A 72,089-nucleotide genomic window follows, 5' to 3' on the forward strand; every position below is an offset into this window, starting at 1 on the left:
GTTAAATCTAGTCCTCGGACTTGGAATTGTTACTGTTAATTCTTACTTTATATATTTACTTTATATATTTTAATATAAACGTTATATATACCCCCCGAAAAAAAATAAGATACTAGGCCCAAAACGCTATGCGTACTAGTGGCTTTAGGTATTATATGTACTAGCTCTATAAATCCAACATTATGTTTGTAAAACAACTATGTATGTACTTTCCTGAATAAAATTGACTTTACTTTACTACTTTACAAATAGAGAAGTCTCCCAAATCAGGAGATATTTAGAAAAATAGTACAACATACCAGACAACAACCACAACACATAACCTCTCCCATAAAACTCTATTACAAATCCACTATGAGCTCAATGGGAGAATTTAGCCATTTCGTGTAACAATTGTTATAATATCTCATATTTTTAATTATCATAGCAGTCGAAAAACTCATATTTTAAATATACAAGAGATGAAACAGAAAGTCATAAGTTAGATCGGTGTGCGTCCAGCTCACCCAGCACAGGAAATACCTTCCTGTTGCGGGGAATGGCAACACTCGTTTTATGAATAAAATACAAACTAAAAAATGCGTCCTTTGGCAAAATAACTTCTATATTTTGTACCTGATAGAAATTTCCATTTAACTGAAAATTTTAGTCTAATAAGAGGGTGGGCATCGTATCATCGATATTATATAAATAAATAAATACAAATAAATAAATAAATATATTTGTCTAGGCAACCCCCAATTATAACGTCACAAGCTAGGTAGCCAGCCCATATTTCTGTAACACCCGTTACATCCTGCAGTATTCAATTATCACTATATTAATACTTTTAAATACTTAACATTTCACTTTTTAGGTAGATTAAAGTTGAAGCAGAATGTCATAAGCAAGGATGGTGTGCTGAATAAAGATTATTTATTAAGTGGATGGAGCCTTTAGCTGATCCCTTCCTATGATTGGCTGTTGTGTGAATGTCAACAAAGAATATAAGCAAAAAAAAGCGGAGCTTGGAACCTCCTACCCGAGCACAACAACCCACCTTATGGGTTGCTGTTTGGCTATTTATAGTGCGTTGGAAAAAAACTAGATGGCGTTAGTTGTATTTTGCAGGGTAATTTGTTATAGGTGTAATTTGATCTCAACAGATGGCGTAAGCTGTATCTTATGGCCACTGTTGACCAGCCAGTTGATAGTGTTCTTATCTGCCGACAGATGGCATCAGCTGTGTTATTATTAATTCCGAATTCCCTTTTAAACACTGATCTACAAATCCCTTGGCTTATGATAAGGTTTTATACCATTTATGATAAGTATTAGATAACTAAGTTCTGCAATTACTTTTATTTATCAACTGTTCAGGATATCATCATATAATGTCTGGTTAGGACGTACTGCTCTCGATTGATGAAGATTAAGCCACCCAAGAGGTGGCACGGGCATGAATAGCCCGTAAATACTGCTCTCGTAATATTATTCAGGGAGTGGGGGGGGCGAACTATCAAGTGAAAGCGCCAAGCCATTACGACTCTATAGCACTCGGAAAGGGTCAGGATACGGATTTGGGATGTAACGGGAGAAAGGAATGGTGCCCAACCTCTTGGGCGGTCGGGGATTGAACGCGGACCTGTAGTAAACAACAGGTTGGAAACTAAGGAAATAAAGCTGCCGAAAAAACATTAAAGTCCACTTCAAGTTCAAGTATGTTTATTGAGACAATAAAAAAATACATATCAAAGGGATAGAGTAGCTTAGGCTATTTCTACTCCCCCCCCCCCCCTCCGGAAATATATATTTGTCTGCATCTCAGTTAAATGCATTAATTAAAAAATGGCAACAGTTGCCAAAATCACATAATACGAAATGTAAACCCAGGTAAGGGCGGTTTATATCAAGGTACAAGCCTTGATATAAAGTATGATGTTATTACAGAGTGTATTGGTGTATTGCTGTGCCCAAGAGAAAATTCACACCACCATGGGAGGATTGTAATGTAGATGCACGCCGATTGTATACCCTTATTTTGTACCGGCAGATATCACGTGCCATGCCTTGCCCCTATTCAGGTGACCTGGACAGGGGGGTGGCCCCCACGTTGCCTGGGGCACGGTACACTCCAGCAGATGGCGGCGTCGAAGCGTCGTCGGGAACGTCGTATATTTAATAATATCCCGTTCTTTGCCTTCCTAAGACAATGTAAATTAAGATTTTTACACACTTTATATGGAAGGTTTCTTATTTTGTACTCATCTATCATTAGGTTAGGGGCCCTTACCTCCAACCGCTATTCCTTCCACTGCGCTCTGCCCGCTTGGCGCTCAACGCCGGCTTCTTCTGTTCCCTTTATTCGCAGCCACGACAAGCCGGAACCCCCCCCCCCCTCCTCACCCTACTGCGGCGAGGAAGAGAACGCGAGCCGGATATTCCTCTGATCACCATTACAACGCACGCAGCGGTGCCGGGATGCAGCCGCCCAGGGCCTACGTTAATACTATTATCTTCCCTTTATTTGCTGGGCTATATGGTAGTATTAATATTATTCCGTATCGTTACTGTCATTCCAGTATTATTTTATTAAAATATAAATTGTTATTATGGTTTGGCGTTGCTTTCTTAATTTCTTCCATTCTGCGGCACTTGCCGTCATCTGTTATTTACGATATTACATTGTATTCTTCATTGTACGATTATTTACGACATTGTATTCTTATTATTATCCTTATTACAGTTACTGAATGGCAGCTCCCTGCCGTCGATTTCACTTGGCTCCTGTTCTAAAGATGTTGCCGAAGTTCACGGCGTACTAGCTGCGGCTCGCAGACGCTCATTGACAACACAAGACTACACTCAGCGGCCACTTAAGGCAGACTCCTTGGCTTCTATCCAGCCCAATCACCCGTCTGGAGGCAGAGATGGGATAAAGACCAAGGGTAATGTTCCCCGCTCACATTCAACATCCGATTAGGACACAAGCATGTTATAGATTTGGCTTTAAGAATTGGTTCTTATTCCATTTTATTGTTTATGTATATGTTGCTTAGTTGTTATCCCCTTTCTTGGTATATGTATTGTTTATATTCAAGATTTATAGTGTTTCGTCTTACCCTGTTATAGTTGCTTTGTGCTTCCTTGCTGTTCTCCTACCGGTTTTCTCCCACCTTTGCTCTTAGCAAAGGTACTTCCCCCTTCCGTTTGCTGGAAGATTCTTAGATTTGTTAGCCCCCTTCATTGCTACAGTATAATTATTCGGATGCTCTTTATTCATCCAGGATTGTTAATTAAGGTTTCTCTTAATTCCTGCTGCCGGGCTCCCTCCCCCGTTTTTTCGTCTCCGTATTGATTCAGCTAGGGTTTCCCTCTCGTCTGTGCTCTTGCCTGTCACGATAACACTGCACGCCGCTTCTGCCCACCCTTACTGCCTTATATCTTTCAGCCCGGGGGAGGTGAGCTACGCGACAAAAAATCGACGCACGCTCCGACTGGACCAGGTATCGCTTACATGGTCAGGAATCAACACTCTTCGGATCCTACAAGCACAGATCCTACAAGCGCTCCTGTCACCAGGCGAGATTTCTCCAGGATCCTACGCGCTGCCCTCTCGGCGCTAGGCTTGACTTCAGATGACTACGCTCCGCACCCAGCTGTCTCGGGACGGGCTCGCCACATCGGAAATAATGGCAAACGGCAGGCGGAAGAGTAGTGCTCACATCCTACGTCAGACGGGACGTTGTTGCTCTGCTACATTGAGTGCCTCACGCGGCCAGCTGGCACTCGCCCTTCGGGGGGGGGGGGGGTCAGGCCGCTGGCCTGCGGTGGGGGTGCAGCGCTGGTCCCCAAGTGTCCCGCTGTCCGCAGCTAATACTTTGCCCAGTCTAGGTGCTAGTAAGCCCTACTTGTAGTCACCCCCTTCTCCTTATTCATTAGGTCTTTCCGGCCTCTTGGTCGGGTACATTATGTGTTATGTGGTCTCTCACTTATTAGTTACTCTTTGTGTCCTGCCTGTTATATCCTAGTGTTATATAATTACTACACATTTGCATTCGGCCTTAATTCTAGTACCAGTTAACCTTTAGGTTTCTGCAGAATTAGTTTCCATGTCACTATAGGCTAAGGTCTCATACTACGGGTGTACCTTTTAAGTTAAATCTAGTCCTCGGACTTGGAATTGTTACTGTTAATTCTTACTTTATATATTTACTTTATATATTTTAATATAAACGTTATATATACCCCCCGAAAAAAAATAAGATACTAGGCCCAAAACGCTATGCGTACTAGTGGCTTTAGGTATTATATGTACTAGCTCTATAAATCCAACATTATGTTTGTAAAACAACTATGTATGTACTTTCCTGAATAAAATTGACTTTACTTTACTACTTTACAAATAGAGAAGTCTCCCAAATCAGGAGATATTTAGAAAAATAGTACAACATACCAGACAACAACCACAACACATAACCTCTCCCATAAAACTCTATTACAAATCCACTATGAGCTCAATGGGAGAATTTAGCCATTTCGTGTAACAATTGTTATAATATCTCATATTTTTAATTATCATAGCAGTCGAAAAACTCATATTTTAAATATTCAAGAGATGAAACAGAAAGTCATAAGTTAGATCGGTGTGCGTCCAGCTTACCCAGCACAGGAAATACCTTCCTGTTGCGGGGAATGGCAACACTCGTTTTATGAATAAAATACAAACTAAAAAATGCGTCCTTTGGCAAAATAACTTCTATATTTTGTACCTGATAGAAATTTCCATTTAACTGAAAATTTTAGTCTAATAAGAGGGTGGGCATCGTATCATCGATATTATATAAATAAATAAATACAAATAAATAAATAAATATATTTGTGTCTAGGCAACCCCCAATTATAACGTCACAAGCTAGGTAGCCAGCCCATGTTTCTGTAACACCCGTTACATCCTGCAGTATTCAATTATCTCTATATTAATACTTTTAAATACTTAACATTTCACTTTTTAGGTAGATTAAAGTTGAAGCAGAATGTCATAAGCAAGGATGGTGTGCTGAATAAAGATTATTTATTAAGTGGATGGAGCCTTTAGCTGATCCCTTCCTATGATTGGCTGTTGTGTGAATGTCAACAAAGAATATAAGCAAAAAAAAGCGGAGCTTGGAACCTCCTACCCGAGCACAACAACCCACCTTATGGGTTGCTGTTTGGCTATTTATAGTGCGTTGGAAAAAAACTAGATGGCGTTAGTTGTATTTTGCAGGGTAATTTGTTATAGGTGTAATTTGATCTCAACAGATGGCGTAAGCTGTATCTTATGGCCACTGTTGACCAGCCAGTTGATAGTGTTCTTATCTGCCGACAGATGGCATCAGCTGTGTTATTATTAATTCCGAATTCCCTTTTAAACACTGATCTACAAATCCCTTGGCTTATGATAAGGTTTTATACCATTTATGATAAGTATTAGATAACTAAGTTCTGCAATTACTTTTATTTATCAACTGTTCAGGATATCATCATATAATGTCTGGTTAGGACGTACTGCTCTCGATTGATGAAGATTAAGCCACCCAAGAGGTGGCACGGGCATGAATAGCCCGTAAATACTGCTCTCGTAATATTATTCAGGGAGTGGGGGGGGCGAACTATCAAGTGAAAGCGCCAAGCCATTACGACTCTATAGCACTCGGAAAGGGTCAGGATACGGATTTGGGATGTAACGGGAGAAAGGAATGGTGCCCAACCTCTTGGGCGGTCGGGGATTGAACGCGGACCTGTAGTAAACAACAGGTTGGAAACTAAGGAAATAAAGCTGCCGAAAAAACATTAAAGTCCACTTCAAGTTCAAGTATGTTTATTGAGACAATAAAAAAATACATATCAAAGGGATAGAGTAGCTTAGGCTATTTCTACTCCCCCCCCCCCCCCCTCCGGAAATATATATTTGTCTGCATCTCAGTTAAATGCATTAATTAAAAAATGGCAACAGTTGCCAAAATCACATAATACGAAATGTAAACCCAGGTAAGGGCGGTTTATATCAAGGTACAAGCCTTGATATAAAGTATGATGTTATTACAGAGTGTATTGGTGTATTGCTGTGCCCAAGAGAAAATTCACACCACCATGGGAGGATTGTAATGTAGATGCACGCCGATTGTATACCCTTATTTTGTACCGGCAGATATCACGTGCCATGCCTTGCCCCTATTCAGGTGACCTGGACAGGGGGGTGGCCCCCACGTTGCCTGGGGCACGGTACACTCCAGCAGATGGCGGCGTCGAAGCGTCGTCGGGAACGTCGTATATTTAATAATATCCCGTTCTTTGCCTTCCTAAGACAATGTAAATTAAGATTTTTACACACTTTATATGGAAGGTTTCTTATTTTGTACTCATCTATCATTAGGTTAGGGGCCCTTACCTCCAACCGCTATTCCTTCCACTGCGCTCTGCCCGCTTGGCGCTCAACGCCGGCTTCTTCTGTTCCCTTTATTCGCAGCCACGACAAGCCGGAACCCCCCCCCCCCTCCTCACCCTACTGCGGCGAGGAAGAGAACGCGAGCCGGATATTCCTCTGATCACCATTACAACGCACGCAGCGGTGCCGGGATGCAGCCGCCCAGGGCCTACGTTAATACTATTATCTTCCCTTTATTTGCTGGGCTATATGGTAGTATTAATATTATTCCGTATCGTTACTGTCATTCCAGTATTATTTTATTAAAATATAAATTGTTATTATGGTTTGGCGTTGCTTTCTTAATTTCTTCCATTCTGCGGCACTTGCCGTCATCTGTTATTTACGATATTACATTGTATTCTTCATTGTACGATTATTTACGACATTGTATTCTTATTATTATCCTTATTACAGTTACTGAATGGCAGCTCCCTGCCGTCGATTTCACTTTGCTCCTGTTCTAAAGATGTTGCCGAAGTTCACGGCGTACTAGCTGCGGCTCGCAGACGCTCATTGACAACACAAGACTACACTCAGCGGCCACTTAAGGCAGACTCCTTGGCTTCTATCCAGCCCAATCACCCGTCTGGAGGCAGAGATGGGATAAAGACCAAGGGTAATGTTCCCCGCTCACATTCAACATCCGATTAGGACACAAGCATGTTATAGATTTGGCTTTAAGAATTGGTTCTTATTCCATTTTATTGTTTATGTATATGTTGCTTAGTTGTTATCCCCTTTCTTGGTATATGTATTGTTTATATTCAAGATTTATAGTGTTTCGTCTTACCCTGTTATAGTTGCTTTGTGCTTCCTTGCTGTTCTCCTACCGGTTTTCTCCCACCTTTGCTCTTAGCAAAGGTACTTCCCCCTTCCGTTTGCTGGAAGATTCTTAGATTTGTTAGCCCCCTTCATTGCTACAGTATAATTATTCGGATGCTCTTTATTCATCCAGGATTGTTAATTAAGGTTTCTCTTAATTCCTGCTGCCGGGCTCCCTCCCCCGTTTTTTCGTCTCCGTATTGATTCAGCTAGGGTTTCCCTCTCGTCTGTGCTCTTGCCTGTCACGATAACACTGCACGCCGCTTCTGCCCACCCTTACTGCCTTATATCTTTCAGCCCGGGGGAGGTGAGCTACGCGACAAAAAATCGACGCACGCTCCGACTGGACCAGGTATCGCTTACATGGTCAGGAATCAACACTCTTCGGATCCTACAAGCACAGATCCTACAAGCGCTCCTGTCACCAGGCGAGATTTCTCCAGGATCCTACGCGCTGCCCTCTCGGCGCTAGGCTTGACTTCAGATGACTACGCTCCGCACCCAGCTGTCTCGGGACGGGCTCGCCACATCGGAAATAATGGCAAACGGCAGGCGGAAGAGTAGTGCTCACATCCTACGTCAGACGGGACGTTGTTGCTCTGCTACATTGAGTGCCTCACGCGGCCAGCTGGCACTCGCCCTTCGGGGGGGGGGGGGTCAGGCCGCTGGCCTGCGGTGGGGGTGCAGCGCTGGTCCCCAAGTGTCCCGCTGTCCGCAGCTAATACTTTGCCCAGTCTAGGTGCTAGTAAGCCCTACTTGTAGTCACCCCCTTCTCCTTATTCATTAGGTCTTTCCGGCCTCTTGGTCGGGTACATTATGTGTTATGTGGTCTCTCACTTATTAGTTACTCTTTGTGTCCTGCCTGTTATATCCTAGTGTTATATAATTACTACACATTTGCATTCGGCCTTAATTCTAGTACCAGTTAACCTTTAGGTTTCTGCAGAATTAGTTTCCATGTCACTATAGGCTAAGGTCTCATACTACGGGTGTACCTTTTAAGTTAAATCTAGTCCTCGGACTTGGAATTGTTACTGTTAATTCTTACTTTATATATTTACTTTATATATTTTAATATAAACGTTATATATACCCCCCGAAAAAAAATAAGATACTAGGCCCAAAACGCTATGCGTACTAGTGGCTTTAGGTATTATATGTACTAGCTCTATAAATCCAACATTATGTTTGTAAAACAACTATGTATGTACTTTCCTGAATAAAATTGACTTTACTTTACTACTTTACAAATAGAGAAGTCTCCCAAATCAGGAGATATTTAGAAAAATAGTACAACATACCAGACAACAACCACAACACATAACCTCTCCCATAAAACTCTATTACAAATCCACTATGAGCTCAATGGGAGAATTTAGCCATTTCGTGTAACAATTGTTATAATATCTCATATTTTTAATTATCATAGCAGTCGAAAAACTCATATTTTAAATATTCAAGAGATGAAACAGAAAGTCATAAGTTAGATCGGTGTGCGTCCAGCTTACCCAGCACAGGAAATACCTTCCTGTTGCGGGGAATGGCAACACTCGTTTTATGAATAAAATACAAACTAAAAAATGCGTCCTTTGGCAAAATAACTTCTATATTTTGTACCTGATAGAAATTTCCATTTAACTGAAAATTTTAGTCTAATAAGAGGGTGGGCATCGTATCATCGATATTATATAAATAAATACAAATAAATAAATAAATATATTTGTGTCTAGGCAACCCCCAATTATAACGTCACAAGCTAGGTAGCCAGCCCATGTTTCTGTAACACCCGTTACATCCTGCAGTATTCAATTATCACTATATTAATACTTTTAAATACTTAACATTTCACTTTTTAGGTAGATTAAAGTTGAAGCAGAATGTCATAAGCAAGGATGGTGTGCTGAATAAAGATTATTTATTAAGTGGATGGAGCCTTTAGCTGATCCCTTCCTATGATTGGCTGTTGTGTGAATGTCAACAAAGAATATAAGCAAAAAAAAGCGGAGCTTGGAACCTCCTACCCGAGCACAACAACCCACCTTATGGGTTGCTGTTTGGCTATTTATAGTGCGTTGGAAAAAAACTAGATGGCGTTAGTTGTATTTTGCAGGGTAATTTGTTATAGGTGTAATTTGATCTCAACAGATGGCGTAAGCTGTATCTTATGGCCACTGTTGACCAGCCAGTTGATAGTGTTCTTATCTGCCGACAGATGGCATCAGCTGTGTTATTATTAATTCCGAATTCCCTTTTAAACACTGATCTACAAATCCCTTGGCTTATGATAAGGTTTTATACCATTTATGATAAGTATTAGATAACTAAGTTCTGCAATTACTTTTATTTATCAACTGTTCAGGATATCATCATATAATGTCTGGTTAGGACGTACTGCTCTCGATTGATGAAGATTAAGCCACCCAAGAGGTGGCACGGGCATGAATAGCCCGTAAATACTGCTCTCGTAATATTATTCAGGGAGTGGGGGGGGCGAACTATCAAGTGAAAGCGCCAAGCCATTACGACTCTATAGCACTCGGAAAGGGTCAGGATACGGATTTGGGATGTAACGGGAGAAAGGAATGGTGCCCAACCTCTTGGGCGGTCGGGGATTGAACGCGGACCTGTAGTAAACAACAGGTTGGAAACTAAGGAAATAAAGCTGCCGAAAAAACATTAAAGTCCACTTCAAGTTCAAGTATGTTTATTGAGACAATAAAAAAATACATATCAAAGGGATAGAGTAGCTTAGGCTATTTCTACTCCCCCCCCCCCCCCCCCCTCCGGAAATATATATTTGTCTGCATCTCAGTTAAATGCATTAATTAAAAAATGGCAACAGTTGCCAAAATCACATAATACGAAATGTAAACCCAGGTAAGGGCGGTTTATATCAAGGTACAAGCCTTGATATAAAGTATGATGTTATTACAGAGTGTATTGGTGTATTGCTGTGCCCAAGAGAAAATTCACACCACCATGGGAGGATTGTAATGTAGATGCACGCCGATTGTATACCCTTATTTTGTACCGGCAGATATCACGTGCCATGCCTTGCCCCTATTCAGGTGACCTGGACAGGGGGGTGGCCCCCACGTTGCCTGGGGCACGGTACACTCCAGCAGATGGCGGCGTCGAAGCGTCGTCGGGAACGTCGTATATTTAATAATATCCCGTTCTTTGCCTTCCTAAGACAATGTAAATTAAGATTTTTACACACTTTATATGGAAGGTTTCTTATTTTGTACTCATCTATCATTAGGTTAGGGGCCCTTACCTCCAACCGCTATTCCTTCCACTGCGCTCTGCCCGCTTGGCGCTCAACGCCGGCTTCTTCTGTTCCCTTTATTCGCAGCCACGACAAGCCGGAACCCCCCCCCCCCTCCTCACCCTACTGCGGCGAGGAAGAGAACGCGAGCCGGATATTCCTCTGATCACCATTACAACGCACGCAGCGGTGCCGGGATGCAGCCGCCCAGGGCCTACGTTAATACTATTATCTTCCCTTTATTTGCTGGGCTATATGGTAGTATTAATATTATTCCGTATCGTTACTGTCATTCCAGTATTATTTTATTAAAATATAAATTGTTATTATGGTTTGGCGTTGCTTTCTTAATTTCTTCCATTCTGCGGCACTTGCCGTCATCTGTTATTTACGATATTACATTGTATTCTTCATTGTACGATTATTTACGACATTGTATTCTTATTATTATCCTTATTACAGTTACTGAATGGCAGCTCCCTGCCGTCGATTTCACTTTGCTCCTGTTCTAAAGATGTTGCCGAAGTTCACGGCGTACTAGCTGCGGCTCGCAGACGCTCATTGACAACACAAGACTACACTCAGCGGCCACTTAAGGCAGACTCCTTGGCTTCTATCCAGCCCAATCACCCGTCTGGAGGCAGAGATGGGATAAAGACCAAGGGTAATGTTCCCCGCTCACATTCAACATCCGATTAGGACACAAGCATGTTATAGATTTGGCTTTAAGAATTGGTTCTTATTCCATTTTATTGTTTATGTATATGTTGCTTAGTTGTTATCCCCTTTCTTGGTATATGTATTGTTTATATTCAAGATTTATAGTGTTTCGTCTTACCCTGTTATAGTTGCTTTGTGCTTCCTTGCTGTTCTCCTACCGGTTTTCTCCCACCTTTGCTCTTAGCAAAGGTACTTCCCCCTTCCGTTTGCTGGAAGATTCTTAGATTTGTTAGCCCCCTTCATTGCTACAGTATAATTATTCGGATGCTCTTTATTCATCCAGGATTGTTAATTAAGGTTTCTCTTAATTCCTGCTGCCGGGCTCCCTCCCCCGTTTTTTCGTCTCCGTATTGATTCAGCTAGGGTTTCCCTCTCGTCTGTGCTCTTGCCTGTCACGATAACACTGCACGCCGCTTCTGCCCACCCTTACTGCCTTATATCTTTCAGCCCGGGGGAGGTGAGCTACGCGACAAAAAATCGACGCACGCTCCGACTGGACCAGGTATCGCTTACATGGTCAGGAATCAACACTCTTCGGATCCTACAAGCACAGATCCTACAAGCGCTCCTGTCACCAGGCGAGATTTCTCCAGGATCCTACGCGCTGCCCTCTCGGCGCTAGGCTTGACTTCAGATGACTACGCTCCGCACCCAGCTGTCTCGGGACGGGCTCGCCACATCGGAAATAATGGCAAACGGCAGGCGGAAGAGTAGTGCTCACATCCTACGTCAGACGGGACGTTGTTGCTCTGCTACATTGAGTGCCTCACGCGGCCAGCTGGCACTCGCCCTTCGGGGGGGGGGGGGGGGGGTCCGGCCGCTGGCCTGCGGTGGGGGTGCAGCGCCGGTCCCCAAGTGTCCCGCTGTCCGCAGCTAATACTTTGCCCAGTCTAGGTGCTAGTAAGCCCTACTTGTAGTCACACCCCCTTCTCCTTATCCATTAGGTCTTTTACGGCCTCTTGGCCGGGTACATTACGTGTTATGTGGTCTCTCACTTATTAGTTATTCTTTGTGTCCTGCCTGTTATATCCTAGTGTTATATAATTACTACACATTTGCACTCGGCCTTAATTCTAGTACCAGTTAACCTTTAGGTTTCTGCAGAATTAGTTTCCATGTCACTATAGGCTAAGGTCTCATACTTACTACGGGTGTACCTTTTAAGTTAAATCTAGTCCTCGGACTTGGAATTGTTACTGTTAATTCTTACTTTATATATTTACTTTATATATTTTAATATAAACGTTATATATTTACTTAATTTATATATTTGAAACTTTATATATTTACATGTTCAATATTAAGTTTAATATAATATCAACTTTGTTATAAGTCTATAATATAAACCGTGTTTAATATAAACTTTATATAATTACTTACTTTATATATTTGAACTTTATATATTTACATGTTCTGCAGAATTTAATCTTCAATAAACTTTAACGCCCCATACTGCCAGTATCTTTCTCCCCCTGGTCAGAAAACATTCTTCTGAGAGAGTTGCTCTGTCGCTCCGTCTATGCGGGGGTCGGAGTTCGGCGATTATTAAAATACATGAATCTTCATTAGAACTTTAATTATGTCTATGATAAAGTGTTTAAAATGAGCCTTATATTCCTATCTTTCTTGAAGCATATAAAAAATTTACGATTATTTACAAATTTACGTGAAATAAGCATTGTTCTGAGAGAGAGTTGCTCCGTCGATCGATCTGTCCGGAGTCGGAGCTCGGCTATTATAAAAGTACACGTATCTTCGCTCTAAATTTAAATATGCCCATGGTAAGGTATTTAGAACGAAGCTTATATATCTGTTTTTCTTGTGACATATAAAACTCTTACGTTTATTAAGGAATCTGCGTGAAATAGGCATGGTTCTTAGATGAATGCTGCGGTTTTCGAGTTTGACGAGCGATGAAAACTGCCACTTTTATACAACTACAAATATCTTCGGTTTTACTTAAAATATTTGTCTGGTAGAGGTTTTACATATAAATCGCGTTTCTGTCTTTCTTCTGACTAATAAATAATTTTGGTTTAATCAGTTATCAAGATGTTTTCAACAATATTCTTTCAGCGTTCGTCTTTTCCAACTTGGGCGACCCTTTTGGAAGCGCGATACTTGGGTTAACCCATCCTATAGTTGGGTCTGTTTCCAACTGGGGTTCGAATATATACACCAAGAAGCAGTAATACGCCTCTCGGTGCATACATGCGTCGCGTTGATTCCTGAAATGCCGTCAGAAAATGATACAACACTAAAGTTTAATAATGATAGTGGGTGTATAGGTCTGGTTTTAGCATGTTTCTTTCTCAAGTAGTTTGATCGTACGATCAGAGGCAAGCGTCAAAATTTAATAATAATAATAATATAATAATAATTTTTATTTAGGTAAGGTACATACATAAAGAGATTTTACAAAGTTTGTTGGCTTTATAGATAGAGCTAGTACATACAATGCCTAAAGCCACTATTACGCAAAGCGTTTCGGGCAGGAAAAACATTAATGACTAAAGCTTAAAACTAATGGGTAAAAAGAATAAAATGTGTTGAGAACAAATAAAAATAGAGGTAAAAGAGGGGGGAACATTGTTGAAAAAGCAGCACAAATTAAATGATATAAAGACAATCCACCATGATAGAGTGAACAAATATGAACTCTATAATAACAATTCGTTTTGCCGGGGACAGGAAGCCTATATATATTTTTGGTTTAGGCTTGTTTCCCTAAGGTCGAATGCTCAACGGCTGACTCTCCATAGAATGCAACCCCACAACAGTTGCCTAATCCCGTGTACTATTTACTGATAGGTGAAGAGAGGCATTAAACGTAAGGAAAGGTGCCCAACTAGTCCTGTACCGCCCGGGAATCGAACCCGGAATCCCCGAATTGTGAATCGAGAGGGAAAAGCTATAATTTATGCAAGAATTGTATGTTAGCTACGGTAATTGAATGGTTTGACAAGCAACTGTTGAAGCAGCGAGGAAGTGCAATGACCGCTACCCACCACCACCGTCACGGAAGGCTTAGCTAGCGGATGGCGTGAGAACGGTGACTTCTCCGGCAACCCCTGGGGGAAATAACATGGTAGGTAAGGTAATTATTACGAGAAAACGATGTCAGTCCGAATATATTGCACTTAAGAGGGGATATGAGGACAAGGAGCTGGGATTTGAGGACAAGGTGCTAGGATTTGAGGACAAGGAGCTGGGATATGAGGACAAGGAGCTGGGATTTGAGGACAAGGTGCTAGGATATGAGGACAAGGAGCTGGGATATGAGGGCAAGGAGCTGGGATTTGAGGACAAGGAGCTGGGATTTGAGGACAAGGAGCTGGGATATGAGGGCAATGAGCTAGGATATGAGGACAAGGAGCTGGGATATGAGGGCAAGGAGCTGGGATATGAGGACAAGGATATGGGATATGAGGACAAGGAGCTGTAATATGAGGACGGAGTGAAGGACCGGTGCCCAACCATTTGGACCATCTGGGATATGAGGGCAAGGAGCTGGGATATGAGGACAAGGATATGGGATATGAGGACAAGGAGCTGTAATATGAGGACGGAGTGAAGGACCGGTGCCCAACCATTTGGACCATCTGGGATCGAACACCGACCCTGCAAAAGGCGAAGCCATCTCTATACCGAAACAAAATGAAGGTTGCAAAGTTATTACGTCATTTTGTCTCTATTATGCTGATGTATTCAGAACAAAATAATTTAGGTTACAAATGTTAGATGGAGGACACTGAGAGTGAACTGAAAGAACAACAAGTTGCTTTGTCTGCAGAGCTTCGTGTTTGAGGAAGACAGTCATTGTACCCTGCGAGCAGTCTCATAGCTCATGTTAAAATACCCAATTACTGCTGAGAGAACAGGTTGGAAATTATAATGTTTATCATAAGAAAGGAGTCAGTGACTCCTGCAGGAGCAGGCTGGAAGCTCTAATGAAGATTGGATATTTAGGAGTCAGGATTAATAATAATATGTTAATTGATAAGTATTATCCTATATATTCCTTTAAGTTCGTCGATATATACAATGACAACTATTACCTGAATACAAATGGCATGTCACTGGAGCTTTTATAATAATTTCACCGGATATTCTCACTGCCCAAAGTAGACATGATATGATCTCATGTATGTATGTATCCCATGTATGGTCATGACCATCCGATGAGATGGCGATAGTCAGTGAACTTACTGTTACCTCTTGACATATATTATAGTCCCTCGTATAAAATAGAGTAGAAGCACAATGCTGCGTACGTAAGCATTTTAATACCAAAAAGAATGTGGCGTACGAGGCTTGACGTTTGCGTAGAGCAGTATTGATCTCATACACTCGTCCGGATGCTCAGTTCCAGCCTCCATTGGTAGAAGTGACTATATATAATATAATTATAATAAGTAATTCTCAATATAACGTCATTTAGATTTTAGGAATGATTATGAAGCGAGAGAAATGTACTGTAGCAATAGGTGTTCACTTGGACCCTGTGTGGTGCCTTTATGTGTAAATAGATAGGCTGAATATTAATATGATTATATTTGTTTTATTAAATAATTAATGGGTTACACGATACAGCAGTTTGCACCGCGTAGTATGCCCTTGTGGTGGACGGTAGTCGGAACGTCACAAAGACACCCATAGAGTTCGAATCCTGTTAGATGGATGATTTTACTTGAATTTACTGAGGTGGAGGTGATATATGACGGGTCACGGCCCTTACATATTGTCCCTGTCCATTGGGGTTTGGATTTTAATTGATTGTTTCTGCCGGAGGCGGCAAGATAGTTATTGTACATCCCATACTCATCCTGTAAGTGGGAGTTTATTGTGCACCCCATACTCATCCTGTGAGTGGTAGTTTATTATGCACCCCATAATCATCCTGTGAGTGGTAGTTTATTATGCACCCCATACTCATCCTGTGAGCGACGCTATAGGGATTACAGAGGGCGGGAAAAGGTCATATTAAATTATACTCCAGTGGAATTTTGTTCAACATTATTTAGAATCGGTGTACACATGTTATAATTCCCCTGACAACTAGCAGCAGACTTCTCTCACCCAGACTGTTGACCTTTGCTTCAAAGCAACAATAATTGTACAGTCGCCAGGGAGTCTGGCCAGTCACCGCACACAATATGTTTCTCCTGCTGACAACCGCTGGCCCGGAAGTCTGATGACCGTGTCACGTACGAGTCAAAATACTTATCCTTCGAACCGGATTCGAACCAGTGACCTATGGATGTCTGTCTCAAGTACCAACTACAGTCCACCGCTCTACCAACTGAGCTATCGAAGGTGTTACAGATAAGGGGTAAGGAGAGTTCCATTGTCTTATTTAGTCAACAATTTTATCATATAATATGATGACTTTTGGTAATGTACGTTACATATTAATCATTTTTCGTTCCCGGATACATTACTGATTACGAAGCAAAACATCTCGAATAGTTCTCAAGAATTTGTGCTCCTAAATACAGACGAGTTCAGAGTAAGCGAACAATTGTAATAAAGGCCACCACGGAGAGCAGCCCCGCCTGCGAGGTTCTTAAGTGTAGCAACTTTCACTTCCTTCAAGACCTTCGATAGCTCAGTTGGTAGAGCGGTGGACTGTAGTTGGTACTTAAGACAGACATCCATAGGTCACTGGTTCGAATCCGGTTCGAAGGATAACTTTTTGTCTTGTGTTATTTTTAGCTTACTTTGACAATGAGTGAACGGATTTTGCCCTGTGAGTGTATGGTAGAACTATGGAGTTAGCCAGAGCTTATGTTCTTAAAGTGAGAGTTGAATATTGAACTCATTATGAGCAGTCTATGAGTCATCTACTAATTCAGGTCACTGGAAGATAGAAGACAAAGGGAAGACATGATTACCACATACAAAATTCGCAGAGTAATAGACAGATAAGACAGACAGATTATTAGCATGGGTAGTACGCGAACAAGGGGACACAGATGGAAACCAAGTACTCAAATGAACCACAGATAAGGGATAAGGCATAATCATAAGGCATAACCACAGAGGCATAAGAAAAACAATTGTCAGAATAATTGATAGCTACAACCTACATGATAGCTGTGGGGTCCACCACCCCCCACAGGCTGGACATGGGGTCCACCACCCCCCACAGGCTGGACATGGGGTCCACCACCCCCCACAGGCTGGACATGGGGTCCACCACCCCCCACAGGCTGGACATGGGGTCCACCACCCCCCACAGGCTGGACATGGGGTCCACCACCCCCCACAGGCTGGACATGGGGTCCACCACCCCCACAGGCTGGACATGGGGTCCACCACCCCCCACAGGCTGGACATGGGGTCCACCACCCCCCACAGGCTGGACATGGGGTCCACCACCCCCCACAGGCTGGACATGGGGTCCACCATCCCCCACAGGCTGGACATGGGGTCCACCCCCCCCACAGGCTGGACATGGGGTCCACCACCCCCCACAGGCTGGACATGGGGTCCACCACCCCCCACAGGCTGGACATGGGGTCCACCACCCCCCACAGGCTGGACATGGGGTCCACCACTCCCCACAGGCTGGACATGGGGTCCACCACCCCCCACAGGCTGGACATGGGGTCCACCACCCCCCACAGGCTGGACATGGGGTCCACCACCCCCCACAGGCTGGACATGGGGTCCACCACCCCCCACAGGCTGGACATGGGGTCCACCACCCCCCACAGGCTGGACATGGGGTCCACCACCCCCCACAGGCTGGACATGTCCACCACCCCCAACAGGCTGGACATGGGGTCCACCACCCCCCACAGGCCTACGCCGGACTCCCCCTCTACGGTGCTGGAGGCCTACGCCGGAATACTATCAGTCATTACATTAATTAGACTTGTTACCAGAGGTCGCCAATAACTGTTAACTCAGTTACCCTGTTTGTGGTAGTCATTAACTTCATCATTTATAATATAATTTGTTCACAGTTAATTTACTTGTTAACTGACTTATTTTACTTGAAGGCTAATTACTGTTATCCTTATTAATTATACATCTTATCATTATCAGTTATAGTTTACTGTTAATTTACTTATAATATTTTATATATTTACGGGGTATAATTTACTATTAATTAAACTATATTATTTATAGATAAATCATTTTACCCCAGCATGAGTTGCAGTCACCCTACCCAAAAAGTCATCATTTACCTTTCCGAATTTATTGACTTGAAGGGAAATAGCAAAGAGGGATGGGATCCCTATATTATCTTCAGGCCACAGACCCTATAGTCTCCTCACACCACATACTTTACAGTCTCTTCAGGCCACGAACGTGACGGATGAAGCTTACCGCTGAAGTCTGACTGAAGCAGCGTGTCCGGGCGACGGCACCTTGCCTGGTGTTGACGTCGTCTCTCCGCTACTAATATCACCTTTTATGTTGACGTCGCTTCTCCACTATTGATATCACTTTTGGTCCATTTCCCGTTCTTTGGTCGTCAAGAAGTACTGATATCATAATTTACTCTCGGACTTGCGTATATTGATATATATATATTTTTTTTTTAACCTTTTGCCATAAAATTATATTTCCCGGTATCGGGCAGGTAGGGCGTATCCTATCCCTTAATCGTCGTCGCCCCTAAATCAACAATAACATTTCAGCAATATTCTGACCGCTTATTAATCTTATTATTATTTACATACAAGCCATTATATCTTATTTATTTATTTCTTTATTTATACAAAAGTTTTTACATTCTTGTAAAGACACTAGCACGCATAGGGTTTTGGGCAGGTCCTTAATCTTAATTTATAACCCGCAAAATTGTTTAATAACCAGGTACCCATTCACTGCTGGGTGAACAAGAGGCTACAGTTAAGGATTGGCGCCCAGTCAATCGTCCCCGGCCAGGATACAAACCCAGGCCAAAGCGCTCGCGAAGCGCCGAACGGGTGCTTTACCACTGAGCCATGATGACTACAATTAGTCTCTAGTCTTGGAGACCTCGTTAGTCTCTGAGCTCCATGAACAATTACAGTTTTATTGGCATATATCGTTACTTTTATATAAACCTGCATAACACTGCACCAGTTAATGACCGAATTTGTAATGAAGATTGATTCTCAATGCCCACTTAATTATTGAGCATTGAGTATCTTGTAATTTAGGCAAATAAGGCTTTCCTCTTTTTGAATCACGAACGTTATTATTCATGGCGATAATGCTTATTTTAATTTGATAAGGATGTGTTTTGATTCTCATTAAATCGTAGGTACCGTGTTCGTTAATTCCGGATTTGGCTGTGCCAGATTTGGCTTGAAACTTTCACCACCTTCAGCACCTTCGATAGCTCAGTTGGTAGAGCGGTGGACTGTAGTTGGTACTTGAGACAGACATCCATAGGTCACTGGTTCGAATCCGGTTCGAAGGATAGTTTTTCACTTCTTATCCTACCCAATCGTCAAAATATAGGGCCGGAGGGTGCCAGACGACGTTCGAACTTTTCTCGAACAGTGCTTGATCGACGTCCTATCTTCGAATCGCACCTTTGTAAACGCTTCACCCACGTACTACAAAAGCAAATAATTTTCATCGGAACCTAAACACCTAATAGGCCTAACTGTCCACCAAATTCTACTGTATAATGTATTAATTAGTACGCGAGGAAACACAAGTTTTTGAATACACAGCTTAAGAACTGCATGACCCACAAAATTGCATGCGGGCTGCTTCAACCTTCATGGTTTTTGCTTCAGAAACAAAACAGTGTCTCGATCGCATATTTTGGGCTCTGGTGGAAAGTTTTATAGGCAAATGAATACTAAAATTATCAAAATAAACGATAATCAAGTAGGGGTACATCTTCATAAGCAATAATTATCTGCACATAGTTATACAACCTTTAGCTTAGCAAATTTATTATGCACTCAATACTCATCCTATGAGCGGTACTGAAAAGGGGTGACAGAGGTACACATAATGGTCTCAAGAACGGAATGCCAAATGATTTGTTAATTAGCTAATCTCCAAGGCTAAAGGTTGTCCATTAAAAGGCTTGTTACATGATGCAATCAGTAAGTTTCCATCTCCTTCGATAGCTCAGTTGGTAGAGCGGTGGACTGTAGTTGGTACTTGAGACAGACATCCATAGGTCACTGGTTCGAATCCGGTTCGAAGGATAAGTTTTTTGCTTCAGTTTTCTCGGCTTTTTTTTTTTATAAATTCCTTTATTGTCATCCTAGTGATTCTCTTGTGCGTTCTCGCCATTATCAATCGGATCCAAAACTTTATTCTTAAATGGTTGTTCATTTATAATTCGGTAAGTTTATGTAAAATTACAGTACATTAAGTACCTAAGAAAACGTCATTATACCCTAATGATGCTTCATCGACTCTAGTGCGTGCTCAAGTTTTATTGTGTATATCTGCATAGTGTATGATAAATCTATACACAGTTTTATCGTGTATGTTTGTATTGTTTTTATTTATTTTTGTTCCTGGGTAGTAAGTGTTATTTTCTGATTGTTTTTGCCTCCGAAATACAGAAAATGGCTATTATTTCCCCCTCAAACTTTGCCTAAGACAGCTTAGGAAAGACGTCTTGAAGGCACCTGAAGGCTGCCGTCTTTATGAAGCATTGTATTACAGCTCTAGTTAAGGAGTACCAAATTGTGTTATTGAATTAGCCCAAATGGCATTTTAAAAAACTGAACATTTAGCTAAAGAACATAACCTAGCCTAACCTATTGTCCCATACGAGGCAGCTCCCCTTGACCCATACGAGGCAGCTCATATATATATATATATATATATATATATATATATATATATATATATATATATATATATATATATATATATATATATATATATATATATATATATATATATATTATATATATATATATATATATATATATATATATATATATATATATATATATATTATATATATATATATATATATATATATATATATATATATATATATATATATATATATATATATATATATATACCGCCACACCCCACGTCACAGCCACATCCTACCTCAGCTAGAAATCCACAGACCATCACCTTTCAGCTAGACCCCCATCACACAGCCAGACCCCCATCACACAGCCAGACCCCCATCACACAGCCAGACCCCCATCACACAGCCAGACCCCCATCACACAGCCAGACCCCCATCACACAGCCAGACCCCATCACACAGACACCCCACCTCACACGTTGAATCACCCAGCATTATGATAGCTGCAAATAAGTTGAGAAATACAACACGTTGGATCAAGCAGTTTGTTGTGGATAGCATTTCGTTCACAACGGTGGTCTCGTAATCCCTCCATGTTTATTGATCAAATTTAAACATTACTTTCATGGGTGAAGCACTTTTGACAGAAAAGCGTGTCTAGTCTCACGGCATTTTTCTAACAATTTACACACGGTCAATAGCCTGGTAAATCTATAAATCTCTGAGTTACTTAACAATATCATCCACAATATCACTTTTGAGAGAGTTCCTGGAGACTTCAATGCTTATGATAGTAATGATCAGAACAGCTGTATATCTCTAAGCGTCACCACCTCTAAATTGTCTATGTTCTAAGGTTCTTCAAGTGTTTACATGATCTAAGGTTACTCGAGTGTATAAAAAATTGTATATATTCGAAGGTTACTCTAGTGCAGTGATTCCCAAAGTGGACGGCACTTTATATATATATATATATATATATATATATATATATATATATATATATATATATATATATATATATATATATATATATATATATATATATATATATATATATATATATATATATAATATATAATGTTTCTCTAGTGTTCATATGTTCCAAGGTTACTTAGGTGTTAATATGTTTTAAGGTGTTCTACAACCATACTCCACAATTCTACATACTTAGATATCAAAGGATTGGCATGATGTTTAATCTGCTAACACTTGTATTTATGTTTGAGAATGCAATGCTTTGAAAACAACTGCAAAAAAATCATTCATTAGTATGATATAAAATACGACACAGATTATTAAAATGTAGTATTCCTGTACCGGTGGCAAGTGTGAAAGCATTAGAGGGTGTGGGACTTAAGTGTTGTAACTTTCCATGTATGTAACGCCTTCGATAGCTCAGTTGGTAGAGCGGTGGACTGTAGTTGGTTCTAGAGACAGACATCCATAGGTCACTGGTTCGAATCCGGTTCGAAGGATGAGATTTTTCCCTTCAATCAACCAGCTAGTGACATATTCCACTATGTTAACTTAACTCCATTCCTTATGAACAATTGCCAAAGTGCACATAAATCCAGCCACCAAACCACCTGTTTACGAATTAAAAACAATTCACACACAATTCACGTGTGTAAGACGTGTGTGTGTAAAGACGTTCGAACTTTGTTCGAACGTCTAGTCTTCCAGGCTCTCCAGGTGGTCCAGTGGTCCAGTCTCCCCAGATCCCAAGTGACTGGCAGTTCTTTAACAATCATCTCTTCTGGTGGAAGGGTGAGAATTAGATGAGTAATAAACTGTATTTTCATCCACATTTTTCCCACGACTTTTTTTCACTAATCAATTTTTATGACTCATGACTCATTTAAAGACTTCTATAATCATAATCATATATCAGAACTCGTCTATACAATAAATGATGAAACAAAATGATTTTCTGATAAGTTATTTTATTTTGACTACATGGAAGAAATGGGTGCTGTATAGGAACAGAGAGCACAATATAAACATCAGAGGCTCACCATTCCTTCCCCCCGTCCCATCCCAAACCCTTATCCTGATCCCTTCCCAGGGCTAATATAGTCGTAATGGCTTGGCGCTTTCCCTGATAAGTCCCTCCCTCACCACTCTTCAATCTCTTGCCAACAAATATACAAAATATTGCTGGAATAGCAGTGGACGCTTTCAAGAGATGATTGGACAAAGTTTCTGAGGGATTTACTGAACCAGCCCAACTGTGATGGCTATATGGACCTTCGGGCTACGAAGACAAACAGCCACAAGTTCACTACGGGCTCACCATAGCCCGTGCTACTTGGAACTTTTGTTCCAAGTAGCGGAATCTAAAACAACAACAACAAACAGACTCAAAGAATAAGAGAGAATGTCTGTATGTTTATATTTGTGTCCAAAGTTGAAGACCCGACGCTTGCTACTAACCTCACCCAAATTTGCAGGGGAACTGGTGTTGGGTAGGGGACGGACACAGGCTGGTCGGGGTAGGCCTAATTTAAATACGTTAAACGATATTATAAATAATAAAGACCCTCCGTGCCATTTTCATTGGGTTTGTACATTTCTGGAGAGTCAAAGACCACTACATAGTTTACATTTGTCAGAACATGAGAACACGGAGCAATAGAATTGTGGCATTTGGATATTCCTATGCTACTTCTTTCCACAGATTTTGGATTCTGATTGAAAAGATATTAATAGCGAATGAAAAGGATAAGAGACAGACTAAGAGCCGAGATATGAGGACAAGGAGCTGGGATATAAGGACAAAGTTGGAATATGAGAACAAGGAGCTGAATATGAGGACAAGGAGCTGGGATATGAGGATAAGAAACTGGGATATGAGGACAAGGAGCTGGGATATGAGGAAAACAAGCTGGGATATGAGGAAAAGGAGCTGGTGTATGAGGACAAGGAGCTAGGGAGAGAGAATGGAGTAAGTCTCAAAACCGGTTGGTATACTCTCTAAAATCAGATATTATGTTCCAAACTCTGCTCTCCTCTCACCATACTATGCGCTAATCTATCTCTATCTTGCATATGGTATCTGTGCATGGGGCTCAACCACTGTAAACTACCTCAAGCCCATCATACCCCAGCAAAAATCTCGTATCAGAATAATAACAAACTCTGCTGTCAGACAACACCCAGCCCTCCCCCCCCCCCCCCCTGTTTAAATCCCTAAACATGCTAAACATAAACTCACTCCACACGTTCTCCTGTATCAATTACATTTTCAAAACCCTGTTCTGAAACTCTTCCTGGATACATGTAATAGAACCCATAATCACCACACCAGAAATTAATATCTCTTTGATATCCCCAGAGTCAAACTTAATCTGTGTAAACACTCTTTGCAAATAAAGGGACCTTGTCTGTGGAACTCATTCCCTAACGAATTGAAAAGCAGTCCAACTTTTGCCTTAATTCAAAATAAAACTAATAAAGTACCTAATTTCATCTTCATAGTTTCCTACCTAGTGCTTTATACTCGCACTGTATCTAGTACAACCCAATCCCCCATTATATGTACCTAAGCCATACAGTCTTTATCTTTGTCATCATGGCTATCACCTTATATCATGGTTGTTATATTGAGTGCATATTTTACTGTATTATTCCTTGAAATAATCCTCAATTTGTGCTACAATGAAACAGTTGATAACCCTCAAATTTTACCCTAATGTACCTACTGATCTTAGTCATTATTGTGTATTAATCTAATCTCTGTGTATTGTGTCAAATTTTCTTACAATGTACCTGTAAACATTTTTTGTCGATTTTACTGGAAATTACCTACTTTAAATTATCTATTTAAAATTATCTGTTAGATTAAGGACCTGCCAGAAACGCTATGCGTGCTGGTGGCTTTACAAAAATGTAAAATCATCATTGCTATATACTCTCTTAACCCCCTAATGTACCTTCTTGTATATAAATAAATAAATAATGGAATAATGGTTCATTTGCACCATCGGGGTATCGAACAGCGACTCTACAGAAATCAAGGTCGTCGCTCTACCGGCAAGTCCAAGTTAATCAACAGCGAATATTTTAACAATTTTAAAATAATCACATTTCGTAAGTAGAAAAAAATCTTCACATCCTGCCTCGTCTCTTCACCTCTCTTATCCCCTCCCCACTCTTCCCTTCATACCCCTTCCCCTCCTCCCTTCTTCCCCTCTCCTGTCTTCTTACCCCCTCCCCCCCACTTCCTCCTCTTAACCCAGAGACCCCTTCTCAAGCAAGGGATTTAATCCCACGATAAATCCCTCACTTCCCCCTGCTATCATCGGTCATCTACCCCTCTTCCACGACGAACTTTGCCAGCCACTTTACCTCTTCCTCCCCCCGATCTCTCTGTTCCACCCATTCCTTAACAACGCCACTCCTCCCCCCCTTTCTCACCCCCATCTCCAAAACATCCCTCCCCCCCTTCCTTCCTTCGCCAGCAGCGACTATCCTGGAATCTATCCAAGGTCAGAGTGTCTAAGGATACTGGGGTTCCTCTGAGGGGTTGATCAGTCCACGCTTGTCCGCCCGTGACGCGCCTCGCTCCGTCCCTCTAAGGGTCCAGGCAAGTAGCTCCGTCCCTCCGTCCAGGCAGGTAGCTCCGTCCCTCCGTCCACCTACGTACCTCCGTCCCCAGCCTGCCAACGACCATACTGCGGCTACTTGAAGGCAAGTGATAACACTGATATGAATTAGCTAAAACTTGGCCAGGATTCGTCAAGCATTTGCGCGTCTACTAACTAAAGCTGTCTTTCCTGCACTCCTGGAGGCTTTGTTTACATTTATTAAACAGTTTATGAACTCCGAAGACTACGAGATTGTTTATAACAATAATACCCATTGGTTGTAAAACTTCCAAGCTGGTGAACTGTTTAATAAATGTAAACAAAGCCACCCCATGAGTGTTGAGAGATATTCCGGTAATTGTCAGTAGATGCGTCAATGATTGGTGATTCCTATAACCTCCCTCCACGGCGTATGAGATTAAAAAACACTAATGTACATTCTGTAGAAAGTTTAGTGAGGAAAGACCTGGGTAAATAATGGTTTGGAAACAGGATTGTTAGTGAGTATAACAAATTAATTAACCGGGAACATGATAGACGTGAGACATGGGAGCGGTGGATTGTCTCAAGCATAGGTTATACATATAGTCTATATGAATGAGTTCATATGGACTTTATGAATAATAATTCATAATTCATTTGGTATAGGGTATTCATTCGTGAGGGTATAATAATTCATTTTGTTGGGGACAGGTAGCCTGTTTATATATATATGTATTATAAACGTTAGGTTTACCCCATCCCACAACCCCACACAACAAGCTGACTAACTCCCGGGCACCTATTTACTGCTAGGTGAACAGAGGCACTAGGTGATAGAAAACGTTCGAATAATTTCTGCCCCGCCCGGGATTCGAACCCGAAATTTCCTACTGCGATTGAAGAACGATCCCGACTGTACCACCGAGAGCCTATAAATATGCGTTACCTCGTGTGAACCAGTAGAAACTCCGTAGAGTTTCCTATAATATATTCCTAAGTTCTTATGCTTCATGGCGTCCGCAACAAGCTAATTAATCAGTTGCTAGCATTTTCATACCTGACGTCTATAATGCGTTGCAACTGGGGAAAAAATAAATCAAATGTATAATTTTTATTTAGTGTTACACAATTGCAATACAGTTTAGTGTGTTAATACAATAAGAAAAACCAGTAATGTAAATGTATAATAATTTATAATAATTATTTTATAATCAATGATTATTTATATTTATTGTCCATCTCTATGACATGGGGGGAATAAGAGCCAAGTTCTCACGATTGAACAAGCGTCAGTATAACGATGTTGTTAATTTTAATAAAGCACCGGAATTTTGACGTTATAGTTGACAGGGTCCAAATTGAGATACATTAAGTGTGAGGACAGGTTATCCTAAGTTTAATCCAAAAAATGTATAATTACAGAATAATATTCCATGTATAATTGCCCTTCGTTAATGATAGTGAAAACTCTAAATTACTGCAGGTGTGAGGTTGAACTGTAGCTCTCGGGACGCAGAAGATGGCCTCTCTGGTGCTGCTCGGAGCGGTGTTGTTAATTAACTCCGTTGGTGGTAAGTGATTGTACTTCCCTGTCTATGTGTTGATGACAAGTGCCTGTACACCCTCTGACTATGCATCCCCACTAAACATCCCTACGTATGCATACCTGTATAAGTATATATACATTATATCTCCACCCGGCAATGTTTTTACACTCCAGCGGCCTCCAGCGCCCCTGCGGAGTCTGCGTCAGGCGCGGAGCGGTGTCCAGGGAGTGATCATATACAGTGCGCTCACAGCGCCACCTGTATCCCTCACCGCTACCTGTGTGACAAGGACTCAGACTGTCCCAATCTCTCTGATGAGGATCTCGACCTCTGTAAAGTTAGTATTTAACCCCTCTTTTGTTTTTGACTTCTGTAAAGTTAGTATTTAACCCCTCTTTTGTTTTTTTTACTTCTGTAAAGTTAGTATTTAACCCTTCTTTTGTTTTTGACTTCTGTAAAGTTAGTATTTAACCCTTCTTTTGTTTTTAGGATTCTTCAAGCATTTACTTGAATGCATTTACATTTACAGCGTTTACTTGATTCTTTAGGCACTTCCGAAATCTGTTCATCTATAGGTTAAAATCTGGTAAAATCTTCCAGTAATCATGGCGGGTTTGTTTGCATTTATTAGTCACAAGTTAATGTTATTACGGTTATAAACAGCCTCGTTGTGCTTGGGAGCTCATAAACAATAAATAAACATAAATGTAAACAAAGTCGCAATGACTGAGGAAAGATGTACTGGTTTCGTAAGTGGAGGCGTAAATGCATGATGAATCCTGGCCTTAGTCTATGAATTAATGCTCAGCTTTCAAAATGAAATGTTTTTTGAGTCGGGAAAAATGATGTAAACACTTAACAAATGTTGAATTTTCTCTCTTAAGTGGCAATATAATGAATCTCTATAACCGTTCCAGAAGTGTGTAATGTTATTAGTTATTACTACGCTATTGTGGTTCAAGTTCAAGTACGTTTATTATGACAATAAAATCTCAAAGGGATATCGTAGCTTAGGCTATTTCTACCCTTCTGTGGGTTTCTGATGCCCGGGTAGGGTAGCTGATAGGCATTGTCGTCCTGTTTTAGGGTACCACAGCGCACTGTGGTACCCTACCACAGCGCACTGTGGTATCCTACCACAGTGGGCACTTGCTGGGAGGGGGGATAACATGTAATTCCTTTAGCTCACTGGAGATTGGAGCTGGAGCCTCAGCACCACAAGACCATCGTGCTATTAACCACAAGTACCAGTTAGGTACATCTGAGGTCCCTCCTTGTTGTCCGGTAGTCATGGTCTAGCTGGTAGCACCAAGGGCTCGCATTTTGTAGGCCTGAGTTGTAATCCCCGATGATCCAAGGGGAAATATAATTGATGTAAACAAAGCAAATGAATACTAACGTTTGTATCATGATATAATATATCTTGTCTTTCCTGCCGTATCTTCTGTTCGCTATCCACGCCCTGTCCTGGCCTGGTGACGGCGCTGCAGGCGTGGCGGAACGACTGCAGCCGAGGGGAGGCGCGGTGCAAGCGACAAGGGGAGTCGAACTGCGTCAGTATCCCCATCTACTGCAACACCACGGACCCTCCCTGTGAAGGCGACCTCGACCTGCGAGTGTGTGAGGTAGGTCGCTTTGTCCCCCGTGTGTGTGGTGGTCCTGTCTCACTTGAGCGTCTCTTCAAGATGAGCCGTGCCACGATTCAACAATCATTTACGAGTTCACTTACGAGACCAATAAATCGTTCATAAATCATTGTGGCCGAGTTTGTATTCATTAAACAGTTTACGAGGTGGGGAACTTCGTAACCCAAGGTTGTTGTTGTTGTAATGTGCTTAGTAAATCCTGGCTCAGAGTAACGTAAGATATATGTTAATAGTTCTGTTGACAGAATTTACATTATGTGGTGTAAACTCCCACAGGTACTTGTAGCTAGGCTTAAAATAACAGCCGTTGTAAAGAATAATTCAGCCCGTTTTCTGTGTTTGCTATTCACTAAAAAAAAATATATACAGTATAGCAGGTTTGTCTATCAAGAAACGTACGAACCTAAGCAATCCTATCCTATCGATGCCCTACGGGCTCACCATAGCCCGTGCTACTTGGAACTGTTTGTTCCAAGTAGCGAATCTTTAACAACATATCGATGCCGATGCATAGAAAACGTCAATATTACGGTGCTTAAATTGTAACAATATGTAACCCAGCTGGTTTTCTTCCTGTTGGGGAGTGTTGTACATGCTGCTATGGCGGTGTGTCCACTCACAAGATGAGTGGCGCTGCCCAATAAACTCGCCCCTCGGGACAAAATTTAAAAAAAAATTAAATGTCACATTTTTAACGGACGGATCTATTCCGTTAAGTGTGACCTATGGGCGAGAGGACGACCTGAACACTGACTTAGACCACACACTAGAAGGTGAAGGGACGACGACGTTTCGGTCCGTCCTGGACCATTCTCAAGTCGATTTGAGAATGGTCCAGGACGGACCGAAACGTCGTCGTCCCTTCATCTTCTAGTGTGTGGTCTGGTCAACATACTTTAGCCACGTTATTGTGACTCATCGCCTGCACTGACTTGTGTAAAAACAAAATCGCATTAGCACTCATCAGCATGGTGGAGATTGTGTAAGCTGCACTAACAATCATATATTGCAAAGACAGTAGGCCTATAGTAAGTGTGTTTATTATAAAGGCAGATGTAGACCTGTGGTAACAATCGATATGTTGTTGTTTTAGGTCTATGTAACAATATATTATAAACGCGCTGTAGGTCTATTGTAGCGATCAATATGGTGCACTCGCATAGTAGGCCTATTTAGACGTTAATTTGTTGCAGATGCTGTACGACAAGAAGCTGCAGCCTCTAAACTCCGTCACACTTAAACACTTTGGTCATAAAGGTAAGTTAGGCCTATCCTGTAGGCCTACCCCTGTTTCCTGCCTTACAGGTAAGTTTGAAAGGGTATGTTTAGGCTTATCCATTTCTTTAGCAATTATAGCAGCAAAGAACAAAAATATACTATAATATTTGTTCAAGCAAATACAACCCAAATACAGTAACTATATATAATGTTTCGTAGAACGTATATCAAAGTATTAATATCGTGTCGTTCATTATGCTTATGGGGACGAATGAAATACAATGAGCGGCTCCAAAGAAACAAGCCGTTACATGGTAGGGAAGTTGTTCTGTAGAGTAATGGACCTTTGGACCATCGGGGTTCGAACGCCGACTCTGCAGGAATACAAGTGAGGTGTTTTATAGAATGATTGATTGATGAAGATTAAGCGACGGGCTCACATAGACACTTCGTTCTGAGTAGCCATATCTAAAACAACAACAAACGAAGATTAAGCCAGCTTGGAGGTAGCACGGGCATGAATAGACGGGCCCGTAAAGGTGTTTTATAGATTATAATGTGATCATGTACCCCCACAGAGACGAACCTGGAAATGGGTGAGCAGCTGAAGGCGGAGTTCCAAAGAGCAGTGAACCTGACGATGCAGCACTCGGAGTGTCCAGCACTGTACACCCTCGTCGGTCAGCAGTGCCTCTCTCTCTTCTTCCCCGGGGCTGTGAGTCTCTGTGTATTAAGGACACACACACACACACATTGAAATTGAAATAAGTTTATTGAGGTAAAATACACACAAAGGGATGAGGTAGCTCAAGCTATTCTCACCCCGTTCAGTACATCGTGTTAATACATACATATACACACATCACAAACAATAAACATATTACCAAATATTCTGAGAGATAAACATATACATTTCCTAACACACATATTAAGTTTATGAAGAATCTAAATGTTAAGTTTAGAATCAGGAAAGACTTGGATAAATACAGGTTTGGAAATAGGATGATTGATTTATAGGACAACTTACCGGGTAACATAATGGATATGGGATCGCTGAATTGTTTCAAGCGTAGATTAGACATATATGTGAATGAATGTCTTTAGATATCAGTAGGACTTGCACCTTATGGGGCCAATAGTCCTATAGTTTTATATATTCTTGTGTTCGTATACACAAGAATACTGATGCGAACAAGCCTGAATGGTCCCCCAGGCATATATATACAACTGAAAACTCATATATAACTTATAAAAAAGAAGAATACTGATATATATGTTTCGTCAGGTGGGATGGGGTGAGGCCCGGGCCTTCTGCAAGCTCCTGGACGGCGACCTCCTCACCCTCAGGAACGTGACGGACTACATGGAGCTCCTCCGTCACCTTCACCAAGCTGGTGAGTGCCATCCTCGAAGTACGTATGTGCACACACTCTAATTTATTTTCACAACCAAAGATCACATTCACTCAAATTCACTTTAAAGGTTACATTCATATCCTAACCTACCAGAGGCCCCACGAACAGAAAACGGGACATTATGACAATTTCGTGAGCCGCTACACTTTTCTCAGTCTTGGGCCTTAAGTTAAGTATACGTGAAAATGCAACGTGATATTACGAGGACGGGTCGATAATGAGGTTAAGTTATCTGATCTGTCTCAGTTTTTAATGTTCGTGTTATATAACTAATCTTTGTTTTATATAACTGGAAAAACCCTTTAAGATTTTAAAAAAATTGGTTGCCCTGTTATATGAACTTCATAATTTTACTTTTAATTTTCCTAAATTTTTTTGGTACCATTTTTAACCAATTTTTGTTGTTCTAGATTTACTTATTATTAATCCTTGTATACAAAACTTTTTTTATATGTAAGAATCCTTAGACCTATGGTTTATTACGTCACCCACCGCCAGGGTCAGGTCACGCCCAAGACCAGTCCACCTCCCCATATATTCTTCCCAAGAAATGCCTTAATCCATCAAAAATCTGTTTTTTGGAGAAGCTCGCACCTTAACAGCATTTTCTTTTACACATATATTCCATTCCATTCTGATTCCCTTGTGATCACTGTTCCCTAGCTTATTCCCTATTTCGGTGTCATTTATATGTCAGTTAGTTAACGCTAAGTCTAAAACATAATTTTTCCTTGTTGGCACCTTTATATGTAATCCATAGCCTTCTGTCTATACCAATCTAATGTTGTTTAAATGATCTTTTTATCAGGGGTGACTGCGGATTTCTGGGTGGGCGGCCGGTACGTGAACAAAACGCATGGTTGGACGTGGTTGGACGACTCTCCCATGGATATGGGCTCCCCATACTGGGCTCTCAGGTTAGTCATTCGACGGCTCCCAGTAGGTCAAACATGCTGGTGTAACGTCTATAAAACGTTACATAAGTGTTACTTGCCCCTATTACTCTGGATCATTTTGAGTTCCTTCTCGTTTTCTTACGTATACTTTATTCATCAATGTTGTTTATTCGTGTACTAACTAGTGTTTCCTGCATCAGGCACGGAACCACCTGCCAGGGTCGTAACGTCACCAACGAGGACACCGGCCGGACGCGGCTAGCTAACCACGGTGCCTGCTACCACTACCAGCAGGCGCCCCTCAATTACCCCTCCGGCTGGTGCGTCGCCCTCACCTACCAGCATTACTACTACTTCACCGACGAGGACTGTCTCCTGAAGAAGAGCCCTCTCTGTGTCTACGGTGACCCTCAATATCTCGAGTAGCTCCTGGCCTAACTGTACATGCTCGAGTAACATTTGTTCAACGTCGAACCAGTATTATGAAAGCTGATTCAGTGTTGCATTAATGTCATTTGTCCAGCATTACTCCAGGGAGAAGGGTGGAGCCATGTGATGCAAGGGGGAGGGTGGGGCCATGTGCTACAAGGAAGAGGATGGGGCCATGTTTTGCTATGGGGGGAGGTGGTTTATGGAGCCATGTGCTACAAGAGGGGAGGATGGGCCCATGTTTTGCTATGGGGAGAGGTGGTTTATGGAGCCTTGCATGTGCTACAAGGGGGAGGATGGGGGCCATGTGATGCATAGGGTAGGGGGGGGGGATTACGCTGCCTTATACACAAGCATTTTGGGAGTTTTGTTTGCTAATTGATGACAGTAGCATTAATTAGATGTTGAATCCTTTAATTACAAAGAAATGTTGAGGTTTCCAGTTGTTGCCACTCATTTACTCATTTACACTACTTATAAGCAGTAACTACATTATAGTTGATCATTAAATTAGAGGTTTTTAGCTATCATAATTTTAAAATTCATGACTTTAATTTTAAAGTCCTTGCTCTTTGTGCATTATTGACCAATGTTTACTGTATTGCTTGTGAACCAACTATTTACAGGCCATCCTCCTCAAATGATAGTATAGTAATTCTTTGGCCGAAAGTACAAGTAAGTAGCGATGGTCCACCAAAAAAGTTCCCTTTTGTACTATTAATTTTATAGAGTCCGGAAAAAAATAAAGTTGAAACCAAACTTAATTCCTAGACCCAGTACAGCATATATATGTACTATATTAGGCCTAAGTGTGTATTAGGCGTAGGATTGCTAGATATATTATGTTGCAGTTAAAAAGGTTTCCCATTTGACCAAATTCAGTAATATAAAAGTCAACTTTCTGGTGGTCCATCACTACATATTGGTACTTTTAACTTAATAGTTACTATAAGTGCTACCATTTTAGGAGGATGGGCTGAAATAAATATATGTATTGCATTTTATTTTTGTCTTATTGAAAATCCCCAAAATAAACCGGGTAATAATTCTCGCCGGCGGAGGGCAAAAGCCTGTTCTTAGACTTTTATTGTGGTCTTTCTAGACCAGTGGTTCTCAGCCTATTATGTCTCGGTCCCCCTTTTTCCTACCACATTCTCACCTGTGGACCCCTACAACCACGTTCTCGGCTGTGGACCCCTACAACCATGTTCTCACCTGTGGACCCCTACAACCTCGTTCTCGGCTATGGACCCCTACAACCACGTTCTCACCTGTGGACCTCTACAACCACGTCCTTACCTGTGGACCCCTTCACGTAAACTAAGATATATGACTTGTACAAGAAATTTATCCGAATTTACCTGAATTTGCTTAGGGTCCACTAGCACTCTAGGCGGCTTGTCAAAGGTCCCACCATTTGTCCTGATGATTTTTTCCAGCTGAATTATAAAATTCAACACAGTTTTGCCAGTTACGGCTTCTGCGGGTAGGCGGTTCCATGGTTTTGTAACCCTGTGAGTGTAGAAAGCGATATGTTATGCTGGAAACACTTTGCGTTCTGTGTCTTTATTATATATACACCTTTATGTATCAAATAAGCAACCACTATATCATGTTCTGCATATTTTTAAACATAAATAAATTATTATTATTAATTTTGTATTAATTAACACGCTAAGGTTTACACAGCAATGTGCTGCTAATATATTCTATATGAAGGATAGCAGAGTGTAAATAAAAAACTAGCAATACTTTCCTTTAATATCCCCCATCTCACAGGATGCCTATAGTCAAATATGTACTGTATATAGGCCTATTTGCTAAAAACTAAGCTACATAGCCTTCCCGGCTTGGTGCCTTCTTTTGATAATTACTTACTTGCTAAGAACTATGGTAATCTCAATAGCTTGGCGTGTTAGTGGTTTTGCAAAAATATAAATTATACGAAAGTTATTATATTATCTATTGTTACCTTATTGTGTTGTAAATTATTATGTAATGGTTGGGTTAAATGCGAGTGAGAGGAGGCGTAGAGAGTCGATCACACATCCGGACATTGTCAACATGGCCGCTACCACACAGGTCTCGTGTGAGGATATCACGGTAATATACTCGCTTTATACGTCACGTTGCAGGGTAATAAAGCTGGCGAGCGACAAGATGGTAGTGTGTAGTATGTGTGGGTGTCCGTGTGTGGGGGCTGGTGGCGTGGAGGCCGTGGTTTGGCCTACCGGAGGGTCAAGATTCAAGTTGGCGCCTCAGCCGATGTGGGAGCAGACGATGGGTAGGGGTTTGACCGGGTGTTTTGCTTTTCCTTCCTTCCTTTTATTGGTCGATTAAGCTTGTGACTAGGTTGCTAGGATAGGTGCTCAAGGGTACCTACTTAAACTTGATGTCTGAAGCCGGGGATTATATTAAGGTTAAAACAGCAGCTCTAGTTTGGGCCGGCTTAGCGTGCCCTTGGAAATGATAACTTCTGATTTGGGTATTATTATTACTTTTTATTTTTTATTTTCGGGAGCCTTATCATTCAGTACTATGAGAAGTGTGTGTGTCATAATGACTTGAAACTTCATATATACCAATGTAGGCATAAATATATATGGGTGTAATTGAAATTGAGAAATGTCTCATAACAGTTAATGGTTGCATAGTCCCACTGCTTTTAATTTTCTTTCGAAGTAATACAAAAATTTCCCAAAAATAGCAAGAGTCAAATATGTACCCTTAGATTTCTCTATGGAAACAATTGTTTTTCAATTAATTTTTTTAAGTTCAGGTTATATTTGGCATGGTAGGCCTATTCCTATTAAATGCAATCAAAATAAATTGTAACACAGTATCCATGTTTACTTTTTCAGGACACACTACAGGCCATGCGGGCCATTGATGACAAAATCATATACGAGCTGAATGTGGCCACTCCAACACAGTCATTCAGAAATGAAGTGGATCCGTCAATTCACTGCAAGAGTTTATATGATCAAGTATGTCCAAATGTCAGTTTATACTCTCCAAACTTTTCCTGCTAATATTTGTTGTCTTTTTATCATATACAGTATTTTAAAGGTAAGTTTCTGTGGCATAGTTTATATAAAGCAATTAGATGGTCCCATAACCAGTTATCATAGGTCAGGCCTTGAAGTTCAGACACTGGTATTGTGATATGTAGCAAACCTCTAGACCAGGGTTCTTGATTGTCTATGATTACCCAATATGTCCATATTCCCCCTTTGCCAGACTGTCAAACTCACCACCACCACCAGTCCTATTAGGTACCAGTATGATTGCAAAATATACCAATAGCTTGGTTTTACTTTACATTTTGTAAAACTAGGAGCAAAATTTATGACAGAAAATTACAAGAATTTTATCATAGCATTTACCATTTTCTTTTATTGTTCAAAGACTGAGTCTCGTACCTCTATTTTGGGGGGTTCCCAGACAACTAAGGGGTATGAATACATACCCCTAGTTAAGAACAGCTGCTATAGACTTTTTAAATCTTGTTATTGTTCTCTAGTCATATTTTCTATCTGTTGCCACATAGTCTAGAAATGTCCTGACATGTTCTTTATAAAACAATTGGAAGCATTATTGTTTTGGGACTTAATGCCGTTATTATGTTGGCTAGTTTCCTGTATGCAGATGTTATTTAGTCACTCTACATTGTGTTCAGTATCGTATTATTGTACATGGATATGTAGTTATGTGGGTAATAAATTTTATGTAAAAAAATTAACTACTGATGAAATTTGGAGTTGCACAGGTTGATAAGATTAACGTAAAATCCCTCTGGTCTACTGCATCAAACGCAGTGAGTTTGGCCTTTAGTTTTCTGTTCTGGGCCTCAATATATTCCTTGTGCATTGGCTTTTGCTATCACAAACATTCACAGACCTACCAGGCCTCTGGACTTTGGCAGGCCAACCAAACATTAGGCCACAATTGGTTATGCTCGGAGCAGAAGGGAGCATGGGAATCAAAAATCAACATAAAAACTGAGAAAAACTGGCCAGAAAATAGCACAGCAAAACAAACAATGCATCTTGATTTGAGATAATGTGGGAAAGTGGTAGTTTCTGTGTATGGAGTCTGCCTCCACCACATCACTCCCTAATGCATTCCATTTATTAACTACTGACACTAAAAAAAAAATTCTGATGTCTTTATGGCTCATTTGGGCACTCAAATTTCCACTTGTGTCCCCTAATGCGTGTGCCCCTTGTGTTAAACTGTCTGTCTACCCTATCAATTCCTTCGAGAATTCCTTTGTATGTGGTGATCATGTCTTTCCTAACTCTCCTGTCTTCCAGCGACGTGATATTTAATTCCCGTACTCTCTCCTCATAGCTCATGCCCCTCAGTTCAGGCACTAGTCTGGTGGCAAACCACTGAGCCTTCTCCAATTTATCTTTATGCTTGACGAACTCCATGCTGGAGCGGCATATTTCAGGATTGGTCTGACATACGTGGTATACAAGGTCCTGAATGATTCCTTACACAAGTTTCTAAAGGCCGTTCTTATGTTGGCCAACCTGACATATGCCGCTGAGGTTATCCTCTTGATGTTAGCTTTGGGGGGACAGATCTGGCATGATATCAACCCCCCAGGTTTTTCTCTCATTCTAGAAGAATTTCATCTCTCAAATGATACCTTGTATCTGGCCTTCTGCTCCCTACACCTATCTTCATTACATTACATTACATTTGCTCGGGTTAAACTCTAACAACCGTTTGTTGGACCATTCCTTCAGTTTGTCCAGGTCTTCTTGAAGCCTCATGCTGTCCTCTTCTATCTTAATCCTTCTCGTAATTTTGGCATCATCAGCAAACATTGAGAGGAAGGAGTCTATACCCTTTGGAAGATCATTTACGTATATCAGAAACGGGATAGGTCCGAGTACAGAACCCTCTGGGACTAAACTTGTGACTTCCTGCCAATCTGAGGTCTCACCCCTCACAGTAACCCTGCTTCCTATTGCTTAGGTATTCCCTTATCCTCTGGAGCACTCTACCATTTACTCTTGTTCGTTTCTCCAACTTATGCACCAGCCCCTTATGGGGTACTGTGTCAAAGGCTTTCCGACAGTTCAAGAAGATGCAGTCTGCCCAACCTTTTCTTTCTTGATTAATCTTTGTCACCTGATCATAGAATTCTATTAAACCTGTGAGGCAAGATTTACTATCTGAACCCATGTTGATGGCGTGTCACGAAGTCCCTTCTCTCCAGATGTGCTACTAGGCTCTCTCTCACTATCATCTCAATCATCTTGCATGATATACATGTTAAAGACACTGGTCTGTAGTTCAGTGCCTCTTGCCTGTCCCCCTCTTTGTATATTGGGACTACATTAGCCGTCTTTCATATTTCCGGTAAGTCTCCCATCTCCAGCGACCTACTATACACCATGAAGAGTGGCAAGCAAAGTACTTCTGCGCACTCTTTCAGTATCCATGGTAAGATTCTGTAGGGGTTTGTGTGTATGGGACTAGGAGTATGTGCTGGTCATGATGTTCCCCATCTCTTGCCCCATCAGTGAACAATAAAATGGTGCATTTCAAACAATAAAATGTTGTCAGGTGGTTCCTTCTGAACTTTTAATAAGTCCCATTGTGCATCAATATTATGAATTCAACACTTGATTGTACTTGAGCATTACTTTTGTCCAGTTAATCCTGTGGAAGTATATTTGGCCATACTGTATATATAACAGCCTGTAGATGTATGTATTGTTCTACTTTAAATAATAAAGATACAAATATACATATTTGTACTATATATAAAGCTGTGTAATACAACCTAATATTCCAGTGCTTGCCCAGTTGTATTTCATGTGGGACAATACATGTTGTATTGAAAATTGGTTATTACATGGATATTCCTCACAAAGTAATCTTACTGATAATGCCGTATTTTTTGGTGTATAAGACCGCACCTAATTTACAAAGATATTTTGTAGGAAGGTGCAGAACAATCACAGTAAATTTCATTGTACACATACTAAGTGATTTTCAAGTGAATTCGTAAGGAAAAACGTATAATTTTTACGTGTAAATACCATGTACTGTATATTCGGGTAGTGGAATAAAAATACACATCTTACCTGTTGGCAAATACGGTAATTTGTTGTGTTCATACTTTCTATTGTAATGGCCATCGTAACTCATAATTTCTCATATTTAGATTTTAACCATTTAAGCTAGACATTATTTAGAATATTCTTTGAAGATATGAAATAATATATACTGTATGATAACACAGTATATCAACGGTTATGCTTTCTCTGCCTGTGCTTATAAAAGTACTTTGGGTTTCAAAGTAAATGCAAATAAAGCCCAAAATGAATATAAATATTGCTTTATCAAACTGCCCTTTGCTAATCTTATACGATGACCAAATCACACATCAGAATATGGAGTAACGTTTTCTTTATCTTCTGATGTGTGGTTTGAGTCATCTTCAGCCGTGTTATTGTGACTCGTCTGCACTGATCTTATATATCCGGTCAATCTTACTCATTGAATTGTAAAAGTTAGCTGGGATGCTTTTTCAAAATAAATCTGGCGTACAGTATACTGAACTGAATATACAGTTTGTAGGTATTTTTAGTCATTTTAACTTTGAAATTTTGTAAGCTTTTTATGTTAATTGATCATAACGCAGTATTCGTTTCTCCTCTATTTTAGATCGTGAGTGAACGTCTGACGTGGTATTCAGGAGGAGTGCGGCCAGTAAGGTCATTGGGAGATGATTAATGGAACAACTGTTTAGTCATGAACCACTCAGCTGCTGCTAGAGACCGTTACATAGACAGCTTTTTGGAACTTGGGCTATATATATATTGAGTCATTCGTAATTTGTATTTTTGTAGTAGTTGAACCATTGATCTTAATCCTTGACCTTTCTTTGTCCTTGTGTCTAATTTAATATTTCTTGCTATAGTTTTTAATTTTTATTATGTGACGATGGTAAAAATTAATGATTTTAGTATTGAAGTGATTGGGAAAACGAAAGCAGGGACAGTTTGATAGCACAAAAGTGCACAAATACCGTATTTCTCTGCATATATGACGCACATTTTGCAAGGATACTTTGTGGATTTTTTATTTTATCTTTTATAGTATCTTATCATACATTTATTGACGGTGGTTTTTAAAGCCCAGTTTCCCGATTAAGATAGTCTTTCATATAAGCTATGACATCAAGCTTAAGCTTAATTACTGTATAACAATGCGTCTTATTCACCGGCAAATACGGTAACTATCAAATGTAACTGTTAAAGCAGAGCGTTTAACTTGTTGATGTAATACAGTGATGGTTTGAGAATGTGGAGAATACAACACAAAATGGGACGTAAATAATTGAAAATATACTAAAGAGTAAACAACTTCTTTTAATTGGCTTAATTTTTTGAGGAACTTAAACTTTCATAACAATGAAAAGGTAATTAATCTGCTTGAGCCATAAAAAGCTAATGCATTATACCACTTACCTACTATAGCCAACTAATTGATATAGGTTGATTAGGAACTAAAGTTACTTATCTTATAAGTATACAGACAGCAAGTCACAATAACATGGCTGAAAGTTAGACACCCAACCCTCATCTGAAAAAAACAAAAGTGACAAAGTTTAGGTCTGTCTTGGACCATTGTGAAGTAGTGGAAGTAGTAGACAATATATGGAAAAAGATCTTTAAAAGGTCATTTGGCCCAGGATTTGAATTGTATAAGACTCATTGTCTTAGTTCTAATTGACTGAAGTGTGAGTGTTTTAGTGGATGGGTTTTGTATGATAAATGAAAGTTTGATATTTCAATCTTCACGTATAAGGCTTGAAATTGCTTGCTGCACATAGTTGTGTAGAATACCAATATCAAAGTAGACCATTTCTTGCATCCACTTTATCATGCTTGCAAGCTCTTCCCTGTTATCACATTTGTAGTTCTTGCAAGGTTTTTTTTATTATCACCAAATCTGTCTACAGTATATCTGATACTGTATGTTGTCTGTCTTCCCCTTTCTTCTGTGGGTACTTTTCTCAATATGGGTGGTAATAGCAGAAAGTGTCCAGGCAACCCTCTAATTTTTATTGACATTCTATCATCTTGAGCAGTCGGGGAACTTGTACAAAATTATTTTTTTTTTTTTATCTACCACAGAGTAATTCATGTTATCAGGAACAAAGCCTATATTTAGGCTTACTGTGGTCCCCCCTATGCCAACTACTGACCTTCCCCAGGATGCAGCCCACAATTGCATAACTCCTGGGTAACTTTATTGCTAGGTGACCAGAGCCTCGGGGAAGAGGTAATGTGCCCAACAGTGCGTTCTGCTCGGGGATTGAAGCCAGGTCCATCAGCTGTGAGTCAAGGATGTAGACAACTCTGCTACATGACCCAGTTTATTTTTACCTTCACAAGTGTGGATTGACAAGAAGAGAACCTTTGATAAATAAATACAATACAGTACATGAAGGGAAGAATAACCAGCAAGAGTTATGTCTGGCCTTGGGATAGGTGCCAAAACATGATACTCGGGATGTTGTACACCCACACAATCTGATACATTCTTAACTATGCTGCCCTGATACTGATCAGGCTCTCCATGAGAGAAATTTGTCTATCCAATCAAAATGTAGCCATGAATGACATTACATGGGGCATAAAATTACCAAGATCATCATGATGAGTGATTAGTTTACTGACAGACCATCTATTATACCAGACCAGCTAAATAATGCCAGATATTATTTTATCCATTTGACTATAAATTAAAATGTACACATTTTCGAACAGTTGTTTTAAATTTACAGAGCTTATGAGACTAGCATGTATTGCAAGGTGTTTATAAGATAACTGTAGCTCTTGTGACAGGAGGACTATGCCAGGGTATAAAAAAATATTGTCTACCATGGTATTTGTGAATGCATATGAAACTCGGAGCCCATGCAATAGTTGAGAAGGCTGCCAACCCAACAGCATTGAAACACGTTTGCTTGAAAAATCTAGTGTGCCTATAAAATGTAATTTCAAAATGCATGGTTTTCACAATTTATCCGTAACTTAATTTCCCCTCGTATTAGCATCTTGTTTATTATTAAGGATATGTTGACTGGTCTGTGCCACTGATGATGCTAAATATTCTTCTAGGCTTGGTGCCTTCTTGTGATAATTACTTATGCCCTAAGGAAAATGAAGCATGATACCTTGGCATTGGCCTGTTGCACTTAATTTTCATGTACATGCAGTATTCAACAATCTCCTGGGAGCACAGTGGTGACACACTCGCCCCACACTTCACGAGAGATTTGTCTAGGTTAGTCCTGGCCAGGGAGGATTGTCTGGGCATCAATCCTTAATTGATTGCCTCTGTTCTCCCAGCAGTAATTGGGTACCTGGTTGTTAACCGATTGGTTGGTCGTGTACCAGGGAAAACTAGTGGGTAAGGCTGACCATGAGCTATGGGAAAGGAAAGCTCTCGGCCTGTTAACAGGAGTCGGAAGTTGTCTGTTCCTGTACTCACCTGTGTAAAAAAAATGGTTAAGGTTTTCAGGCTGATGAACAAATAGAAAGTCATCATTGATTCTTTATTTACTATTTTTTATGCATAAATGATAACTATTCAATATAAGCTCAAACTCGCTCACAAGATTGTGTGTGGTTTGCCTTGATGGGTTGTCAAGATCCTAAACTCTGACTTCATATGTAGGTAGAGTGCAGTAAACATTAATTCTTATCTGTATATGGCCCAATTTAATCCTTATTTAATAATTTGTGCATATTTTATTCTTTGTCCTTAAAAATTGAACCCTTTCTCATGATTTAAGTCATATGAATTGGTTTTGCCTAACCTAAAGAGTTTTAACCCAGACAACCCACTAACGTATTAAGGCCAGTGCTCATTAGCTTGAGGAAATGTCAATGTTGCTGTGCTTTTAATTTTACTCTAGTACCATAATTTTGATGCTATGGTCAAAAGTGTGATGCATTTAATGTTAGGACTGGTTAAACAAAATTACCACCCTTTGAAGACCATCTTGAATCTGTCAGTGGCTGGTAGTGACTTCTTATTGCTGTTGTCGATGGTTACATGGTAATGCTGTATACAGCAAGGAATTTATTGTAAAATACTATTTTATCAGCAAAAACAACTTAAAAGCATAATGGGAAATTCTTTGACAAATATTTCAAGGATTTCTTCAATAGTGTATTTAAACACTTAAAAGCCTTCTTGTAAAAAATGAGTGAGCGAGTGAGTTTATAGCAGTTCTGAGGAGGATTCTAAATATGAGCATACATTTAAAAATAAAGGGTTTCCAGGGAAAATAAGTCATAGATGTATTATAGATCGGTGCTTTTTAATACAGTACTGTACTTATATGTTTCTAATTATTATTTAAAACTAACTCCTGTGCACAAAGTAAGGTGCTTGGAAGGGATGTGGATAAGGGTTTAAATAGGACAGGGAAAAGGAATGGTGCCCCACCACTTAGATGGTCGGGGATTGAACACTCGCCTGCAAGAAGTGAAACCGTTGCTCTACCATCCACTCAGTGTTTGGCTCCTGCACACAAATCAACATATGCTATTTATTCTCTATTTGATTTCTTAACTAGATTTTCAGGTGCACCATGATGTAGTGCTTTTAAATAGTTAAACCCTTGGACTGTTTAATTATTTCATCGTCATTCATTCCCATACTTTTATCATTTCATACATGACTAAATTTCCTTGTTTTTAGTACTTATCATCTTGCTCTCACTTGTGTATAATTTTATATAAAATGTATTTTGTCACAAGAAAAACAAATATTAAAAATTTAATTCCCCAGTTTAGGAAGCATTGCTATAGATCAGCCCATCCTCATAAGTAATGATGGACCATCGTTATTCATACTGACGTAAAAAGCATTTAGAAAGTAGAAATCGGTACCATTGAATTTGGACAAACTAAAAAAAATTTTGTAATGGTGTTACGAAGAAAATTTAACCTAGTTTAACCTTCCTAGGCCTAATACATGTTATCTGAGGCCTATTATATTACATATATGTGCTATACTAGGCCAAGGAATATTTATAGTAAGTTTGGTTTTTAGCTTTGTTTTTGGGGACTATAAAATACCAAATTTTATCTAATTGTCCTTTACATCTATGTATGCACGATGGTTCACTTAGTCACTAAGAGTACGATCTAAACAGGACGATGGGTTGTGTAGATTTGATAGTGAGGCTCAGCATTTTATTTTCTGCATTTTAATTTGGCTATTTTTTGTTTTCCTGTTGCAGTTAAATAAGATATATGATCAAAGAGATTCGATGATTGAAACCTGTTTAAGTGAATCAAAGATGAAGCTAAGAAGTATACAGCTAGAGGCCAGTCACAAGCTGGATGATCCTCGTATTTTGAGACGTCTTCGTACCGAACAGAGTAAGGTACGTCTCCAGTTCAGAGCCTTCATTGGCTGCTGCCATCAAATGGATGTTTCACATTGAAATCACAACAACATGATGAATCTGAGAAAATATTGAAATCTTATGATATCAAATCCACATCCCTGGAGTGCATGTACCTGAAGAGTTCAGAGATGTGTGTTCGATACTATTGTATGACTTCAAAATTTTCTTAACTGAATGTTGATATACTGTTCCAGTGCTATTTTTTCATCTTTGCTTTTCACCTCAAAAATATATAAAATGAAATGATGCAAAAAAAAAAAAATGGTATTAGATGGCTCGTGGTCCTAAAAGTTGAAAGCTACAGGTAAGGTTAAGGTTGGTGGTTATAAAGTTGACAAAAACTGGTAGATGGTAAATGTTAAAATTTATAAGGTGGCATTTTTTAAATTGTTTAGGACAAAGCAACACAAGTACAAATTACAATAACTTTTATTATCTATTTAAACAAAATTTTGCTCTTATTTGCAGTCTGTTTTAGACAGATTAAATAAATTAAATAAGGTAGTGTTTCAACACCATTGAAAGCTGTAAAACACTGACAAATTATAAGGAAGCCAGGACTCAGAGCCTAACTCATTGTATAATTAAGGTACTGTAATTACTCAAATACACACACAAATACCTCACCAGTTGATTGATAGTTGAGAGGCGTGACCAGAGAGCCAAAGCCCAACCCCTGCAAGCACAACTTGGTGAGTACACACTCACTACATTTCCTCCACAGACAACTCAGTAAAATCAGCCAATTAACTTCATTTAATGAATACTGTACAGTACTTTCCTTTTGGAAGATGTTCTCAGATGGGGACAAGACAGACCAAGATGTCATCACTTTCATTTCATGTGTGCAGATTGGATTATTTTTTTCAGCCACATTTTTGTGACATTATGCACTTTTACTATTTATTATTCAGCAATCAATTTGAAGTCTGTTTTTAATTTTGCACCTTTTGACGCTTTATTTTTTTTCCAGATTCGAGAGCTGCAAAATGAAGTAACTATTGAAGAAATTATTCGAGAGCGGAGTTTAAAAGTATTTGAAGAAAGATGCCGCCAGTACTATAAGCCTCCCAAACCTGAATGACATAATAGTTCCTTAGGGGATTTATGACCCAAGTATTGGTCAAGTCCATAGAACAGTACAATTGTCACTTGTATCTTCTCTTAAGGTCCAATAGGAGAATGTAGATTGAAATATAAATACAATTTTACTAAAATGGTCAGTCTGCATTATCTAAATATTAATATTTTGTGACCAAATTCCCTGTTTGTTTGGCAGCTGATGCCACTGTGCTATGGCAACAGTCAGAACTTAGGTATTTTGTTATTTTTTTTTTCTCTAACGTTAAGGAATTGTGCTGTACGGGCAGTATATGATAGCAGTTTTCATGTTTGTTTTTACATCAATATATCATTGCCTCAGGTACATAATTGTAATTCTGATATTTAGTTGTCTGATTGCTCATCTTTATATTTAATGTTTTACGGAGTAGATGTATATAGTAAAGTTGTTCTGGAATAAAGTTTATCTGAAATATCTAGGTGTTTATACAGTGCCACTTTACGCAAAACTGTTGCTTTAACAAAATCATTCAAGCCCATGTGTATAGTATACACATGTATATTAAAGTATACAGTAATTACTCTGAGACATATATTTTGTTAAATAAGGTCAGAATGCAGGAAATAACTTGATTTGGGGTAATGTATATGATGGGCTGTGGGAGTAATGCTTTCCAAATAAATCACTTTGCTATCAAGTTGCTTCATTTGCCTTTTCCTCAACAGGAAACAGATATTGCAAATGAATTACCTAGAAACTTAAAATAATCTGAGAGAGATGATGCTATGTAACTTTCCTGGCTATGTAGCAGCCAGAGTGATGGATCATTTGAATGTCCTTCGACACGGATGGTGGTACTCTTAATGGCAGATGCCTTCTTGTGTTAATTACTTTAATGAATTTTATCTTTGCTCATTAAATAATGTTAATAGTTGGAAAATATATTTCTTGGACTAACTTGTTTAGCTAAAATAATTTGGGGGTTCAGTCCCTGAGCCCATTATGTGCTGCTGTAATCCTTTCCACAACCACCCGCAGGATAGATATGGGGTTCGTAATAATTGAACTATAAACTTAAGCTTGACTTAATTGTGGTCATTTGTTTTGCCAACGAGCACAATTAAATTTCCCACATTTTGTATCCATTAATGAGCAAGTGTGACTAGGTGTGTGGAGTTGGAACCATTTGCCATTGTTTTAAAAAGTACTCCAGAGTGCAGTGTTAAAATAAAAGGCTAAAACTAGGTTAGGAAAGTGACATACAATGAAAGATTTGGTTAGGAAAAGATGCATGACAGCATGGTGGTGCCAACTTCGGTGTAGTAGAATTTAAAACCTGAGCTAGAATAAAACTGACATGGTGGCATTACACTGTATTCCATATACAAAACAATTCTCTTATTGTGGTTATGATAGGTTGCGTTGAGATTGGTTTACAGAAAGAGTAGGAATGGCGGTGAAATTGTTCTCAGGTCTTAGACCCTACTTTTTTTTTTTTTTTTTTTTTTTTTTTTTTTGAGATATATACAAGAGTTGTTACATTCTTGTACAGCCACTAGTACGCGTAGCATTTCGGGCAAGTCCTTAATCCTATGGTCCCTGGAATATGATCCCCTGCCACGAAGAATCGTTTTTTCATCCAAGTACACATTTTACTGTTGCGTTAAACAGAGGCTACAGTTAAGGAATTGCGCCCAGTAAATCCTCCCCGGCCAGGATAGAACCCATGACATAGCGCTCGCGGAACGCCAGGCGAGTGTCTTACCACTACACCACGGAGACTGCAGTCTTCTTCTACTTCAAGACTACTTCTTGTGTAGTTGAGAGTGTGGTGCATTATAAGCAGCAGAAAAGAGCAATCAGTATGTGTTAGAACAGAGTATTGAATTCAGATATAGATGTGGCAATTAATTGAAAGAGTGAGGGCAAGATGGGGAGGTCATGTTAAATGCTTGCATGATGGTAGGCTGGTGTGTGTGTGTGATTAAATTGGGTTGCCTCTAATGACTGCAGAAGCTGCTGCTAAGGAAACAGTTTGCACCTGTTCCATCTCTCAGAAACTTTCCTTAATTGGATTTCCACCCTGTCATTCACAACTTTGCCCACGACCCATTGGAGAGAGAACAAATATGAAACATATCTTGCAATGTAAAAGTTTGCGCTTTCAAGGCTACACATTAAAAAAAATATAATGCAAGTATGAACTCAAGATGGGGTATCTTAATTATCACCTTGTTAAATTTCCATATAAATGCCTAAAAAATCAAACCCACGATCTGTTAAAACATTATTATTAATATTTAACCTTGTACATAAACCCATGAGAGGTTCAAATTACCTTAAGTTACATATACAGCTCCTTCATAGTCTCCCTGGCTTGGTGCCTTCTTATGATAATTAATTACTTACATATACAGTTTTTGAAAGCCTTGGTCTTGTAATCTCCACTGATAAAAAAAAAATTAAGTCATTTTAACATACAAACTATATAGTGACCACAAAAACTAAAAAGACTGCTTCTTAAATAAGTTTGTATTTTGATGCTTCTGTATACCTAAACTGCAATTCAACACTGGCAGTGTGATAAACTCTTCAACACTGGCAGTGTGATAAACTCTTCAACACTGGCAGTGTGATAAACTCTTCAACACTGGCAGTGTGATAAACTCTTCAACACTGGCAGTGTGATAAACTCTTCAACACTGGCAGTGTGATAAACTCTTCAACACTGGCAGTGTGATAATCTCTTCAACACTGGCAGTGTGATAAACTCTTCAACACTGGCAGTGTGATAAACTCTTCAACACTGGCAGTGTGATAAACTCTTCAACACTGGCAGTGTGATAAACTCTTCAACACTGGCAGTGTGATAAACTCTTCAACACTGGCAGTGTGATAAACTCTTCAACACTGGCAGTGTGATAAACTCTTCAACACTGGCAGTGTGATAAACTCTTCAACACTGGCAGTGTGATAAACTCTTCAACACTGGCAGTGTGATAAACTCTTCAACACTGGCAGTGTGATAAACTCTTCAACACTGGCAGTGTGATAAACTCTTCAACACTGGCAGTGTGATAAACTCTTCAACACTGGCAGTGTGATAAACTCTTCAACACTGGCAGTGTGATAAACTCTTCAACACTGGCAGTGTGATAAACTCTTCAACACTGGCAGTGTGATAAACTCTTCAACACTGGCAGTGTGATAAACTCTTGGGAAGTAACAGTTAGTTTAGTTCATTTATTATGCACCCCATACCCATCTTGTGGGCGGTAGTGGAAAGGGTTACAGAAGTTACAAAATTCAATATGTCGTCACATCATCAATGGGTTCGAGATCGACCAAAAGTACAGTTTCTAAATTAACCAACTTAGATATGTGGAGAGCTAGTGTCATAATTTATATGTTTGTTAGTGTCACCTCTTCCAGTTGATGTGTGCGCGCGTTTTTTTTTGTTTGTTACAGGGGGATGACATTATATGTAGTCAGGGAAGCCGGTAACGCCAAGTTATATTACTGAATATATATGCTTTACGACAATAAATGATTTATTAAAATAAATTTAATTAATTAGTATATAGCACACAACGCACGATATATATATTTTAATATTAAATCCAGCAAAGCTAAATCGTAAATATCTCTCTCTAATATGTAATGCGATTTTCATTACTTTTTGTTTTTATAAAAACATGAGCTAAATAATAGTAGCGTTTTCTGCATGGGCTGACAACATGGGAGATGTGTGTGGACATTGATTAGTGTGGGCTCCCTGCACAAACAAACGCCACCGACGCCATATTTTCCTCCCATGTTGGCGTCTCGTTCATTTATTTAAGGTTTTTCTCCCCCTGTGAGTATCACAACCACTTCCAGTCTCTGTTAATGTCAAAATTAACATTTTGAACTTCCCTCCCACGTCCCTCATCAACTGATTTTATCCCAAAACTCCGGGAGAGAGAAAACTTCAAGAATTATTTTTGTTTGTGAAGTCCTAGAAAGGGTGAGGTAAGCCCAAGGAAGACCATGACAGCTGATATCAATAGCTCCAATATAAGACCTAGGCCTGGTCCAGATGCTTTTGCTGTAGGTGAACTGTTATTTCGTTTATTAAGCCCCACCCCAAGGCTGTCCAGTCATGATGGTAACGCAGTGGTTATGCTCCCTTGTGCACACTGGTGAGGCCAATGAAGTATCTTGTGTAGCTTGCAAGTCATGCGCCCAGCGACTTGTTGCTCCTCATGGTGTATGTATGTATGTATGTATGTATACGTAGTGTGTAGTTAGACGCTCCTGGGTGATGGTCACTTAATACGCGCGACGTTTTCACCACATATTTCTTTGGTCAAATTCAAACCTGCCTACCCGAACGCGACCTTGCATAACCCATCCATACTCGACTTTGTATAAACTATCTGAACTCAAACCTACATAATCTACCCATACCAACCTTGTATTGCCTAGCCAAACCCACGTTTTGCACAACCTCCCCGTACCCGATCTTATACAACCTACCCTGACTCAACCTAACAATCTTATCCAGCTGACCCAAACAATTTATAGTTTTAATCATTAGTAAATGAGCTTTGTGTGAAACGCCTGTGTACAATTTGACCACATCCCACCCTTGTAGTGTAGAAGGGCAGTTCATGGTTAAGTAGTTATTGTTTATTTTAAATATTATTTATATTACTATTATTTTTGTGTTGATTTTGCTCATAGTTGCTTTGGTAGTAAACAAACTTGGTGGGGTTAGCTCATAGACTAACTTAAGTTATGTTTAATGCTGAAATTTGATAAAATGGCAGTTTTTTCCCCAAGTAGCTTGTTATTGATGTAGCTGGCCGCCTCCAGGATGCAACCCACAGCAGTTGATTAACTCCTGGGTAGCTATTTACTGCTAGGTAAACAGAGGCATCAGGTGTAAGGAAATGTGCTCAAGGTGCCCCCCCCCCCATCCTCCCCTAGGCCTAGGATGTATCCTGACTTTCCCAGGATGCAACCCACATCAGTTGCTTAACTTCTGCATACCTATTGTTGATGGGTGAGCAGAAGCATCAGATGTATGGGAACTTGCCTTATATCTGACCACCTTGCTTGTCCTTCCTGGGAATTGAGCTCAGGTTCAATACTGTACCTGGATCATACCTGGAGAGGGTTTCAGGAGTTTTTCAACTCCCTGAGCCCGGCCTGGGGTCTAGCGTGACTTGATAACGTGGCCTAATAGGCTGTTGCTTGGAGCAGCCTGGATGCCCCCATATCCACTACAACCCAGTTGGTCTGGCAACAAGAACTTGTGTAGTTGCCTCGTGAAGTCCATCTTTGTTCCAGCAATATTTCTAATGCTTGCTGGGAGAGTATAACAGATTGTGAGTCGCCTGTGCACTTAGGGTTTTCGTTGACATGATTAATAATAATTCATTGTCTGGGGACAGGAAGCCAGGTTATACATACAGTACATGCTAGGCTTATACTGAGGTACCCCCCCCCCCACAGGGTCAAATTACTGACCCTGCCAGGGATGCAACCTATTTACTGCTAGGTGGACAGGGGCATGAGGTGAAAGGAAATGTACCCAACCATTTTCCTACCGCCCAGGATTTGAACCTGGAGTACTCGATTGTGAGTCGATAATGAACCCGACTGTACTACCGGACCTTTCTAACCCGGGACTACCGGGACTGTTTGGTGTGGTGGTAAGTCGTCTTTGTGAATCACTTTAGGATGCTGTTTTGTGCATTTTTGTCCTCCAGGTTTTTGTCCAGGCTATAATAACAATTGATTGCTGTATTCACCTAGTTGAAAGGTCTGAAACTCTTGTTGCCATGCTTGTCTGAGTGTGGCACCTAAATCATTGAGATAATAGTAGTGCAAACTTTTTTTTTTATATTTATATAAAAGAATGAAGAAATAGTGCTCCTTTATCTAATTAAATATTCTTAACCACATGCCCAAAAAAATTTGAGAGAATTTTGAAGCTATACAATGAGATTGAACCTCATGTTATGCATTCACCTTCAGAAAAGCCCCATTGAACTCTAAAATGAACTTAGCTAACATAATGAATTTAATGATATGACACTCACCCGACGAGAAAGCCTTCCTGAAGGGAATCGAATGCTTGCAGGAACAATTATGGGGAGGGGGGAGAGAGGGAATGGAATACATCCCATAGGGAATGAGGTTAAAAAAATAATGCCTTGTGCATACTGGGAGATTGCCGGGTGAGGGCGTCATTGGGCCCATATTCTCTGGTAATGTAAACTTGCTGAAAAGCCAAGTCAGGAGTGAGCTGGGAAAGTCATGTATGAGGGTTTATATGTTTGCTACTTCACTTTCGTTTACACAGTGCTTGGAATAACTTGATTTGTTTACACATAATTGACAAAAACAGTGATTGAGTACTGTACCGTATATTGGGCTCTAATGTAATGTGTGTGCCTATATTGCTTGTAGGTTTATTTCTGCCACAGCTCAAAGGAAGTGTGTTGCAACTCGCTCCTTTGCTGTTATTCCTCAGGTAATATCAGTCTAAAATAGATTCAAATACAGGAGGAACATACCATATTTTGATTTGATAATCACCTTGCTGATGGTACAACATAACCTCGTCTCTAATGAGCAATTAAAAATTATAGCAGATTTTTTCATGGGTCTAGGTTTACTCCATTATGTCTCCATATATATACAGATGTATGATAACTAAATTTATATCATTTGTATAAAAACCAAGTTATGATAACTATAATCAATGTATAATAACAGCATTACCCCAGAGATCAACTTACGAGAGTAATCGCTCTCTAAGGGTCAATAACGAGCCAACCTAATTAACCCCTCACAGCTGCAGTGTTTATATAAAACAAGCGGCAACATGAAAGGCTCTACATCTATTCAATTGCTTTGCGAATCAATTTGTCTAACTCCAGTGTACCTGTTTACTACCAGGTGAGGCATCAGGGAATGTGTCCAAGATCCCCTTAGGTCATCTACGGATAACCTTCCCCAGGATGCAACCCACAGCAGGTGCCTAACTCCTAGGTACCTATTTACTACTAGGTACACTAAATAAAGGCATTAGCTGAAAGGGAACATGCCCAACTGTTTGTCCTGTGTGGAAATCAAACTGGGATCCTCGATTGTGTGCCTCATTCTACATTGTAGCCTTGAAAGAAGCATTTGGAGAAACTTGATTTAAATACTCCAACCCACACAAATAAAGGATTGAAATGAAAGTGGCAACATATTTTACCCTTATCAAGTCTTGACAAGGAAGAGTGGAAGAGTTTACTTGATAAGAATCCAGGATGGACTGATTACTTCCATGGTCCAGGAGGTCAAAATGTCATCACTTTCATTTAATTTCAAATGTGGGTTGGGTTACTTGTTTCAGCCACATTGTGACTTATTCTCTGCATGACTTTAATATTAATACCTTGCATGACCTTCATGCTACATAACTGGCTATAAATATACTTTAATGTGAATACTGATCTTAATGTACATCCATCTATACTGTAGATTTAAATTAACCTTTATTTCACTGATTAAACATATGCATGAATTAATATTGTGTTGCATGCATTTATGTGTGAGAATATTTTGAGAAAGAAACCTTGAATTTCTAAGTACGTGTACAGTACTGTATGTTTTAGTGTTTAAATAATCTATTAAAGCTCTGCTTCATTGTCCTAAATAAACATATATGTTTTCTTTAAACATGTTTTCTAATTTGCATCAGATTTATTGCTTGCTGTGTGTGTAATGCAGTTACTTGCTAGTCAGGTCTATATAAGATAGCAGTTCACATTCGTCAGCAAAGCGTTGTTCAAAATTAACCACTGCGTTATTACTGTGCAGCCTACTTTGTATAGTTTTAGTGAAAAGTAGTGTTTCTTAAATGTGATGTACTTAAACCTGTGTTTGTAAACTTAACCAAATATTAATGGTTTTCAGTGTTTAATTAATTATGCATTAAATGCAGTTTTATGTTATGATGGTATTGTGTATTATTAATTGCTTTGCTTTTCCTTATCCAAAACTTTTCTCTCATCCTAAAATATAATTCAGCTTATCCTGCAGAAAGCCAAACACTGTATTGGAATCCTCATTATTGTCCTATAGTCCTGTTCTTATGTAACTTTACGCATTTCTTACTAACCTCTTGTGATAATGGTGAATCTATTGTCGTAGGATAGGTCTGGATATTTTCATTGCTTTTGATAAGGGATCAATTCTAAAAAATTGCAGTCACTTGACTTTCCTCGAATGTTATAGTTTCTCTTATGGGTCCTCTTTGTTTTTGAAGATGGCTTAATTTCTTGCACTTACACGATGAACATTTGTCATTCTGCAGGGTTTCCTGCAGGACTCCAAATGGGTTTCATCATTAATTTTTCATTATAGGGGGACAGGTATCCTGCTTAGGCTTATTGAAGTCCTGCCAGGCCAACTACTGACCTTCCCTAGAATGCAACCCACAACAGTTATTTAACTCCTAGATCCTTATTTTACTGCTAGGTGGGTCTCTGTTTTACTGCTTGGTGAACAAAGGCATCAGGTGAAAGAAAACTTGCCCAACCATTTGTTTGGTTGTGAATTGAAGTGGGGTCTTCTTTGACCCCAGGATTTTAAGTCTCTTATTTGTGAGCCAAGGACATAGACTACTGCACTGTGTATTGTGTTATATAACCCAGTTTTATAGTTTTGTACAAGAATCTAAATTTACCTAATTTTATCTGCATTTCATGTGATGGGCCACCATCTCTTGTGGTTTTGATGGGAACAGGAAGCCACTTGTTTGTCAAAAGTCCCCCTACCTATTGTTCCTGAGGATTTTTTCCCAAGTGAACTTTGAAGTGGAGTACTACCTTGACATTTAAGGCCAGATGTGGGATATTACTTTTCTTGACTACTATTGCAAGCAACATTTCTAATTTGTATATGGCAGATAACTTCCTGGTCTGGCAGTAACTGCCAGAACAGTGGGTACAAAGCTTGGGTACATTATTCCAGTGAGATTCCTATGTGGATGGTCCTTCTGAGACAGGTGTTCACCGGGTCAAGATTCACTTTGGTCTTGAGAATCCCTTTCAGTGCAGAAGCAACGATCTAAAGGACAGCGATATGAAATTCACCACTTCTTGGTACAATGCATGTTGATGGAGAATTACATTCTCCAATGACCTGGACCAAGATTCATCAAGCATTTACACACCCACGTAAGAAACTGTTTAATGAATGAGGAAAGATGTACAGGTTTTGTAAGTGGTGGTGTAACTGCTTGATGAATCCAGGCCATGTAGGGTTATTATGTGATTTACGAAGCCCTCCTTTCTAAAAGTATAGGAGACTTGACTAACACCCGTACTCTGCACCTGTTTCATGTGGCAACTTCATGGTGCAAGGGTTAATGAATTATTGACATTAACTGAACATAAAAAAAAAACTGAAAAATCTAAATACTGTATTGCCAAACCACAATTTTCATTCCAAATCACAGTGAACATAAATTAAAAAATCATTAAAATATTGCTAAATCCAATAATTTGTTGCACCACCTGTCAAGCGCCTTAGGGTGCTGTGTGCACTGCAGGAGAATTTTTTTTTTTTTTTTTTTTTTTTTTTTTTTTTTGGTGAAAGGGCATTCTGTCTCAGATAATATCAGCCAAGGTATATGTACCTAATTTGAATAAAGGTTAGGAGAATTCTGTGTTCCTGTAGCACTATTGACCTCAGTTATGATAACTTAAGACTTATCAATATGATAATCACTGATTTTTATCTCTTTTCAGGAAGCTGAAATTTAAAAGTAGAGTATAATACAATAATTTTATATGAAGCATTTCATCGTGAACTTTACTGTACTGCCAAATTAAACTGCTGTTTACCATCTTAAGATTTCTTAATTTTCATTTAACCTGGACCCTCTATCAGTATCTTTGATATTAAAGTCTCTCAATTTCTCATGTAAATTGCAGAAGATGTAAAATACACTGCATTATACTTGTTGTGTAATACTTTTAAACTGCCAAGAACTCTTTAAATATGCAAACCTGTATGTTACAAATACAGTGAATGCTCTAATGTTTCTGAAAATGTTCATGGAAGGCTCCTACTTGGCTGGAAATCAGAAATCTATACAACACAGTACAGTACATTAATGATGCAGTAAGAGATATATTTGTGTTCTGCTTGATGCTCTGTTGTTATTCATTGGAAAATCAGTATGCCAGCAAATATAATATGTAAGGTTATATATTTGCTGATATATATCAGTACTAGTACACACAAATTTAACGAACTAGTCTCCTTCATAATGTGGAGATACAGTAATATTCTCCGATACAGTATCGGAAAAAGATATGGTTTATATATTGACAGGACTGTTAGTAGATGCTATGTCACCACAAAATTCACTGCCATTAGCATCACTTTCATTGCTTGAAGCATACAAGTCTTTAGTTTCAATAATTGAGAAATTCAATAATAATTTTTCAAGAGTATTAGAGGAAATGTTTAAAATATTGTCAGTGCGTTCCAAGCAGAAGCCTGTTGGACTGAGTTATCACACGTTAGGCCTGGTCCCAGGCTGAGCTTGCAAAGTAGAACAACTCCCAGAGCCCACTTCAGGTATATATATATATATATTCCAGGCATTCTTTTTCAAATGGCTTAATGAGCTGCTAGTGGCATATTTATTCTTGGAATTAATGGGGCCTTGTTTATGTGCACTACACTCGTCAGTTAAACATTTATCAGTGATTAAAAATTGAAAGCTGTAAGAAGCCAGAGAGAAGTGAAGATGATTATTCTGTCATGCACTTATGGTTGCACTAGAAAAAAAAAATAGAATAGCTCTACTGTACAGTACTTGCATAGAAATTTAGGCCAGTCAACATGGCAAGGTTCACTATTGAATTACTAGCGGCTCAATGTATTAAGGCCATGTGAAAATATACTCATTAAATTTCTCTTGGAAGGATAAATAATAATACTGTAATAATTATTTTGTTTTAATTCAGTGTCTTGTATTTTTTGTTGTAAGATCTTATGTTGCATTTCCTTGTGTGTGTTCTGGCAGACCAGGGGCAGAATTCATCAAGTACTTGAGTGATTACTTATGGCACCTGTTATGATATTTGTGAGATTTATGTGACATCTCAATAGTAGCAGCCCAGTATTTACTAGACAGTTTGAATTCTGAAGTGCTACGAGGTTGCCTGCAGCAATATTGATTTTTTGGTGAGACTGTCCTCCCAGTATTTCCAAGCTCATAAACTGTTTAGTAAATACATTGCTGACTAAGCCATCACGATAGAGGAAATAAGTATGGTACAGGTGTTGCAAGTGGTCACTTAAGGGCTTGATGAATCCTGGTAGACCAGAATTATGCATTTTTCATTATTTCACATTCTTGTATCACTATTTTCTGACATACAGTAACTAGAAAAGGTATGGTACCTTTTCAGGGTAGGTATTTCTTCCTAGGAACCATTTTTTAGGTATTACTAGATATTTTCTGACTTTTTATAGCACTGTATTCCCAAAAATTACCATTTGCTTCCGTTCTTTGATGGACAGTTGGCTGGCTTGTCACACTGAAGGCAGTGTTCATAGCAGACTATTTAGCATGGGTGGTACTCGCACAAGAGGATACAGGTGAAAGCTAGATACCAAAATGAGCCACAGACACATTAGAGACATTAGATATACAGTATTTTGTGTCAGAGTACAGTAGTTAACAAATGGAATGAAATAGGCAGTGATGTGGTGGAGGCAGCAATCTCCATACACAATTTCAAATGTTGATATCTTAAAGCCCAATAGGCTCAGGGACCTGTACACCAGTTGATTAAATTTGAAAGGTGGTACCAAAGAGCCAACACACAATTCCCGCAAGCACAATTAGGCGAGTAAAAGTCTGGAATTCTTCACTTGTAGTAACTTGGGAATGTGATGGGTAATTTCACGACTGCTGTACCGTAATACCACTGCTGCAACATTCATATGTACTTTTATATGTAGATATATATACTGCATCTCCTAAGAGTTAAGCATTCATACAGTACAGTATATAATTGCTTTCACATGTTTCATAGGTACATTCACGGATATACATCTACATCTAAATATCTACTGCTTTCAGTGGGTTTAAACATTAATGCTTTTGGTGTCTCTTTACATCTAATACAGTGCTTCCTAACCTTTTTAGGAATGACCCAATTTTATTAGTTCTCAGAAGACCCCCAAGGAGAGGGGTCATGTTCCACCAGTTGGGAACCAATGATCTAATATTTACAGTGTCTCTAAACATCTAATTCTTTGTGTGTCTAAACATCTATGGTAATTCTTTGTGTATAAACATCTAAGGCTTTCAGCGTCTCTGAGCATCTAATACTTTCGGTGTGCAACATATGAAAAATATATTTTTTTTATGCAACAAATAATGCTTTATTACTTTGCTATTTTTTGTGGCCTTTCCTGTGAAACTCCAATTTGGATTGTTGTGTATTTGGAAGATATATGGTGATTGAACCACTCTTTTCAGCCTGGCCTTAGGATGGCCCTGCCAACAAACTACCGGCAAGTAGCCATGATGGGCCCCTCCCCAACACCAGGCCCCACACGTAAGTTCGTTGGGTAATTCATTCTGTGTGTGTTTGGGTGATTCTACTTTAAAAATTGATGTATGAAATTGGGAAGGAAGAGTATTTAATTTGCATTTGAAAATTAATAGTAGGCTGTACTCTAATGTATATGTGTGATATTTATTTGTGGAATGTTTTCTGCAGTAATGTTACTGTATTTGTGAAAGTTCCATTTCATAGATTTTCCTAGAATGTTAAAATCATTAACATTGAGAAAATTGTTGGATGATTTTCAAGGTAAGACTGTATTTATCGTGCTATATATACAGTATATATATTTACTGTATACATTAAATAAATTGTTGGTGTGTTAATTGTTAAATTCAATGAGAAGGCAAATGTAGTGGGATAACCCGTATGATATAAAGAATAGGAGTCCTTCAATTTTTTTAATAAAAATAATGTAGTCTATGACAATACTTGCATGACATGACCAAAACATTTATTGGGATTAATGAAAATAAAAAGAGAACAGTTAGAGGTATTTGGCATTAGATTAAATAATTATATAGGGAGCATGAGTTTAAGGAAGTAAAAATGGGGACTTGAAATATTAGCAAATTAATGGGGACTTTAATATTCAGAATGATTAAAAGTTAGGCATCTGAGATATACTAAAAAGAAATGATAGAATAATTATGTAATGTAAGTATAGAATAATATGCAATAGCTGTTGCTTATAGACCTTATTTTTCAAAGCATTTTGATGATAAGTTTCAATAGGAAATGGTCTTTACACGCATACAGGTGGTAAGTGGATGACAATAAAGGAATTCCTTCGTTGAATTCAGAGAACTTGTGTAGTCGGTTCACGAACATACACATGCCATTAGAAGCTTCAAAACATCACGGGGAGTTGAATAACCATGAGCATAGCTCTCATTCTGTTATTACACGTAGATATATAATTAAATACTTTTAGAAGAACTTGTTATTATTGCTCTTTACAGTATATTAGAAGGCTAATGACTTACATTTTGTCCTCTGACCATGAGGTAGTTGAGATCTGGTAGCATTCAGTAAACAGAGGATCAATGCTAATTCAGTTTCATCAACGTTGTTTGCCCAGCATTTTCCCTAGGAAGGGTTGGCCCATGATCACGTGTTTCCATAGTATATTGACAGGTACACGGTAAATATTTTGGCCGTTACAAAGACCATGAAATCATGATCATGGGTGCAATCAAGCACTACGTCAGCTGAAACTTGAACCATCAATCCACAAACATCCTCTCTGACGAGGAATGATTAAATTGTTTAAGTGTTAATCTGTGTCTAAGATGACTAATTTGTTTAATTAATCTTTGGAATGAGTACTATAAGTTGAATGAATGCTTAATTAATCTTTAATTAGTGTGATAAATTAAGAATTTGATGGATAGCAAGAATTTAAAGTGTTAAATGACAAGCTTTAAAAGCATCATAAGAAACTCTTGAGCGGCTTTAAATAACCTATCTAATTTGCACAATGAAATCACAGGTACAGTATGTGATAAATTTATGAAAGATGTTGGAGCTGAATGGTGGGGTCGAACCTGCATTCCTTAATCCAGGAATGCTGGTACAGTCTCATTGTACGGCCTTAGTTTTCTTGTTGGATTTGCTTAACATTTAGTTGAAACTTTACTCTTACCAAAATGCTTTTCATAGTGATTTGACTAAATACTGAAGTGTTTTCAAAATTGTTTTATTATCCATAAGAGTTGTACAGCATTACATAGTATTAATGATAGCTTGTCATTCAATGCTTTTAAATGTCTTAATTTTTTATTAATTGTTTACATTGTCAAGAGATTTAATATAATGCCTTACTCAGCTAAGTAATTAAAACAAACTTGATTCTGCTAATTCTGAGTGATTAAATGTTTTAAAATTTTGATTCCCAGTATTTAAAGTCTTTTTGCATCCAAGATGTAATGGTATTTCATAAATTACTTAGTAATCTTAAGGATTTATATTTCTCTGGATTAACTAATGACCAAAGATGATAGCATAGGTCTTGCAACTAAAACCCTAGAGTGAATCTTTCTAGAAACTCTAGGTGCAATGTAGCGTGCACCGTCCTAGTTCCTCCCCTACCTATTACTGTATACTCCGTGATTCCCCAGGTTAGTGGTTTTATGTCATTAATTTCAACTGCTTTCCTTGATCCCATTCCCTTAGAACTGACAAAGTGCAGTTTTCTACGCATATATCACAGTTATACTAAGGTACTAACATCATAAGGAAAATTTTGACGGAGTGAACAACATTCAGTAACAGATAAGTTCTTGGTTGTCTGTACAGTACTGTTTCCAAATATTTTGTGTAGCAAGCGCAAATTAAAATATGTATTAAAATAGAAAGTATGTAAGAGAGTTGTCACAGTAGAAGCTTAGTTATATGAAAGGGATACAAATAACATTGTATACAAGATGGTTCACTAATAGATTATTAAATTAAACCAAGCTAACTATACCCAACCAAATCTAGCTCAACTGTCCCTAACACAGCCTAACTTAATTTAAAATGAAATACAGGTAATATATATACGGTTTAAACGAACGGAAAATCAGCTTTGTGAAAATATCTTGTGTACGATTTGACCATACCTATTATAAAATGAACTAGGATAAAGTCACCGATCTTTGGACATCACAAAAGAGTCTGCACCATTGCATAGAAAGAAACCACAAAAAAGTCAGTTGCTCTTTGAATATGTTCCAAAACATATTGAAACATTAAAAGTTTCTAATAGAAATCTATTATAGTAAATATTATATAACCATTTTTCCACAATTTAATGCTTGGTGTGTGTGATAATCAGTTCTTAAATTTTATAATTAAAAAAATGAGGTAAATAAGGTATTTGATTAAATTTATTATCAACCTGTTTTTAGGTGGCTGTATAGTTTTTAAACTGTAAGACAACACGGGTGTAGATACCTAGCCTTATAGGTAATACATGTGGTAGGAGAGTGGTACTGAAATCTTCTCATTCTAGGTCTCTGAATACCAACACCAAGAGGCTTTAAATCAATTGGAAATGACACTGATGCATAACAAATGCACCATGGTAATTTGCATATTATTATCAGATCTTAGTGGTTAATTATTTGCAAGGAATGAGTCCCTGAACATGGGGTGTCTGGTGTCTAGTCTCTGGATGCAGTGGAAGAAATATGAAAAGATCACCAAACAATATGAAAACAGCACTGAAGTGTATCGACACCCTGCTAACATGTTACATGATATGAGATCATAATATTCCGATAAAAGCGAATTGCTTAATACAGTACCCTGTAATTACCTAAGTGTAATTACCTACGTGTAGTTACAGGATGAGAGCTACGCTCATGGTGTTCTGTCTTCCCAGCACTCTTTATCATATAATGCTTTGAAATTACTGACGGTTTTGGCCTCCACCACCTTCTCACCTGACTTGTTTCAACTGGTATTGGATATCTTGTTCTTGTTCTCTTGTGAGGTAGCGTCTGGACATCCAACAAAGCTGAAGCATCCTGGAGCAAGGAATGTTATTCAAGAAAGGTCACCTAATTGTATGGAAATTTAGAGAGGTTGTGTATTTCCATGTTCAGATTTGGAACCAGTCCTTCTGATATTTTTCCAAGTGTAAGTTATTATGTTGCTTGTGCTCTAGAAAATGCACATTTAACAATTTTAAGTGTCTCAATAATTTAGAGGCTTTATTGAGTGGATTCAGGCATTATAAGACTTTCTCACATTCTTCGGGTGAGCTTCTTCTCCACCTTTGAAAGGGCCTGTTCGTGTGCAACAGTATTCTCCCCTAAAGAGCACTGGTGTCTTAAATGATTCATCGTTAGTCATTAGTTTTTGTTATCCAACCTTTCATTTTTCTTGCAGTTGTGAGAGCTACTTTTCGTGTGTTCTCTAAAAGTAAGATCTTCCAACATAATTGCTCCAAAATCTTTTATGTTGGTTTTCTTTCACTGGTGTGATTTTACTACATTTTATGTATGAGTTCTGTTTTGACATTTTTGTTTTTCTATTGCTGAGTAGCTTGGAACTTATGCTCATTAAACATGTTATTTTCTGTGGCATATTAAATTACCCGATTAACATCAGTTTGGATGTTTGCTGTATCCTCTATATTGTCAACCTTCATGGAAATAAAAGTATCATCTGCAAAGAATGAGTTTGTGTCCTTGTCTGAGTTCATTACAATGATGAGAGAAAGTACCGGAGCAAGCACAGTACCTTGGGGATACTGAGATTTCACATTGGATAACCCAAATTATACTTTATAGACTATTGTACTTTGGGTTCTGTATGTAAGGAAATTAAAGATCCATCTTCTTACTTTGCCAGTAATTACTTTTGTGCTAATTTTGTGTGCAATGACACAATGGTGATATTTGTTTGAAAGGTTTCATGAAATCTGTATACATTACATCATCATTTTTCTTGTCTTCCTCGGCATCTAAGCCCATTGTCATATTTGTCTAGCAGTTGACCTGTAAGGAAGATAGCTAATAGTGTAATTAGGCATCTCCAGTAGGGAAGAGATGTGTTTATCGAGCTGGCTGGGATACTGGGTGACCTGAGCGATCACCTTATAATGGCTAGGCTCAACTTTATTGGGTATTTATATTAAGGTTATAGGTGTTTGCTTCATTACCTTTGGAAGCCCGAATTTCCATAAGACATTCCTATAAAACATTTTTTCCTCGCTTCCTTTGCTTCATAGAGTGCACCAGATTATGCCTGGTTCCTAGTAAACAAGGGTGGGTCTTCGAGGCCTGGTGTGTCTTTCTAAGACTTGGCTGAATAAGCACTTAGCTCTGGTAGCTATTGAGGGCCTCACCAGAAAAGGGCATTTTGTTACTTTAATAAATGCATGACTTTTTAAGGTGTAGATTGGGGTCGATTATTATATTCTGAGTATTTGTGAATTTAAAATCAGGTACAGTACTTGATGTTATAGTACCATGTATGTAATCTGAATTTTTGATGGTTGTGGTGAAAACTTGTTGAAAATGTTATTGCAGTGTGTGTGTGTGTGGAAGATGAGTGTTAACTAAGCTACTTCTGTGACTAAACTTAAAATTTGTATACATTGGAATATAGTACAGTATTAGAAAATATACATTAGTTGGTATTTTGTTGTTCACCCCTCACACTGACACATGTAGATACTAAAGTCATGCGCTGACTCTTTCATTGCAGCTAACAGGGACTTCTGCCGTTTTGCTTACGTCATCAAACATCACATTTTAAAATTTTTAAATCATTTGTAGAAAATTTAAACCTGTTGATAAATTTGCTTTATGTGTAGAGGCATCTTTAATGATGATGATAATGGCTTTAAAGTGTATTCACATTTCAACATATGCATGATGAATTATATTTTGCAAGGTACTGCAGACTTCACATTTTTTGCAAAGGAAAACCCTGAAAATGCAGAATATAATGCATGGAAGGGTGAAGAGACATAATGCATGAGGAAAGACATTACGCATCCCCCACAGGATATAGAAGTATGTCATCGCTATTTGGGAGCCAAGGGAGCCAGAAATTTGACTATGCTAAATATAAATATAATGGAAATATAGACCTGAAATCAATCTTCTGGTTAATATGTTTCCATTCCAGTAAAACATTTTGGTTTGCTCAAAATATCTGATGCTTGCATGATAATACTGTATCATTTGCTTCTGATTTGCTTTCCTCTTATAATTAACACAAACTTACAGATTACAATATAACTGATCTGCAAAAAAAATATTCCAAGTTTGATCTAAATGAAAGTCAGGCGTATATTTCCTGATTTGCGGATGTACTGTATGTGAAATCTTGCACCCTTGCCCATCTCACCTTATTTGTTATGTTGCGAGCTTATTTATACCATTGACCGCTTGCCTGTCTGTTCCTGTAGATGTTTACATGCCCGCGTCACCACTGATGAGCAACATACTAAAAGGTTAGTTGGTTTCTTGTAAGTTTCGCTTTTGATAGTTTTCTGTAAGTACATATAGCCAGGATTTTCAAAATTCTAGTCGTTTTAAGTACCTGTTTAACCATACGTTAGGTGTGTTGTCAGTGATAGATTGAAGATATTTTTAAAGATTTCTTTTTCAGGATTTACTTTTTACATTCAAATAACCTATCTTTTGTTATATTGTCATGTGAAGTAAATTTCAGTATTGGTTATCGACACCAAATTTGCTTGCATTTTGTGCCTTTGACTTTTGATTTTAGGTAAATGTGTGAATGCTCTGTGTAGTGCTTGAAAGCTTTTGTGACTTGTGTATCACCACTACATATAATTTTATTCTAAAACATCTTTAGTTTATAACCTCTTGAGTTTCTTTGTTCTTGGTATGAAATTTATGTAGGTCAGTATATTGAGGTACATAAAGTACTTGCATACTTGATGCAGAAAATAAGAAAATATTTTTGTGTGTAACTGTATTGTTTATATTCGTGTTCATCCATATACAAGCTTCACTTGGTGATGTTTAGCCACATACTGTACAGTACACACTACATCATTGCTCAGTGTTGACCACATGCTGTACACTATACAGTATGTATTAACCTAAGTATAGTTACAGATGAGACTGACGCTCGTGGTGTCCTGTCTTCCCTGTACTTACCATATAAAGTTTTGAAACTACTGACAGTTTTGGCCTCCACCACTTTCTTACGTGTTCCAACTGTCTACCACACTGTTCACAAAAATGAACTTTCTAACTATTCTTTCAGCAACTTTGTTTAGTTTGTTTAAATAAATGACCTCTTGTTCTTGAAGGAAGTTGATTATGGCTGCCCCACCTATTCCTCTGCCTCTTCTTCGACCCTTTGTCATCTTGATACATATACACGCATGTGTATTTGTACACACATGTTATGGCTTTGAAGTATAGCGTAGTGGATACAGCATGCAACTGCCACCTTGCTGGCCAGTGTTCGAGTCCCCTGGTGGGTTGAGTGTCTAAAAAGTTATAAACTTCAGCTACTGGAATAGGGTAGTCTGTGCATTATATATATATATATATATATTTCTCAGCTATTTTCTTTTAAGGAGGAGCTAGATAGTAAACGTGAAGGTCTTATAACAATAATGAGAGAGATTATAGCGAGAGCGGATAACGATAGATCACGACTGTTGATAGTCGGTGACTTCAACTTGAAATCCATAGACTGGGAAGCATATGAAGCTAAAACAGAAGATTTTTGGACCTGTAAATTTGTAGACCTCATCCTGGAAACATTCTTGTATCAACATGTTAAACAAGCTACGAGGATGAGGGAAGGGGACGTTCCCTCCATGCTAGATTTGATATTTACCAGGAAGGAGGAAGAGATATTTGATATTCAGTACCTTCCTCCCTTGGGTAAAAGTGACCATGTCTTTTTGGGAATAAAGTATGCAATGCGTTATAAGCTGGAAGAAAATAAGGAGGTTGAAGCAGTTGAAAAACCAGACTTCAGGAGAGGACATTATGGTGACCTTAGAAATTTTTTTAGTGAGTATAATTGGACAGACTTGATGCTAGGCAAGGAAGTGAATGAGATGTATGGCAAGTTTTGTGAAATATATGATAAAGGCACAAAAAAATTTATACCAAAACAGAGATGCAGAACTAGGAAACAGGATTGGTTCAATAGAAATTGCGAGAGGGCTAGAGACCGAAAGACACAAAAATGGAATCAATACAGGAAGAGGCCGAACCCCCAAACATACCAGCGATACAAAGATGCGAGAAACAACTACACGGCAGTGAGGAGAGAGGCAGAAAGAAATTTTGAAAAAGGGATTGCGGACAAATGTAAAACAGAACCAGGTCTATTCTATAAATTCATAAACAACAAATTGCAGGTAAAGGATAATATTCAGAGGTTGAAAATGGGAAATAGATTCACGGAAGATGAAAAGGAAATGTGTGAAACACTAAACGAAAAGTTCCAAAGTGTGTTTGTACAAAATGAAATCTTTAGGGAACCAGATACAATAAGAATTCCAGAGAACAACATAGAACACATAGAGGTGTCTAGAGACGAAGTGGAAAAAATGCTCAAGGAGCTCGGTAAGAACAAAGCAGCTGGCCCAGATGGCGTTTCACCATGGGTTCTGAGAGAATGTGCATCTGAGCTCAGCATTCCACTTCACCTGATCTTTCAGGCATCCCTGTGTACAGGAATCGTAGCAGACGGGTGGAAACAGGCTAACATAGTTCCAATCTACAAAAGTGGCAGCAGGGAAGACCCCCTCAATTATAGACCTGTATCATTAACAAGTGTAATAGTGAAAGTATTGGAAAAACTAATCAAAACTAAATGGGTAGAACACCTAGAGAGAAATGATATAATATCAGACAGACAGTATGGTTTTCGATCTGGAAGATCCTGTGTATCGAATTTACTCAGTTTCTATGATCGAGCCACAGAGATATTACAGGAAAGAGATGGTTGGGTTGACTGCATCTATCTGGACCTAAAAAAGGCTTTCGACAGAGTTCCACATAAGAGGTTGTTCTGGAAACTGGAAAATATTGGAGGGGTGACAGGTAAGCTTCTATCATGGATGAAAAATTTTCTGACTGATAGAAAAATGAGGGCAGTAATCAGAGGCAATGTATCAGAATGGAGAAATGTCACAAGTGGAGTACCACAGGGTTCAGTTCTTGCACCAGTGATGTTTATTGTGTACATAAATGATCTACCAGTTGGTATACAGAATTATATGAACATGTTTGCTGATGATGCTAAGATAATAGGAAGGATAAGAAATTTAGATGACTGTCATGCCCTTCAAAAAGACCTGGACAAAATAAGTATATGGAGCACCACTTGGCAAATGGAATTTAATGTTAATAAATGTCATGTTATGGAATGTGGAATAGGAGAACATAGACCCCACACAACCTATATATTATGTGAGAAATCTTTAAAGAATTCTGATAAAGAAAGAGATCTAGGAGTGGTTCTAGATAGAAAACTATCACCTGAGGACCACATAAAGAATATTGTGCAAGGAGCCTATGCTATGCTTTCTAACTTCAGAATTGCATTTAAATACATGGATGGCGATATACTAAAGAAATTGTTCATGACTTTTGTTAGGCCAAAGCTAGAATATGCAGCTGTTGTGTGGTGCCCATATCTTAAGAAGCACATCAACAAACTGGAAAAGGTGCAAAGACATGCTACTAAGTGGCTCCCAGAACTGAAGGGCAAGAGCTACGAGGAGAGGTTAGAAGCATTAAATATGCCAAAACTAGAAGACAGAAGAAAAAGAGGTGATATGATCACTACATACAAAATAGTAACAGGAATTGACAAAATCGACAGGGAAGACTTCCTGAGACCTGGAACTTCAAGAACAAGAGGTCATAGATTTAAACTAGCTAAACACAGATGCCGAAGAAATATAAGAAAATTCACCTTCGCAAATAGAGTGGTAGACGGTTGGAACAAGTTAAGTGAGAAGGTGGTGGAGGCCAAGACCGTCAGTAGTTTCAAAGCGTTATATGACAAAGAGTGCTGGGAAGACGGGACACCACGAGCGTAGCTCTCATCCTGTAACTACACTTAGGTAATTACACTTAGGTAATTACACATGGGCATACTGTAGGTACATACATACAAACACTTATTTACAGTATTTATTTATTTATTTTATTTATTTATTTATTTATTTACTTTGAAGTGAGATATATATGTGGGTTTGGACATCAGTGGTTTCAAATCTCTTAAGCCTAGCTTAAGTTTTATTTTGTATTGTAAGTTATTTATGCGCGTTTGCATTTATAACTTTATTGAGATGTAGGAGAATCATTTACCTGAGTCTTTAGTGCATATAATAGTCCATCTGATAGAAATTTCATATAACTTCATGTTGAAGTTTCTGTGACACTTAGTACAGTTGACTAATTAATGTTTTTTGCCAGCATATAGGAGGCTCCTATTTTTACAAATATATATTTTTTTATTTTTGTACTTTTATCATACATATAAAGTAATTTTCAAGTGGTTTCGTAGGGGAAAATGTATGGTATTATGCATGTAAATACATATATATTTGGCTGGTGGTGGACCAAAAACATGCATCCTATCCACCAGCAAATACAATAAGTATTTCGTGATGAATTGAACTTTATCTTATCTAAATTTTGGAATTGGAATATTTTGACTCTCATTCCTTAGATTACTTAATTACTTTGCCTGTGACTTAAGGTGTATCAACTGAAGCCAAATGTTCGGCTAAAACTAGAAAAGTTGCATTTTATCAGTAGATTTGTGTGCTTACACCTCTTAGTGTCTTGATACTCTGGTGTCCTTGATGTGTCTCTTGATTTTCAATTTGTTTTCTTCTTAAATACAAGTGGCTTTGATAATTACTTCTTTGAAAGCTTATTACGTGGTAACAAAACTTTCTTCCCCTGCTTTTCACCTTATTGCTGTTGCTCTCTTTCTCCACTCCTTTGATTGTTCTCCATCTCTCCCTATTCTTCTTGCTTTCATTCTTCCTTTATCTCCACAGCAACTTTTTTTCCTCGTTTCCTCCATATCCTCCTCTTCTCCTCTTTTGTCTCCTCTTCCCTCTCTTGTATCTCTGCTTTTTCTAATGCTTCCTCCTCATCCTTCTCCATCACTTCAGTAATTTTTTCTGGCATTTTAAACTTTCTGGGTGAAGCCCCATCAGCTCCCTGAAGCTATCACACTTATTAAGTACTTTACTACTTAATGCCATCAGTCACAGAGTTCTATTGGCCAACAGTGAAAACAAACCACCAAAATTTCATGAAATTAGTGCTTGCTAATTTACCCTACCTCCCCCCCCCTTGTTTGGTGGGAGGAGGGAGGCAGACTGGATCAGCTGGGCCCCACCACCTTTAGTTCTAAGCAGATGTTGCTTAGGTGCGGTCCTCATCGCTCTGGTTCCAGTCTCATATCGTCAGTTAAGTGCTTAGGGCCTTTGGGGCAGGGTTGCCTTGATGGGTTTTATGGCACCCGTTCCAGCTGTTTACATATGCTATTTTTAGCTCTCTTTGTAGCCCGTTTGGGCTATAAGAAGCCCAATTGTTTTACCAGCTGTTTATGTTCACTACTTCGGCGCATCATTTCTGGCGACCCTGCTTGGAGGCTATTTACAGGTATATGCATTTGTGTAGTGTGAGCCAGGAGTTTAGTGTACAGTATACTTAGAGCTGCATGAACTCGGGATTCTCTTCACTGTGCACTCTTTTTTTGCACTACGCTTGCATGGTCAGGGCTAGCTTCACTAGGGCATTCAGGATACCCTCCCTTTAAGGGGGCCTCCTTGCTTTGAGGGGTGGTCCTCACCCTTAAGATAAGCGAGTGGTCTGTGGCTGTCTGTCTTCCTTGGGGTTTGGTGTATTTTTGGCCAGTGGGACATACTGTGGTCTGTGTAAACAGTTATTTAGTTATTACCAGGTGTGCCAACGTTTCTCTAAAGTTGCTCGTTTGCCTCGGTTTTGTGTAGGGTTTATCTTTTCTTTGCTTTCATTGGCTTTTGCCTGTTTTGGTTAGGAGTTTTGCTTTTTGCCTTATTAGGCTTGCCTAGGGCATGTGCAGTAGAACTCGCTTGCTGCCCCTCAGCTTTTCCTTTGGCTTTCCCCAGTGCCTGGGCATCCTGCTAGGCGCCTACCTTACAGGCCCTGGAAAACCCCTACGGCCTCGGTTGTATTACAGATACCACTTACGAGCCCACTCTTGCCTTGCATGAATTTGAGGGTTATTCGTCGCCTGTGCCACCTGGCGACATTTATCTGTTCTGTCTCAACCATGCTGCTTGTTGGGTCAAGTTCCCCCCCTCCATGTGCTCCATCTTCCTCATTCTTCTATGGAAGTTCAGCAGTATCAAGCGGCGACCGATTTGCATCTCAGGTTTTCTGTTTTGCAGTGGGCCAGGTTGTGTGCCCGGTTGGATGCCTTGGATCTGCCCCACTTGGTGTTTATAGACTCAAATTTGGGGGGGTGTCACATTGGCCATGGTTCTGTCCACATTCCCTTTTCCTTTTCCGGTAGGCAGGTTCTGCCCTTTTCCTTTGCCCCTGCTTTCGACTCCGAAATGTCAGGATTTTGGGCTCACGGCAGGGTTTAGCTCGGGTGTGGCTTGAGCTGGTCCGGTGGTTGCCCCTTCCGACGTGGGTGCGGAAGCAGGGGCTGCTTTATCCCACAGAACCTTCTGGGTCCTCCCAACAGACCCCCTTTCTCTGGGGCTTCTCCTTTGGACTCCATTTTTCCTTCTCGGGCAGTGGGTGTGGATGAGTATGCTACCCCATGGCTCTTGGCTGCAGTTCCCAGGATTCAGGAGGAGTCGGTTTGGAGCTCTTGGGTCCCATTTGACCATTTGTGTACCCTCGTGCCCTCTGCAGATGGTCTTTTGTTGCTTTCTGTTGCAGGGTGTGAGTTTTCTTATCCCCTTTCCCTGTTTGCATTAGTCAGCTCCCCCCAGTAATTATTTTTGTGTGCCTTTGGGTTCATTGGACCCGTCATTCCGGAAGTTCTGCCTCCTGGGTTCAATTGGTGGAGGCTGCGGGGGAGGGGGGGGTTGTTTGTGCATTCCCCTGCGTGCCCCGGTTTTCGTTTTTGTTATGTGCCCATCTTTGGGTTAGGTACTTTCGCCCCTTTTGTGGGAGTTCTGAGGCTTTGGGATTTTCCATGGCTAGCAGACTGAACTTTATTTCTCTAGGGGCTTGGCAAGGGTTTTTCCATTTCACCACACTGGACAAGCTGGCAGTGTCTCCTGTGTTGTGGGTCCTATGTTCCTCTCCCCTCCAGCTCTTCCCGTTTTGTGCAGCTCTATGCCTCTTCCCTCTTGTTAGCTTCTTTTGCGGGTGTTCTGCCGTCTGCTTCTTTGGCGCTATTTGCCATCAGTTGCTACCTCCCTATGGGTGAGGTATTTGTATTTATGAGATGTGGTTTGTTTTTATTGTTGGAGTTCTTTTGGCAATTTTGGGGTTGTGGTCTCATTTTTAACCATACAGTAATCTGTCTTGACTCGCCTATCTTTCTGGGTGCCTTCCCTTGATAAGGCACCCAGAAATAGGTGACAGAGATGATAAACTTCAAATGTAAAGCGTTCATAGGTCATTGCTCCCTGCACCTCTCTGAGGGGGCCATGTTCTAGCTCGTGTTCCCCAGTAGGCCAATAGAACTCTGCGACTGATGACACTAAGTAGTATGGCCCTTAATCAGTGTGATAGCTTTAGGGAGCCTCTAGGGCTCACCCAGAAAATGGTGTTTCATTACAGTCAATACTGGTTTTATACCCGCCCATCTTTTTCAATTTTTTTTTTAAATAAATACCCCTGGTTTAAAATTAATATAGAGAGATTGTGATACTGTTTGATCATGTATTTTGGTAAATATATTGCTAACTTTGAACAGCAATTGGATAGTTGTGTAATGGTGTATGAAGCAACTGTTTTCTAAATGTTCTCAAGAGCAATGTTAATCTAAAGTTCGGTTCATCATTAAGCAATAAAGCATGGCATCTATACAATAACAAACAAATGTAATATATAAGTAGAGTACTGTAGCAGTGAAATTGTTTTTCTTAAATATTTGTGGTTATTTCAGTGTAGGAATTATGTTATGGTTGATTAGTGCACTTAGAAATTGAAACTTGGCTTTGGTAAATGTTTTGATTGTATTTTTCATGTATATACAGTACAGTATATGGTAGCCTTTTGCACTGTGTTTTAAAATAGAAATATAGTTTTATATTAATGAGCCATGCTTCTTTGTGTAAGGAATTTCTTTTTAAGATAAATCAAAGTCTGTTTTCCACTATTGCTTTAGGAATGAAAGTAGACATTACTTCCTTTATTCGTCGTCTTAAATGATTTCCCATTTCTGTTGTTCGATCCCAACATGTTCCTCCAATCTCCCTCGTCTGTTTTATGGCCTTTTGTAACCCAAATTGTGGCTGCCTGTCATGTTAATTTGTGAGCTTTGTTTGCTTAACCCATCATATAAACAGCATTAAGCAGTGTGTACACAATACAAATATATATATATATATATATATATATATATATATATATATATATATATATATATATATATATATATATATATATATATATATATTTATATATATATATATATATATATATATATTTATATTTTGTCGTACCTAGTAGCGAGAACGCACTTCTCGGCCTACTATGCAAGGCCCGATTTGCCTAA

General features: G+C 39.2%; 3 protein-coding genes and 5 non-coding genes across 42 annotated transcripts in view; 7 read left to right on the plus strand and 1 right to left on the minus strand.

Annotated features, from left to right (window-relative positions):
- Positions 1-16,487: 16,487 nt before the first annotated feature.
- TRNAY-GUA (transfer RNA tyrosine (anticodon GUA)) lies at positions 16,488-16,578 on the minus strand. Its single transcript is given in 2 exon segments — positions 16,488-16,523; positions 16,542-16,578. It is a non-coding gene; the product is annotated as a tRNA-Tyr (tRNA).
- A 280-nt stretch (positions 16,579-16,858) lies between these two features.
- Positions 16,859-16,949, plus strand: TRNAY-GUA (transfer RNA tyrosine (anticodon GUA)). The gene is given in 2 exon segments: positions 16,859-16,895; positions 16,914-16,949. It is a non-coding gene; the product is annotated as a tRNA-Tyr (tRNA).
- Positions 16,950-19,592: 2,643 nt separating this feature from the next.
- TRNAY-GUA (transfer RNA tyrosine (anticodon GUA)) lies at positions 19,593-19,683 on the plus strand. The gene is given in 2 exon segments: positions 19,593-19,629; positions 19,648-19,683. It is a non-coding gene; the product is annotated as a tRNA-Tyr (tRNA).
- A 657-nt stretch (positions 19,684-20,340) lies between these two features.
- On the plus strand, positions 20,341-20,431 carry TRNAY-GUA (transfer RNA tyrosine (anticodon GUA)). The gene is given in 2 exon segments: positions 20,341-20,377; positions 20,396-20,431. It is a non-coding gene; the product is annotated as a tRNA-Tyr (tRNA).
- Positions 20,432-22,393: 1,962 nt separating this feature from the next.
- TRNAY-GUA (transfer RNA tyrosine (anticodon GUA)) lies at positions 22,394-22,484 on the plus strand. Its single transcript is given in 2 exon segments — positions 22,394-22,430; positions 22,449-22,484. It is a non-coding gene; the product is annotated as a tRNA-Tyr (tRNA).
- Positions 22,485-25,531: 3,047 nt separating this feature from the next.
- Positions 25,532-33,732, plus strand: LOC123761067 (uncharacterized). Its single transcript, XM_045746957.2, has 9 exons — positions 25,532-25,698; positions 27,061-27,148; positions 27,298-27,461; positions 28,615-28,749; positions 29,964-30,027; positions 30,567-30,703; positions 31,274-31,382; positions 32,212-32,320; positions 32,500-33,732. Exons 2-9 carry the CDS (start codon positions 27,097-27,099, stop codon positions 32,723-32,725), a joined length of 996 nt encoding a protein of 331 aa, XP_045602913.1. The 5' UTR covers positions 25,532-25,698; positions 27,061-27,096; the 3' UTR covers positions 32,726-33,732.
- A 958-nt stretch (positions 33,733-34,690) lies between these two features.
- On the plus strand, positions 34,691-45,945 carry Ccdc58 (Coiled-coil domain-containing 58). 2 transcript variants are annotated; one of them, XM_069339404.1, is made up of 5 exons: positions 34,691-34,831; positions 35,590-35,715; positions 39,419-39,463; positions 44,019-44,165; positions 45,163-45,945. In XM_069339404.1, exons 1-5 carry the CDS (start codon positions 34,727-34,729, stop codon positions 45,271-45,273), a joined length of 534 nt encoding a protein of 177 aa, XP_069195505.1. In that variant the 5' UTR covers positions 34,691-34,726; the 3' UTR covers positions 45,274-45,945. The 2 variants fall into 2 exon arrangements, with proteins under 2 accessions (XP_069195505.1, XP_045602915.1); XM_045746959.2 differs by lacking the exon at positions 39,419-39,463.
- Positions 45,946-48,980: 3,035 nt separating this feature from the next.
- The window catches only part of Bap111 (Brahma associated protein 111kD), a 72,647-nt gene continuing 49,538 nt past the window's right edge, over positions 48,981-72,089 (plus strand). For 15 of the 34 annotated variants that reach the window (XM_045746960.2, XM_045746964.2, XM_045746967.2 and 12 more), the window contains exons 1-3: positions 49,029-49,341; positions 57,806-57,884; positions 63,802-63,846. In XM_045746960.2, coding sequence (XP_045602916.1) covers positions 49,282-49,341; positions 57,806-57,884; positions 63,802-63,846 — 184 coding nt within the window. In that variant the 5' untranslated portion in view covers positions 49,029-49,281. Of the gene's footprint in view, positions 49,342-57,805; positions 57,885-63,801; positions 63,847-72,089 lie in introns of all 34 variants that reach the window. The other 19 variants (XM_045746974.2, XM_045746983.2, XM_069339417.1 and 16 more) reach the window with 10 other exon arrangements.

The sequence above is a fragment of the Procambarus clarkii genome, chromosome 41, assembly GCF_040958095.1.
Source record: "Procambarus clarkii isolate CNS0578487 chromosome 41, FALCON_Pclarkii_2.0, whole genome shotgun sequence".
Lineage (NCBI taxonomy): Eukaryota > Metazoa > Arthropoda > Malacostraca > Decapoda > Cambaridae > Procambarus > Procambarus clarkii.

Excerpts from the sequence above, each read along its gene's own strand:
- LOC123761067 (XM_045746957.2), top strand. The coding sequence starts at position 27,097 with ATGGCCTCTCTGGTGCTGCTCGGAGCGGTGTTGTTAATTAACTCCGTT. Across the intron at positions 27,149-27,297 it reads GTTAATTAACTCCGTTGGTG|CGGCCTCCAGCGCCCCTGCG; the intron begins GTAAGTGATTGT and ends TTTACACTCCAG. Across the intron at positions 32,321-32,499 it reads TCCCCATACTGGGCTCTCAG|GCACGGAACCACCTGCCAGG; the intron begins GTTAGTCATTCG and ends TTCCTGCATCAG.
- Ccdc58 (XM_069339404.1), top strand. The coding sequence starts at position 34,727 with ATGGTTGGGTTAAATGCGAGTGAGAGGAGGCGTAGAGAGTCGATCACA. Across the intron at positions 39,464-44,018 it reads ATTCAGGAGGAGTGCGGCCA|TTAAATAAGATATATGATCA; the intron begins GTAAGGTCATTG and ends TTCCTGTTGCAG. Across the intron at positions 44,166-45,162 it reads TTCGTACCGAACAGAGTAAG|ATTCGAGAGCTGCAAAATGA; the intron begins GTACGTCTCCAG and ends TTTTTTTTCCAG.